The sequence below is a fragment of the Bactrocera tryoni genome, unplaced genomic scaffold (assembly GCF_016617805.1).
Source record: "Bactrocera tryoni isolate S06 unplaced genomic scaffold, CSIRO_BtryS06_freeze2 scaffold_27, whole genome shotgun sequence".
In the NCBI taxonomy this organism is placed as follows: Eukaryota; Metazoa; Arthropoda; class Insecta; order Diptera; family Tephritidae; genus Bactrocera; species Bactrocera tryoni.
The window spans coordinates 1-67,825 of NW_024395993.1; the positions used below are offsets into that span (position 1 = coordinate 1).

General features: G+C 35.7%; 5 protein-coding genes across 5 annotated transcripts; 1 reads left to right on the plus strand and 4 right to left on the minus strand.

The window, feature by feature from the left end:
- Nucleotides 1-1,315: 1,315 nt before the first annotated feature.
- Nucleotides 1,316-2,139, plus strand: LOC120781097. The gene is made up of 3 exons (XM_040113240.1): nucleotides 1,316-1,459; nucleotides 1,551-1,960; nucleotides 2,124-2,139. Exons 1-3 carry the CDS (start codon nucleotides 1,316-1,318, stop codon nucleotides 2,137-2,139), a joined length of 570 nt encoding a protein of 189 aa, XP_039969174.1.
- Nucleotides 2,140-2,565: 426 nt separating this feature from the next.
- LOC120781091 (putative nuclease HARBI1) lies at nucleotides 2,566-3,093 on the minus strand. The gene is made up of 3 exons (XM_040113233.1): nucleotides 2,974-3,093; nucleotides 2,776-2,879; nucleotides 2,566-2,709 (listed from the first exon to the last, which is right to left on the minus strand). Exons 1-3 carry the CDS (start codon nucleotides 3,068-3,070, stop codon nucleotides 2,566-2,568), a joined length of 345 nt encoding a protein of 114 aa, XP_039969167.1. The 5' UTR covers nucleotides 3,071-3,093.
- Nucleotides 3,094-27,781: 24,688 nt separating this feature from the next.
- LOC120781092 lies at nucleotides 27,782-28,371 on the minus strand. Its single transcript, XM_040113234.1, has 2 exons — nucleotides 28,186-28,371; nucleotides 27,782-28,125 (listed from the first exon to the last, which is right to left on the minus strand). The coding sequence occupies exons 1-2, from the start codon at nucleotides 28,369-28,371 to the stop codon at nucleotides 27,820-27,822; spliced, it is 492 nt and encodes a 163-aa protein (XP_039969168.1). The 3' UTR covers nucleotides 27,782-27,819.
- Nucleotides 28,372-33,902: 5,531 nt separating this feature from the next.
- LOC120781098 lies at nucleotides 33,903-35,039 on the minus strand. The gene is made up of 2 exons (XM_040113241.1): nucleotides 34,564-35,039; nucleotides 33,903-34,374 (listed from the first exon to the last, which is right to left on the minus strand). The coding sequence occupies exons 1-2, from the start codon at nucleotides 34,855-34,857 to the stop codon at nucleotides 34,366-34,368; spliced, it is 303 nt and encodes a 100-aa protein (XP_039969175.1). The 5' UTR covers nucleotides 34,858-35,039; the 3' UTR covers nucleotides 33,903-34,365.
- Nucleotides 35,040-35,474: 435 nt separating this feature from the next.
- LOC120781096 (structural maintenance of chromosomes protein 3) lies at nucleotides 35,475-47,895 on the minus strand. Its single transcript, XM_040113238.1, has 4 exons — nucleotides 47,750-47,895; nucleotides 41,184-43,570; nucleotides 39,284-40,016; nucleotides 35,475-35,757 (listed from the first exon to the last, which is right to left on the minus strand). Exons 2-4 carry the CDS (start codon nucleotides 43,400-43,402, stop codon nucleotides 35,545-35,547), a joined length of 3,165 nt encoding a protein of 1,054 aa, XP_039969172.1. The 5' UTR covers nucleotides 43,403-43,570; nucleotides 47,750-47,895; the 3' UTR covers nucleotides 35,475-35,544.
- Nucleotides 47,896-67,825: the final 19,930 nt, after the last annotated feature.

Here is a 67,825-nt window from a genome sequence, read left to right on the forward strand (position 1 = left end):
GCATGTACACAATTTCGTTGTGGCCATACTAATACCTTTCACTTCAATGAAATTTTAATATTTTGTTCAAAGTGAAATTTTTTATGCAAAAAATAAGTAAATAGGTCAATATTTTTGCTTCAAATTATCACTTGTTATTACAAATGATATAATAGAGCTATAATATAGCTATTTAATGCTTTTATTTGTAAAATAACATCAAGTTTGTTAGAGCTGTGAATAATTTTACATTTTACATATTAGTGGCATCACCACTCTACCTCCTCTTTCTATCTTCCATTCTACTGTCGTCGTATTGTCGTTGGCAAAAATAGGAGCAATTTGAAGTTAGCGAGAACGACAACTGTCGGCCTGCAGTCGTGTAGTCGTGCAGCTGTCGAAATAACACTGCCCATAAGAACGTGTGTATTTTAATATTTGACAGATGTAGTTTGCAGTCTGTCGTAGCCATTGTGTTTACACTTTGAACGTTCTGTTTGTTATGCAATCGTCATGATGCGCGTCATGATGCCATATTTCGATCAGTTGATCTCAGCTGTTGACGACCATATGATTCTTTTGTTACTTGTGTGATTCTATCGGGTGATTTTTTAAGAGCTTGATAACTTTTTTTTAAAAAAAAACGCATAAAATTTGCAAAATCTCATCGGTTCTTTATTTGAAACGTTAGATTGGTTCATGACATTTACTTTTTGAAGATAATTTCATTTAAATGTTGACCGCGGCTGCGTCTTAGGTGGTCCATTCGGAAAGTCCAATTTTGGGCAACTTTTTCGAGCATTTTGGCCGGAATAGCCCGAATTTCTTCGGAAATGTTGTCTTCCAAAGCTGGAATAGTTGCTGGCTTATTTCTGTAGACTTTAGACTTGACGTAGCCCCACAAAAAATAGTCTAAAGGCGTTAAATCGCATGATCTTGGTGGCCAACTTACGGGTCCATTTCTTGAGATGAATTGTTCTCCGAAGTTTTCCCTCAAAATGGCCATAGAATCGCGAGCCGTGTGGCATGTAGCGCCATCTTGTTGAAACCACATGTCAACCAAGTTCAGTTCTTCCATTTTTGGCAACAAAAAAGTTTGTTAGCATCGAACGATAGCGATCGCCATTCACCGTAACGTTGCGTCCAACAGCATCTTTGAAAAAAATACGGTCCAATGATTCCACCAGCGTACAAACCACACCAAACAGTGCCAGAAAAAATCAAATAAAATGTAAGTTAACGTTTATGTTATTGACTATTTTATAAATATAATCATTTTTTTAGGACAAATGTTAATAAAATCAACATGAGACAAAAAAATTTAATGCCCGAATACATGCTTCGGCATCAAGATTTGGCCAAAAATATGTTGCCGAATTGTGGTCAGGGCAAAGCTGCTGCCAATAAATTGTGGGACTCCTTGGCGGTCGTGCTTAATGCGGCCGGTCCACCAATGAAGGATGCTAAGTCTTGGCGGAAAGTACGTAGATCTCCATCCATTTCCTCTTTTGATAAGTGTCTTAACAAATTTACTAATACAAATGTTATTTTCTATATACATGTACACTTAGGTATTTGCTGATCAAAAGCACAACGTCAAAAAGAAGTTGTGTTTCAACAAAGCGTCGAAGCAGCGAACTGGTGGTGGTCCTTACGAAGAAAAGTACCTAACAACAGCAGAGGAGCAACTGCTTCAGGCTACCGGCATGGACGTTGCGGTAGAAGGCCTGGGAGAAGTAAGAACTTTTGGCAACTCCACCCCTGAAAAAGAGTCTCTCGAAAAGCTTATGGCAGAGCTTTTATACAGTGGCGAAGACGACGTTCCACCGAAACCCTCTACTAGTCGCAGCGCTACGAAGAGGAGCAAACAGGATGCTGCCGATGAAAAGCTGACCCTCATTAAAGAAAACATGATCGCGTTTGAAAGCTACCAGCAGAGTATAGGCGCAAAGCTAGACAAGCTTATAGCTTTGAAGGAGAGGTCAGTGGAAATGAAAGAGGAAGCTCACAAAGCTTATATGGAAGTCAAAGCAGTAGAGCTGAAAATTAACCGAATACAATTAGAAGCCTTAAAACAAAATAAATATACATACAAATAATAATAAACATACATACACTTGTTTTATTCAAATTGTATTTTCTAGCGCCAACATTATATGATTTCGAATTTTGTGTCCAATTTTGGATAAATGAGTTTCGTTTCCCATATCCACTTCTGTGTTGATAGTTTCACTTGCATAATGTCTGCAATACGACGCATCTTTGAAATGTATGCAAATGTTATGCAACGCTGCACATACTTACATTTCCGAATTGTGCCATTTTTTCAGTTGGTAACGGCTTTTCTTTTCATTGCTGAGAATTTTCCAACGGCCCTTTAGGATACCAATGGTTCTTTCAACCACACAGCGAGCTTTAGAATGAGCCTCATTGAACCTAGCTTGAGTAGACCCTTCTTCAGGGTTCCTGAATGGTGTTAAACACCACGGCTCCACGGGATAACCCGAATCTCCTATTGATTTACGAAAAATGCATTTTAAATTTAGGTACATATATGCATAACAGTCCAATAAAAAGTTATATTACCTAAAAGCCAAACATTTTTGACGTTATTTTGGTTAAATTGCTCCTCCAAAAACCTTGTGCCGAATGCTTCCACACAAAGGAATCGTGTGCGGCTCCACCATACTTTGAGTCAATGGCTAAAATGCGGTATTCATGGTCACATATCTGCAATTAAATTAAAGTTTATAAGTATACGTATGTGTATGTGCGTACATTTTATATGCAACCTACTATCATTGAGTTGAGGCTATGGTATCCTTTCCTGTTGAAGAACATGTGCTCATTTACCGTTGGTTTTTGCAGCCCAAAGTGCGTGCCATCAATACATCCAATAACTGCATGCATAAACATATATGTATTTAAATATGTTAAGTATACTTCAGCTTTAAAAGCGCTACATTGTACTCAAAATAAAAGCTCTAATCTTACCTCCAGGAATTTTGTATTTTTCAACAAACGATTTCGTGCATTCCGAAAGATTGTCGGGCACGAATTTAATAAATTGGGGGCACAACTTTGTTTCCATTTCGCTGACTACATTTTTGATTATTTTGCAAATAGTGCTTTGACATATACCTATCAAAAAGTCATTTCCCACCAAGTGCTGGTAGCCACCACTGGCCAAAAGGGACAAAGTCGCTCCCAGTTGAATCATTGGTGGCACTGCGGTTGACAAATGCCCTTCAAATTTAAGTTCAGCCAATACATAGTTAAATGCACTTTTAGAGAGTCTGAACCGTTTCCTCAACACTGCAAGTTTGACGTTTGATACTTCTTATACAATTTTTGACAATTTTGCAGATACATTTGTTTGCATTTTTGAACGCGTATAATACTAAAATGGAAATTTTTGCTGAATCTAATACTAGACAGGAAATTTGTGAGTAGAAAGAAATGATAGTGCACCTTTAAATTTTAAAGAAAAAAGGCTAATGAAGTCAAAAAAGAAAAAAATTTGTAAGGTACAAATGTTTGTCTTTAAAAAGAAAAATACCTAAAACAAATCATTTATTAAAACAATAAAGTCGTTTCCCGAGGACATTTTCTATAAGAAAAAACCTTTATTTAACTAAACCTAGCTTCAATAAAAAATAAGTTGAACTTCTTACGCATATAAAAAAAAGGTACATTTCAGTTCTCTACCACAGGTCAAATACTTATCTATCATATTACACTATTTTTTTAAATAATCTGCCAAGACCGATTTCATGTCTAGTAGAGCTTTTATTCTTTCTTTTTCTAGAGACAGCTTGTCCCTCTCCATAGCCATGACCTCGTTATGTCGAGCTTCTTCTTTAACTGCCTCTGCTTCGAAAAACTTTAAAATGTCTTTGTTTGACGTCGCTCGAGGACGAGTGGCTCTCTGACTGCTAGTCGGTGGAGAATCTGGCGACTCATTTACTTCACTTGAAGATGTGGGCGACGTTGAAGGTACCAAATCCAAAGAGGCTTGCAAATTTGCTATTGGAGGAGTAATTGAGTGCCTTGTACCATAAACTTCGTCGAAGTCCTCAAAATACCTCCAGGATGTAGCTTCTCTACCGGAAGAATTATTTCTTTTCTTAATGCGCTTGTACGTTACCAAGAGATTTAAGAATTTTCTTTGCCGCTGTGGTGCTGTCCAGTCTTATATGTATGTGGATTTACATTTTTGGAGAATTTCGCTCAAAACTTTCTTCACAATACATTTTTCTTCTCTACCGGATTTAAATTCGTCCTCCATATTAACGTAATCTCAGCAATAGCTGCGTCTCCGCATTACTGAGATTTTCACCAAGAATTAAAATAATAATTTATACAATTGTGGTAACATAATTTAACTAAATTTCAATACAAAAGAATTAAAATAAAACAGTTTGCATACTTTTGCGTCAGACATCGTGATTAAATACAGTAAACAATTTTTGATAGAAATTATAATATGACAGTTGATAGAAGTGTTGCTTTTTTGAACGCTTGATTATTGCAGTGTTGCAATATTGCATTTTCTGAACGTTCTGTTATGAACGTTATGCAATCGTCATGATGCGCGTCATGATGCGTTTACGAACATAGCCATAATTATACGTTTCATATATACTTTACATACATATGTACACTTTATATTTGATATTTGTAACGTGTTTTTCATAACTCATAAATTTTTTTCACATATTCCAGGTAACTTTGCAGCCCCTGGCGCTGACATTTCGAAGATGTGATCGACTCCATATACACATTCGTGGAACAGTAGCAAGTTGAAAATATTGCATCGACAAACGAGAGCCTTCCAGCACAATTAATTTTACCAAAATTGTAAGTCAAGTGAATATTAGGCGGATCGAGGGAAGACAATCACGAAAAGCGATTTGGAGGAGTTTACGCTCGTGTGCTCACAAAGTTTGCGGCATTGACATATGAATCTCCGCTTAACGTATCGTCATCCCATGCCCGGGTTAACCAACTCTTTACAGTCGCTTATATGCAGAAGCGCTGGAGGACGCTGCTTGCCGAAAAGTATTACACGTCAATCAAGGCACATGTGAGGAAGCTGCGCTTCATTAATCATCTCAATCATCAATCAATCAATCATCTCAATATTTAGTTGTAATTAATATGTTTAAAAACACAATAAGAAAATAAAAAGTAAAAAAAAAAATAATTAAAACAGTCGAAAGCCATGCATGAATTTACTAAATATAATGTAAAATAACAAGAATCAGCTCCTATTGTCGAAATGATGTATTTTTTAGAAAAAATATGTACTAAATATATGGTATGTAAAAATAAGAATTATTGAAATAAAAAAAGAAAATATTTTTATTTAACTGTTTCTTGTCACAGAATTTTATTCTTACAATGTTTCCTTAGTTTTTCAAATTCTTTTATTTCATATTTTTACATTTTATTAAATGATAAAATTATTCGAAACTCATCTCAAATCCCTTTAATTTGACACCAAAATCATTAAAATCGGTTAAAATTTGACGAATTTACGAAGAATCGCTTTTTTTTAGCTGTTTCTTCCAATTTTCTAAAACTCGACTTCAATCCCGTCATTTTCTTAATTTTTTCCAATTCTCAAAATATCTACTTCAGTCCCGTTATTTTGACACCAACATAATCAAAGTCAGTTCAGAAATACCAAAATTACGAAGGATCGCCTTTTTCTTCCAAATTTCCAAAACTCCACTTCAACCCTTTTAATTTGACACCAAAATGCCGAAATTACGAAAAAATCGTTACTTTCTTCATTTATTCCAATTTTCTGAAACACCTTTTTGATTCCGTCAATTTGACACCAAAATGATTAAAATCGGTTAAGAATTGTCGAATTTACGAATTTAGGAATTTTATTTTCCATTTTGTCCAATTTTCCAAAACTCCACTTCAATCCCGTCATTTTGACACCAAAATCAGCAAAATCGGTTAAGATTTACCGAAACTACGAAAAAACCACTACTGGTCCACTTCTGGTTACTTTGGGCACGTTACCTCAATTTTTCGCCAAATTCACAAACATCAAATTCTACCAGGCAACCATAACCAGCCAGAAGGTAGCTGCGGGAAAAAATTGTACTTTTCTGTAGCATACCTCAAAGGCGCGCAGGCAACTGCAGGAAATGGTGGATAATGCAGCACTAATGCAGCACCGTCGGCATATTCGCTATAACTTTGGCACAACTCAACCGATTTCAATGATTTAAGTGGCAAACGAAAGATGATCGCTTATAGAAAATATAAGTGTTATGCATTCACTTTCATCTGTTATACAAAGATAACAATTCGGCTAGAAAGTAGCTATTCAAAAACATGCATTAACTACGAATTCGTTGAATTTGAAATGTAGTCGTTGAGAGAATATACTTATGAAGAGTATTTCTAGTGATTGGTAACACGAAAAACCTTTCATCTTACTTTATTAATATTAAATTTTCAGTTTTTTATCATAGAGCTGTTTCAATACATTTGCCTTAAAAAATAGCATCTATTTGTAGTTTGTTATAATTCGTTAGTATCTGATTGTGTAGCTGCACGCTTGCCCTTTCATTTGGTGCTTGAGCGATCGAAATCGGTGCTGAATTATGGAAGTTATTTACGCAAACGTGGCATCAGCCTTTAGTTCCGGTTGCCCTGCATATGCCGGTAACGCAGCTCATATTGCGCCTTTGAGGTAGGCTACAGAAAAAAATTTTTTTCGCTGCCGCTACCTACTGGGCGATTTTGCGCGCCTGGTGCAAATTGGCGATTTGGTGAAATGAAAATTTTGTTTGCGCCGCCGTGTGGCTGTGGGTGACCAGACTTCATTTTTTCGTCATTTCGGCAAATCTTGGCCGATTTCAATAATTTTGGTGTCAAATTGACGGGATTGAAAAGGAGGTTTGAAAAATTGGCAAATGTGAAGAAAATAGCGTTTTTTCGTAAAATCGCCAATTCTTAACTAATTTTGATGATTTTGGTGCTAAATTAAAGGGGTGTGAAAGGAGTTTTGGAAATTTGTAAAAAAAATTAAGATTATTCACAAATTCGACAAATCTTAGCCGATTTGGATAATTTTGATGTCAAACTGACGGTATTGAGAAGGAGTTTTTGAAAATTGGAAGAAATGCAGGAAATAACGATTTTTTCGTAATTTCGGCAAATCTTAACCGATTTTAATGATTTTGGTGTCAGAATAAAGAGATTTGAAAGAAGTTTTGGAAAATTTGTTTAAATTAAGAAAGTAGCAATTATTTGTAAAATCGCCAATTTTTAACTGATGATTTTGGTCTTGAGTTTTTGGTTTCGTGAATGTGGTTTATGCAAAAAGTGTATTTAAAATTTTACAAATATTTAGACATATTTACTATATTATTTGTGTGCACATTCTGCACTTTTAATATAGACTTTGCACAATTTTTTAAATATACAACGATTTTATGCTTTTTGTTTGTGTTCTATGTTCTTTATTGCATTATTTTTTATCCCTAACTTTGGGACAAGCTTTTCATTTATATTCTAATTAATTTACAGATGTATTACTATATATATATATTTCAGAGGCGTCGGCAGTATTTATGCGTATATTTTGTTTATTGGTTATACTTACACTTACTTCCTTTCTTCTTGCAGGAATTAAAAAACCTAATTTTAATTAGTTGTAATTAAACTATTAAATATTTATTTAGGTAACTTTTGAGCATGTTGATGATAATACATGAATTTCCTTTATAAATCATTCGTTTTTATAAAAATTAACTTAAAATTAAATATAACATTAGAGGAAATGGTTTTTAGGTTCTTAAATATGCCTAATTTGCTTAAAACCAGCTTTCTAAGTAATATATGAAGAATATATGTAGTTATTGTTTAATTATATACATATTTATCGTTTCGTTTGTTGTAGTAAAGTAATCTTAATACATAATGATCATATTTTAACTAAAGAACAACACATGGGTCGCTTTCGATATTCAAAATACTTTCGTAACACAATCATGCCATTTTTGCCGCAGCATTTTTATACTTTAAACAGGGTATGTTATAAGGTTTGTGACACCCAGTGGCAAATATCGGAGGCTCTATGAAGTATATATATTGGTAGTTGAAAAAATCTTTTCGTATTTTGTCAATAGATGCCGTGGCAGTCGTATATCTACAGTGCAACCAATCACATTGTATCATACCATATAGTGTTGGAAAGGTGAGATTTTAAGGTTCATTTAACTTTATCTTTATCTAAAATAAAATTCGGGGAAGTTGAAAAAAAGTTAGAGTTGTTCAAAAATGTGTGAAAATAATGAAGAAATTCGCTGTATTTTAAAATTTTTGTATAAAAAAGGATGAACGCCACGAAAGCTACCAATGAAATTTGTGAAGTTTACGGAGACGATGCTGTATCAGTTCGTGTAGCACAACAATGGTTCGCTGGCTACCGTTCTGGAAATTTCGATGTGAAAGATGCACCTCGCTCTGGCCGACATATCATTGAAAAAGTCGAAGAAATTATGGAAAATGTTGACCAGGATCATCACATAAGCAACCATGACATCGCTAAGCAACTTAACATTCATCATCAAACGGGTTTGAACCATTTAAAAAAGGCTGGCTACAAAAAGAAGCTCGATGTTTGGATACTACATGAATTGTCTGTGAACAATTTAATGCTTCGAATTAACATCTGCGATTCTTTGCCGAAACGAAATGAAATCGAACTATTTCTGAAGCGAATGGTAACAACAGTACAAGTAACAGTAACAAGTACGACAATAATGTGTGAAAAAAATCATGGTCCAAGCGTGGTAAGGCGCAACAAATGGGTGCAAAGCCAGTATTGACGCCTCGAAAGGTTATGCTGAGTGTTTGGTGGGATTGGAAAGGAATCATCCATTATGAGCTGCTCCAACCTGGTCGAACAATTCATTCTACATTTGACTGTCAGCAACTGATGAGATTGAAGCAAGCAATCGACAAAAACGGCCAGAAATGATCAACAGAAATAGGTTTGTCTTCCATCAGGACGCGTTAGAATAGAAACATCTTTGAAGACTCGGCAAAAACTGGGAGAGCTTGGCTGGGAAGTTTTGATGCATCCACCATATAGCCCTGACCTTACACCATCGGACTATCATTTGTTAGTTCAATGCAGTACTCCCTTAATGGAGTAAAGTTGGCTTCAAGAGAAGCCTGTGAAAATTATTTGTTATGCTTTCTAAAAGGAAGATTTCTAATTTACAAAAATTTAATTAAGTTCATATATGTATGTAAGTATGTTTGTATGTAAAAGACATCGCTGCTAATTAAGTTAGAACCAAAATGATATATATAGTTAATATTAATCATACAAACTTACATTTATCGCCTATTACTAAAATTACAATTTCCACGAACTTTCAATGTTGAAAACTACCAATAAAAATGTTTAAATAACTAGCTTAATGATTTTTTAAACAATGTCTTCTTTGCTGTTGTTGTTGTTGTTGTTTGACTAATTACAGCAATGAGCTGCACTTACATGTTACATCAATGGTGTTGCCATATTGTTGAAACAGTTTACCATTGCTCCAATTTGTATGTACAAGGTCTGTCGCAAAAGAAACAGAACTTTTTAAATATAACTGTTTCTGGTGGCGCCACCTATTGGTGGGTATATGAAATAAAAAGTTTGATCTCTTGTTGACATTTCGTAAAAATTTTAAGACAATTGGATAACTACAATCGATGATATCGATCAAAAAGTGACAGCAGCTTTTGGTCATCGGTCGTAAAATGCAAAGAGCAAATATTAAATTTTGTTTTAAACTTGGGAAAACGTTTACTGAAACATTTCTAATGATGAAAAAAGTTTATGGTGATCAGTGCCTATCCCGTAGTAATGTGCATGAGTGGTTTAAGCGATTCCAAGAAGGTCGCGAGGACCTCTGTGACGATCAGAAGTCGGGCCGGCTAAGATCAAAAATATAGACAATCCTGATTTGTTTTTACGATTCCGAGGGTATTGTACACCGAGAGCTCGTCCCAACTGGCCAAACGATTAATGCTGTGTTTTACTTTGGTGTTATAAAGCGTCTTTTGTCACGCATTCGTCGTGCTCGACCACAATACCGTGAGACAGAGTCCTCGCGCCTGTTGCACGATAATGCGCCGTGTCATCGGTCGAAGCTTGTCACTGATTTTTTGACAAAAAACTCCATATTAACCATTAATCACTCACCCTACTCACCTGATCTGACACCCTGTGATTTTTACCTATTTGGAAAACTTCATTTGCCCCTGAAAGGACACTGGTTTCAGGACATTTCAGCTATCCAAAAGGCGACGACCGATATTCTCAAGAGCATTCCGAAAAATTACCTTAAACACTCATTTGAAATGCTAATTGACCGGGCTAAACGCTGTATCGAAGCACAAGGAAACTACTTTGTATAAAAAATCTAACTTTTGAAAAATATTAATTTTTTGTTTTCTTTTTTTACAGTCCTGTTTCTTTTGCGACAGACCTTGTATGTATGTTTGCGTTGTTGTGCTCAGTGCTTTTGGTGGTATGCATAAGTTCTGGTTTGAGCTGTTGCTGTTGCGCTGTTGAATTTGTTATTTGCTTTCCTTCTTAATTTTGTTCATTCACGCTTCGTCTAGTAGGCAACAGCTCCCTTGTGCGACATGTACAGGAAATTTGTGCCGGCGGCGTAGGCCAAAAAGTTGAATACACCGTAAACGCTAGCCGCGATATTTGAACCATAAGCATGGCTAACCAGATAGCTGGACCACTTGGCCAATTGCACGACGAACGTGAAGAAGTAGAGAAGTGCGCATATTGCGGTATTGATCATTTCCTGCAATGAAAGTACGAGTGGAAATGTGTAAAATTTTGTAAAAGAAACAGTCACAATTTTGAAGATATACGAGTATATTGTTACAGTTGTAAAAAACCATGTTTAATAGAAAATATTTAGTTCTGAGTTTAAAATTTTGCTTCCCAAGTCTTTTTCGTTAAACAATTTTCAATTCAAAGCAACTTAAAAAATTAAATGATTATCAAAAATCTAATTTCTTCGATCATTAATTAACAAATATACATATGTACATATATATGTAGCATGGTCGTCTGAAAATTTCAAGTTGATCGGTCTAGCTTTTCAGGTAAATTTTGTTCCCCAACTCTAAATAAAAGCGTTCTCGAAACACATTTAATGTTTTGGAATCCCAGTTTAAAAAGTTGTTTCTTTATAAATACGTTCATGACTCCGAAACTATTTGCCGGATCAAGTTTTCGTAGACTATTTTCAAATATATTCAGATTCGATATACTATGAGCAAAAAAAAACACATTTTTGAACTTCAAAGCTTCATACATATATCCTTTTCATGGAGACGCTCTAAAAATGATTTCTTCATATAAATTGTGGAAAAGATGAATCGCCGTCGCAGTTTATCGAACTTTTTGCCACAATCGCAAAACCTCTCGAAATCCAAATTGACATAACATTGAGAAACGCAGAAAGTATGCTCATAAAAAGGGGTGAGCACGACTACCATCAAATGACACGTACGATCATTAATATTCTAAGATTTTCCCAGTCCTGATCAAAACCATTAACCGACTAAGAAGAAACCCGAATACCAATAAAGCGGCTACAAAACATTGAATCCCCATCTGTGACCTGGTCTACGAAAAGGGGGCTTAGGTATCAAAAAAATGAGAACAATTAATGAGATAACGAGAAACTGACGATTATTTTTAACAGCTTTTCCCAGAAAACTAGTTTTCGCACGTTAGCCCCCTTTTCGAAGACCAGGTCACATCTGAAGATGAACGACCGGTTAAGCTGTTCAAACGCACCGACGAATAGTCGATGGAGTATATAAACCCTTACGGGTAATATAGACGGTTGGAGCCATGAAACCGTTTAGAATTCTACCAATACCAATTGGAAAGATTGGTTGGACGTGATGTGTGAAAACTTATTATTAATTTGGCTTATGACTTGAATTATCTACCTAAGTATTAAAATACGAAGGCGGTCCGATAAGTACATACTATAAAAAGCCGAAGTGGCGATAGGATTTTTAATCGACTTTGACTTCTTCTCCGGTTAAATAACTTTTTCAAGGTTGAAAGCAAAAAAATATCGCACAGAACCAAAGCTAAAGAATATCATGTATCGGCCTGCAGTTTTTAGGTTAATTCGACTCAGTTCGCTAGAGTGATGTGTTGATATAAATCGCTGCATATTAATGGAACACTTTTTTCTTCGCCGAAGATATCGTTTTTTTTACAATTCGGGGTCGAATCAGCCCATGATAACCGGCCGGTAATACCTTTGAGCTTCTCAAGATAATCGATGTAGATCACATCTTATGAAACCAACAAAATATTTGGAGCATAATCGTCGCATTTCGAATGCTCCTTGGAGTCTGGTGTGTACTAGTGGATCCATATCATCCAGTTGACAGCCACACTCAGATCTTCACGGATACCCAACTGATACATCTGCTGTAAGGTTTATGACATGTGCTGAATTATTGGCCGTACAGTTGGCAGCTTAATTAGTTGATTAGATGAAATTTACATGGCAATTCTGTATGTTGCCACACACATTTCGGCATAATCATAAGTTTTAACCCTATTTTAAATGCTTCCCATTTATGGGATTTTTAAACACTATGAAAGTATTATAAAATGCTTGTTGAATAGGATATGTAATATTTACAAATACCTATGTAGGTGCTTTAAAAAAGACTATATTAAACAATGTTAATTACATAAATATTTTGGTTTCAAAGTATGATTACAAAGTATGATTATAATTAATTCTCTGGCACATGGTGGTATAGACGACACTGTGTGCAGATGGATACTATCGATGCTTGAGAATAGGAAGATTATAGCTTCAAACGGCGCTGCAACACAAACAAGCTACGTGAGTAGAGGAACGCCTCAAGGGGGGGTCCTCTCTCCGCTTCTATGGGTTGCAGCGCTGAACGAAATACTCCTCCAACTAAACGGTGGAAGGGTGAAAGCAGTAGCGTATGCAGACGATATAGTGTTGTTGGTTTCAGGCATGTTTCCTTCAGCAGTCAGCGAGATTATGGAAAGAGCACTTCGTAGGTTAAACCTATGGGCTACAAAGCAATGGTCTGAGAGTTAACCCGAACAAACAGAACTGATGCTATTCACTAGCAGAACCAAAATACCTCGGTTTCCAACTTCCGGTACTAAACAGGTCCAACACTCACTCTATCCCCCACAGCTAAATACTTGGAGGTGGAGATTGACACCAAACTGTCCTGGAAAATAAATATAGAAAAAAGAATAAACAAACATACATGGCCTACTATATGTAAGAAAATCGTACAAGAATTGGGGCCTGTCAACAAATACCTCTAATCATCTGAATATATTTTGACAATCCACCTACCACTTGTTGCCAGGAGCTCTGGTATGGTGGCCAGCGCTAAACAAACAATACAACATCATAAAATTAAATGGAATGCAAAGAGCAGTATGTGCGGGTGTTACTGGTGCAATCAGGTCATGTCCGACTGATACGCTCAATGTGATCCTGCATCAACTACCAATGGACATTTTTATTCGCAAAACAGCAGCTATTGCAGCGATAAGAATAAAAGAATTGGGAGGTTGGAATCAGCAGAACTACGGACATAGTGTAATTCTAAACAAGCTCACCATTAATAAATCAGACTACATTCTCCCAAAGCTGGATTTCAATAGACACTTCCAGGTGAGGATACCATCTAGACGAGAATGGAGAAGAGGTTCAATAGTAGAGGAAGATACCACCTCAGTCTATACCGACGGGTCCAAAATGGACTGCGGAGTAGGCACGGGGTATTCTCCGCTGATCTAGGCATATCTCTCTCTATACGTCTACCGAACTCGGCTAGCATCTTCCAAGCAGAAGTACTAGGCATAGAAAAAGCCTGCGAAGTTCTATTAGAAAACCACGGGAATATACATAAAGCAACTATATTTACGGATAGCCAGGCGGCCCTCCTGGCACTGTCTTCACCCATGACAAATTCCAGTATAGTTCACAACTGCAAGAGAGCACTAAGCTCAATAAAAGACAAGCTCCAACTAAACTTGATCTGGGTTCCCGGCCACAGGAACATTTTCGGTAACGAAAAAGCAGACGAGTTGGCAAAGGCAGGAGCTTTCCTCAATGAATCCGAGGCGGCGATAATACCAAGCCAGCTAGGATCGATCAAAGGAGAGATCAATAGACAATTTCAACAAATTGCAAACAACAGGTGGAAAAACATTACAAAATGCGTCATAACTAAACAATTATGGCCAACATATGACAGGAAAAGAACCAACGACTTATTAAATAGGTCAAGAAAAAGTATTCACAGAATAACAGTTACCACAACAGGGCACTGGCCATTTGGGGAACATGCGTCCAAAATGGGTATGCCCTACAACGACATCTGCCATGGCTGCAGAGTAGCAGGGTACAAGGAAACAATCTTCCACTTTCTCTGCGAATGCCCAGTTCTAGCACAGATCCGACACAAAACACTCGGAATCCACCAAGCACCAAACCTTGAAGGGATTTCCACCAAAAGCATATCGGACATAAGTAGTTTCATCGAAACCTCAAAATGGTTTGAGAGAGAAGGTGAAACGTAATAGCAGATACAGGAGGTTCTACGAATAGTGTATCAAAATGACACATCAAGTGCTAATTGAGCCCGATAGGGCTGCACTCCTACCTACCTACCTACCTATGATTATAAAAAAAATTGCTAGGAGCTTTTATTTTCACTTTCTACTTTTTAAGTACTTGATCGATAACTTATTTCTTACTTCTTTTGTAATAATTAGAAAATAACGCAAGAATTCCGATTTGTGAATAACAATAATAAATTTAGGGACATGTGCTTGCTATATTTCCTGCACCGAAAATAAAAATATGGTATAAAAATTGCAGAAAATCAAAAAAATCATAAGCTATTGAACTCCGTACAACATTTTGTGATAATATAAGGTATTAATTATGAGGATGCGCCGCTTTTTATGGTACATAATTCGAAAACTTACTAGAGCGACTATACAAATTTTGGTTTCTTAGGTAAAAAATGTACTCGGAAGAAATACATATATATACATATTTACAAACTGTGTATTTTGAAATCATTGGACAAAACTAAAGTTTAGCTATATTCATATTCAAATTCAATATTCATATATTGTTTATTCAATGTATCAAAACTCAATTGATTTAGAATTTACTAAAGAGAATACGCATTTATATGAAAGGTTTGCTATATTCATGTAAATTACTGCCATTTAACCAATTTTTCGATGAATAACTTACCAAGAGGGAGAGAAAAATGTTCAAATAAATATTTAAACACCAACAGAACATCTGTCAAAATATTCATAAATTCCACTCCGGAATTAGCAAGGATAGTTGTCAAATTAAATGAAGTTTTTTTTGAGGAAAAAAAAGAATATAAAAAAATGGCGAACTTCCAAAAAAATGTTTTTAAAAAACTGGTCAAATTTTCAAAAATTAAAAAAATATAAAAAAATCGGTCCACTCCAGGATTAGCAGGGATAGTTGTCAAATTAATTGAAGTTCTTTGAGAAAAAAAAATATCGAACTTCCAAAAAAAAAGTATGACGATTTTGCTTAAAAAACCGATAATTTTAAAAATTGATCGCGTTAAATTTTTTTCGTGTATTTTTTCGAAAAGTTCATTCAAAAACAAAAATTTAAAAAAAAAGGTCCCCAAAAGTCAATTTCTACAAAAGTTATGGCTATTTGAAAATAAAAAGCCATTTTTTTGAAAAATTCAACTTTTTTTAAAGTTGGACACAAAATTTTGAAAAAATTCTCAGAAATGTTTTTCAAAGGGTAGAAAAGGATGGATAAGTTTCAGCAAAATTTTTTTTAAAGGGGTCGGATTCAAAATTGGTCGATTTGGTATGGAATACCCCATATTTAAAAAAAAGAGGTAAAGAAAAATTAGTATAATATTTATTCTTCAGACATGTGAATTGCAAAGATTAAACAGCTCATATAATTTAATCGCATGGTCAAAAATTTAACTTTATTGTGAAGATAATGGTTTGCCATTTTGTTTTGAAAATGATTTCGGGCAAGTGGCTGGCTCGAATAAATTACGGCCGAGAGGACAAAATAGGCTTATACTTGCAGTAATTTCAACGCGCAACAAATTTTCTCAGCGCGAATCAAAAATATTTTTGTAATAAAGTTGCACGGTTTGCCGAAATAAGTGTGTTTAATATGAAATGACAAACCAAGCTGAGTATAATTTAAGTAACAGCTGTCGAAAACACCAATTCCGATATATTATAGTATTGTTTCCTTCAAAATTACACGTCCAAAAACAGTCTTTACAATTGGTTTCATTATTTACAAGTAAGGAAAATCTAAGTTCAGGTGAAACCGAATATTTAATAGAAAACCTTTGCAAATCAAATTCTCACTACACTTATTTTTCCATCTTTATTTATTAAGCAAATATCCAATGAACTTATTAGTGTATCAAATTGACCGAAAAGATTATCTTAACCTGACTTGTAGTCACCGCTTTGATTTTCTTGCTTCCGCATTTATTTAGCCACAAGAGGAAATCACATTAAATGCATAAGCAAGGAAATTAGAAAGCAACTCTACTCTACGACTAGATTCGTCGTCCTGCATAAAATATTCAAAATCAAATGTTCACTAATTAGTAACATCGTAGCTATGATTAACAATTTCGAGTTGTGGATTTAATTTTCTCAGAGTTCTTGGAGTTGAGTTGTCTACATTACAGTTCGGCGTTATTGTTACGTTCCTAGAAGCAAAACTTGTTGCATTTGACATATGTACCTGTATACATATTTGTAGGTAGATACAGGAATATAGTTTAGATATTTTAAATACTTAAAAATTGACTTGTCGTGAGTTATGGGAAAAGCACTCAACTTAAAGGACTTCAAAAAATTTCCCTAGAGATTTTGTGAAATTTATTCCGCTTAAAATTTTGATTAAGTCGAAAGCTTCTCCACTATTGAACATAAGTATTTAAAACAAAAATTCTTTAAGCGGAATAAATTTCACAAAATCTCTAGGGAAATTTTTTGATAATTATATATAATTAAATAAAGTATACTCTCATTTACTTTAATCAAGATATCTCGGATATTTATTCTAATAATAGTAGAATTTATAACGAACTAATACTTGGAGAAAAAAGTGCAAATTATTCTCTTTTTAAGTATAGACAAAAAATGTCTTGACATATTTATTATTTTTGATAGTAAAGGGAAAGTGGTGGAAGACTACACAGGTAGCGATCACCATTATATATCCTTCCACGTGAGCCCAGTTAAATGAACAAGAACAGCTAAAAGAGGGGAGAGACGTAAATAGGATCTTAGCTAAGCTCGAAAAAGCAGATATCTGAAGAAAGCAGTCTTATAGTGGACATATGAAATAAGAAATCTAAGACAAGCCTTCTGCGTAAAAGACGACAATATACAAGAAGAGGAAGAAATGAAAAAAAGGGTATTAAATAGAAAAATAAAGCTACGAAAACTCAGCGGAAACATGCAATAATAGAGAGAGAGAAATATTAATGGGTAGAGCTGCCTAAAGATACAAAAAAAAAACGTATGGCCTCGGTTACATGATCGTAATGACAAAACTCGCTGCAAAACAATCAACCGCAGACTTAAATGCAGCAACTATGGAACACATCGTGCACACTCTGTTCCCAATCCAGAGATTCGCGGGAGTATAGTGTGGTCATCATAAGCAAAAGTAAAAGAGAAACAGAAAAAGATCATGTATACAGACTTCTCTGCGTTCTAAATACAGCAGGAAAGCTGCGACAAAGATTATTGAAACCCTGCATCATAGCTGCCACAACCAACGCTAAAGGCTTAGCAGAGCGACAAAATCACTTCAGATAAGGCAGGTTTACAATTTATCGGGGCCGATAGCCCTCCTCGTAACAATAAATTTAGGAAACCCTTACAATTTCGAAATGAGTTAATATGCACTAGAAAGCCGATTCAAAACGTCTCCCTACTTAATAAAAATTATATGAAGCTATCTTAAAGTCAGGGAACAGACAACTGCTACCTTATGGTTATGCGGACGACATAACCGCCGTCCTCACCGCTTCTGGTCCCAAGATACGGGATTTCCTAAAAATCTACGAGCTATGGACAGACGGACAGACAGACAATCAACCGGATTTCAACTTTTCTCGTCATTCTAATTATTTACATATGTATATACAGCCGTTGACAGCTAATTACAAACGTTCCTTTTTTTGTAGGTGTCTGATGAATAAAATGATAAAAAATGTTGATGTACCGTTATTTATATTCCTAAAAGTCTTGCATTGTTCGTGTTATACTATGTTCGGACCGACAGTGAAAACATCTTGAAAACACATTTGTGTGTTGTGGAATCTAAGTCGTTCGGACCGACAATGTGTGTTTTCGATGAGTTTTCACTGACAACTCTCAAATTGATTTGTTTGTATATTTGCTTTTCCATTTTTCGATATCAATAGTTGGATTCTCTTGCTCTTGCAAGATTGTACGATGACACAAAATGCAAAAATCTTGGCTATACCGAAATGTGCAAGGCCAAGTAAGCACCCATTGCAGAATCTAGTGATATATGAACGGCTGATTCGGTCAATTTCTTGAGAATCACTAGTCTAATAATTCAAATAATTTGATCGTCGCTATGTTTCACGCGTAGTTGAGTATGGTGGAGGATCAATCATTGTGTGGGGATGTTTTATCTGGAATGGTGTTGGTCCACTTCATAAGATTAAGGGAATTTTAAACAAGGAGAAATACGTCGACATCCTAAAAAATGGCATGTTGCCATGGGCTGAGGAAAATTTGCTTGTTATAAGGAAGATAACAATTCAAAGCATACGTCTAAAATGACACAAACGTTTTTTAATGAAAATCTATCCTATAGTACATCTCTGTGTGGTCTTAGAAGAGCCATATGCACCAAAATATCCAAAATATGGATGTTCTTTGTGAAGAAATTTAAACGGCATGGCAAGCTACACCATTGGTGTGCTGTCAGAGTCTTATAACGTAATTTCGGAATTGATGTGAAGTAAAAGAGATAACCAAGAAAATACTTACTGAATGTAAGCTAGTTTTTGTAATATCATTATTTTTTGTTGATAAGACATTTTCGTTTCTAATTAAGTGTCACACACAAATCGTTGATTCCACACGTTTTGTTGAAATCTTCAAAACGAAAACGAATTTAAAAAAAAAAATTTACTATTAGAGTTTAATTTAAAATATGTTTCAATAAACTAAGTGAAATTACAATAAATATACGTGATTTATTGGAAAATAACATCATTTACCTCAAAATAGGTGTCGTTTCTAATTAGCTGTCAACGGCTGTATATATAAATTTATGTATTATATATCTAAATATACTATTATGTAGCAACAGGTTGCAAGAGTATAAAAATAATAATCAGTTACGAAAACTGGCGGCAAATGGCCTCGTATGTATATTATGTACAACGCACTAAAAATAAGGTACATGACCGCAGACCGAAGAATAAGAGTCAATAGATTGAACCAAATAGCTTGACGCTGGCTACAAAGCCGTAGGTTTCCTTGGACGCAGGAAGAGTAGAAATTCACCTGCAATAGGTTCAGCTTAGAAATCTTGTCCTGAAAAATGCGAAACCGGTCAAAGGAGAATTACATGGTAGAAGAAGAGATGGTTTCAGTGGATAGACCACTCACGTAGGATGACCATCGCTATGTATATGGTGCGAAAGGATTTTAGTCCTTCCGGACTAAAAAACAAAAAAAATTAATAAATTGATAGTCCTCTCTTATTTGCTTCTGCGCAAATATACCTACCATATATTTCCGATTGATGTTACATAAATTATATATATTTGCGTAATTGCCACTGCTAAAAATAATCCCTAAGGCTTTAACATTAAATATCTAAGCTCAGAAGGTGCCTATCCTTGCGTTAATGGCATAAAAACTGATGGACATGTTAAGTGATTCAACCATCAATCAATCGACCCATTCATGCCATTTAATTCCGCAAATGAAAAATATAATTCGAAGACATTCAATGCGAAACTTGGTTCAAACTACAGTTTGGTTTTTAGAGCCCTACTTTTATACTGACCTTAAGGTGTTTTGAACTTTAAGTGGAAGATTCTTTTTTTAAGTTTACAAAGGGTCAGAAACATCTTGCTACAGAATACAATAGTTTTGTACACCTAATGGTTCGTTGTAACACTTAAAACTAATCGAGTTAGGCATAACTGAGTAAAATTTCAAAAACTACTTGATTCAACATTAAATGTAAATACAATTGAAATCACTGCATATTTCAATAAATACTTATCGATAAAGTTACGCATACGCCATGTACACCGGTTAGTAAATTTTATTTTGAAAAACTAGTTAAATGTTGATATATTTACATGTATTGAAAAATTAAAAATGATACTTGAAGTGACAGCAAGCCTTTGAATAATTTATGGGAAACAAACGCGCATGCTGCACAGCCAATTGCAGAGTTTGCTGATGGGAAGTGAATAGAAGTAAAGTAAACTTTTGAATGCTGCTTATTTGCGAGAATAGAAGAAAAATTGAAGAGAAATTGAAGAAATTTCATATTTTGTGCAACGATAAATAGGGTAAAAGTGAAAGAAACGTTCTGTTTCATTATGATAGAAGACTTGTATGCATTCATGTGATAAAGAACTTAATAGGTACAGGATATTCAGTAGCATTGGCGTTTCAATTAAATATATTAGCAGCATCTACCCGCAAAACAAAAATGAAGAAAATATTTCCAGCCCAAAATGTTTTCTCTTAGTAATATTTAAATTGAAAAGGCGAAGAAATATTTGAACACTTCCTAACATATTGCAAGGCCATTTTATAATAACGCAAATGTGAACGTTGGAAAAACTAACCCACTAAATAACATGAATACGTTTTTTAACATTTAATGCAGGGCGACGAACTCAGCTACCATGTCGACACCTCTGTCAGCGCTTAGTATTGTTTTTGTGTTTGTTGTTTCAACATTAAACGAAATGCATTTCCACGATACACTTCCTATACATAGATGAGTAAAAAAGACGATTCCTCAAAAAAATAAAAGACACATGTCTAAACGAAATGTCTTGATATACTTGAAAATGTATATCGTTAAACCAGTAAATTTGGTAGTTGATAAATGTTATTAGTTGTTTTTATAAACGGATTCCTCTTCATCTAGGATGGAGTCATGTGTATGTTCACGCAAGTGAGGAAAGTTCTCTAATCGCCATTCACTTGGGAGTGGTCAGAAACGATGTATGTAAAAGACATATGACTCAAGCAGCTCACGACTTCCGGTCTTTGACCAAGTATCCTCTGGGTAGCCTAAGAACATCCCTTTGAAGGCGAGCTAAAGTGAGAAGGCGAAACATTCCCTACATAGGGTTGTGCGCTGGGTTTGGGACCAGCCACGTAAAAAACACTCCAATGAAAAAGCAACAACAACCTTGGATGAGAAACCCCCCTTTTGATGACGACCATGGCAAACGAAATAAGGACTACGAATTGAGGGCATGCACCTGGAATGTCTGGTCCCTTAATTGGGAAGGTGCCGCTGCCCAGCTGGTCGATGTCCTCGTAAAAATAAAGGCTGACATCACCGCCATCCAAGAAATGCGATGGACGGGACAAGGACAGAGACGAGTAGGTCCTTGTGGCATTTACTACAGTGGCCATATAAAGGAGCGCAAGTTTGGTGTGGGATTCGTGGTGGGAGAGAGACTCCGTCGCCGAGTACTATCATTCACTCCGGTTAATGAACGTCTAGCCACAATCCGCATCAAAGCGAGGTTCTTCAACATATCGCTGATTTGCGCCCACGCCCCGACGGAAGAGAAGGACGACGTGACCAAAGATGCCTTCTATGAGTTCTTGGAATGCGCTTATGAGAGCTGCCCCCGCCACGATGTCAAAATCGTGCTTGGCGACTTTAACGCCAAGGTGGGCAAAGAAGGTATCTTTGGCACTACGGTCGGTAAATTCAGCCTCCACGATAAAACATCCCCAAATGGGTTGAGGCTGATTGACTTCGCCGGGGCCCGAAATATGGTTATCTGTAGTACTAGATTCCAGCATAAGAAGATTCATCAAGCTACCTGGCTGTAATAGACGGAAGACACGTCTCCAGTGTTTTAGATGTGCGTGCGCTCCGAGGTCCTAACATCGACTCGGACCACTATCTTGTTGCAGCTAAGATTCGCACCCGCCTCTGTGCAGCAAAAACCGCACGTCAACAAACACAAAGAAGGTTCGACGTCGAGAAGCTGCAATCACAACAGACAGCCAAACGATTTTCTACTCGGCTTGCACTCCTGCTCTCTGAGGGCACCCGTCAACAACTCGGTATAAGGGAACTGTGGGACGGCATTTCAAACTCCTTACGTACACCTGCAACCGAAACCATTGGTTTTCGGAAAGTGCAAAAGAACAGCTGGTACCACGAGGAGTACCGTGTCGCAGCGGAGAGAAAACAGACTGCCTACCTCGCAACGTTACGATCGACCACAACACTTGCGGGATGGGATAGATACCGAGAGTTGAAGAGGGAAGCGAGACGCATTTGCAGACAGAGGAAGAAAGAGGCGGAAATGCGTGAGTACGAAGAGCTTGATAAGCTGGCCGACAGGGGTAATGCTCGAGAATTCTACGAAAAAATGCGGCGGTTTACAGAAGGTTTCAAGACCGGAGCATACTCTTGTAGAACCCTCAAAGGCGTTCTAGTCACCGATGCCCAGAGCATACTTAGATTATGGAGGGAAAACTTCTCCAGCCTGCTGAATGGCAGTGAACGCACAACATCAGGAGAAGGCGAACCCGATTCCCCAATAGACCGACCATGAAGAAGTTCGAATAGCAATTGCCCGCCTGAAGAACAACAAAGCGGCAGGAGCCGACGGATTGCCGGCCGAGCTTTTCAAACACGGCGGCGAAGAACTGATAAGGAGCATGCATCAGCTTCTTTGTAAAATATGGTCGGATGAAAGCAAGCGCAGCGATTGGAATTTAAGTATGCTATGCCCAATCCATAAAAAAGGAGACCCCACAATCTGCGCCAACTACCGTGGGATTAGCCTCCTCAACATCGCATATAAGGTTCTATCGAGCGTATTGTGTTAAAGATTAAAGCCCTCCGTCAACAAACTGATTGGACCTTATCAGTGCGACTTTAGACCTCAACAACCGACCAGATATTCACCATGCGCCAAATCTTGGAAAAGACCCGTGAAAAGAGAATCGACACACACCACCTCTTCGTCGATTCAAAGCTGCTTTCGACAGCACGAAAAGGAGCTGCCTTTATGCCGCGATGTCTGAATTTGGTATACCCGCAAAACTAATATGGCTGTGTAAACTGACGTTGAGCAACACCAAAAGCTCCGTCAGGATCGGGAAGGACCTCTCCGAGCCGTTCGATATCAAACGAGGTTTCAGACAAGGCGATTCCCTATCGTGTGACATTTTCAACCTGCTTCTGGAGAAAACAGTTCGAGCTGCAGAACTAAATAGAGAAGGTACCATCTTCTAGAAGAGTGTACAACTCCTATATGTTGATATCATTGGCCTCAACACCCGCGCCGTTAGTTCTGCTTTCTCCAGGCTGGACAAGGAAGCAAAAGAAATGGGTCTGGCAGTGAACGAGGGTAAGACGAAATATCGAAATAGATAATTTCGTCTATCTTGGAACCAGCGTAAACACCACCAACAATGTCAGCCTGGAAATCCAACGCAGGATAACTCTTGCCAACAGGTGCTACTTCGGACTGAGTAGGCAATTGAGAAGCAAACGCCTCTCTCGACAAACAAAAACCAAACTCTATAAGTCACTCATAATTCCCGTCCTGCTATATGGCGCAGAGGCTTGGACGGTGTCAACAACTGATGAGTCGACGTTCCGAGTTTTCGAGAGAAAAGTTCTGCGAAAGATTTATGGTCCTTTGCGCGTTGGCCACGGCGAATATCGCATTCGATGGAACGATGAGCTGTACGAGAAATAGGACGACATCGACATAGTTCAGCGAATTAAAAAACAGCGGATACGCTGGCTAGGTCATGTTGTCCGGATGGACGAAAACACTCCAGCTCTGAAAGTATTCGACGAAGTAACCGCCGGTGGAAGCAGAGGAAGAGGAAGACCTCCACTGCTTTGGAAGGACCAAGTGGAGAATGACCTGGCTTCGCTTGGAATATCCAATTGGCGCCACGTAGCGAAAGGAAGAAACGACTGGCGCGCGGTTGTTAACTCGACTAAAATCGCGTAAGCGGTGTCTACGCCAATTAAGAAGAAGAAGAATGTACTGAAATTTGTAACCAAATTGGTAAGATGCTTGTTATTAAATGCCAAGAAGAGACATAGAGAGTTATTCAAGTTATTACTGCTATGTGCATTCTCATAACAGAGGACACATGTTATTCGAATTTGTATAATGTTTGTATGTGTAGTGCAGTATTGTGCTTTCAACGCCAACAGTTGAAATATTTACCAAAATTAATAATATTCTATATTCAATGGATGTATTTTAAAATTCAAATTTGTATTGAAGAAATATATCGTCACCTGAAATGCAAAATAACGTATCATCAAAAAGTTCAAAATTGAGTTTTTTACTGATTACGATTCACCACATCATATATATTACATATGTGTCGCAAATTTTAAGCTTCTGCGATCAAAAATACCCAAGCTATATTAAAAATTCAAAAAAAAAACGTACCATCAAGTGCTTGATTTCGTTACACCAAATAACCTATCATCACTCAAGTATGTAAATATAACAGAGTGTTTTTTTTATATCGATGTTAGCCTTCATTTATTGTTTATGTTTATTTTTAGTGCTTAAGTTCAATGTGCTTTGGTTAGTTTAGGCTACATCGTTGATCGAACGTGGAAGGTGAACATATATGTAGTCCTTTGTGAGGCCATAGAAAAGAAGAACTCCTGTGTTCGAACTAATAAATTAACAAAACACTTTCCGCCAGTTCGGTGGGATGTCTGAAGGTATGCGCCCCCAAGTGATTAAGTCCTGACCTCCCTAACGCAAGACAGCCAAGAAGGAAGTGTTGAGTTGCTTCCACCTAATCTTCTTCCATACAGCTTGTGTAGATGGGATCTGGTAGGATTCCCAGCCTTACTGCGTGGAAGCCAATAGGGCGATGGCGTGTTACAAGCCCCAAAACTAGGAAAAGGCTGCCTTACTGAGGGCAAAGAGATCACTAGATCTCATGCGAACGTTCTTGGGACAAAAGACTTTTTCAACAGCGTGTGTAAAAATTGTGGCCCAGCAGTAAAAGATTGGGATACGGGAGCACAGATCCGATCCCATTCTACCGATAGCGGTTCTAGGGTGTCTCTTCTTGCTAGCTCATATTTCCTGCGATTCCGCTGTGGTCTGGCACTCATATCATTCTTATCACAAAGGCACTCGATGCTATTGATAGCGAGGTTAGGTCTTCGATCAGCTCTGAATTTTCTGATTGTTAATGAGTTCAAGGCTGAAATCGCTGCTCTGCTATCTGAGTCGATGGTCACTCCTCTGAAGGAGGCTGCACTCCGGAGTAGTAAATCTACTGCAACCTTAATGGCTCCAGTCTAGGCCTGGAAGACACTGCAATACTTAAGAAGTTGGAGAAACTGGAGTTGATGGAGAGCTCCTGGCAGTGGACCCCTCCACCTTTGACCCATCCGTGAAGAAGCTCTCTGTCCCTTTTCTCCAACGGCTTCTTACCACCCACAACTCCCTCGGTATATGGGTAGAGAAGGAGCCGCTAGAGCTCGGTTTAGCGACTCCATGTTCTAAGTAATCAGACCCGTGCTTTTTTAGGAATTCAGCAGCCTATTCTTTTGCAAAGTTTAACAATAACTAAGAAGAAATGGCAACATCTGCAGGACCTAGAAGCTTTAATTCCAGCAAACTGTTATTACTTTTATGATAATATACCTTTTGAATAATTAGTTATTTAATAAATAATAATTAAACATTATCCTCATTTTTTAGCTTGAAATATTTAAATTTTTTCTAGTACTTATGTACATACATATTAATAATAAAAGTAACATGAAATATGAAAAACTTGCAACTGTTTTTATTTAAAATTAAAAAAAAAAGTATTAATATTCAAATTTTTAGTTTTTTTACAAATTTAGATTGATCATACGTTATTTTGTTTCAGAAATGAAAATTCAAAATAACGTAAGACACCTACTATAAAATTTGCTTAATTTTTTCATTACTTTTTTTCTAAAATATACTTATAGGTTCATGTTAATTCAGATTTGAAAATTTTGTTTCAATATGTGGTTTTCTTTTTATACGATTTTTTGCTTCTCCTGTAAACCTACGAAAAGTGATGTTACGTTATTTTGCATTTCAGGTGACGATATATATGTATTTAGCAAAACAAAATTTATTAAAAAGAAACTGTAAAATATAGTATCCTCATTTGTTGCAACACACAATTCAGAGCATTTGCGTCTATCGTAACTACTAAGAAATACTCTATTTGTCTTTCATGAGAATGTCAATAATTTATAATTCAAGCAACTCTTGTAATATAATCACAATTCTTTTCAATATCTAGCTTGTTATATCGCAAATCAGTATGTGATGCGACACATGTGTTTTAATATTTAATATGCTAGTTAGTTATTACAACGCCAAGTCCAACCTACTGGTTTACAAGTTTCTATATTCGTCATAGAAAGTTACAAACAAGAGGTCAAAGCTACTTTATTGTCTGTCTAATACTTAAATTAAGAACTCTTGCCTCTTTTGTGACAAATTTTCAAGAAACCAATTTAGTTAGAAGAGATCGTTTAAATATGTTTTGTTATAGCTCTTATAAAAATATATAAAATGATTTCGATATCCAAATAAATTATGAGATGTTGATCAGTTATAGGATTTACAAAAAATTTTTAACTGGTATACATGTCGTATGAGTAATATTATATATACAGAAACTTCAAATTTAATGGGGAATGTTTATTACCATTCGAAAGAAAATTTTTAGGCATTTATTTTTTGAATATTATCTCTTTCAAATGTTGGCCGCGACTACGTCTTAGATGATCCATCTAATGACTCCAATTTTAGATGACTCGTTCAAACATTTCGACTGGTAACTGACGAATAACACGCGTGATGTTTTCCTCCAAGGCCTGAATCGAGGTTTGGCTTACTTGAGAAGGTCGAGCGGCTTCAATTCTTACAGAAGCTTTGTTTTGTTCCGTATATTCTAGGTTTTCCTTTTTTAGGTGAGAGGGCTAATACTTTGAATTAGGAGTTGTCATCCAAGGAAATTTTATAAAACATCTTATATGGGGCATTTTTTAGAAATCTGATCCATTGTATTTTTAACCAAGGCACAGCTTCTCCATTGATGTTTTTCTTTCTATTATTCGTTGATTCTTTTAGTTTTCTTGTTGAAATAAAATCTTCTTGATCCATTTGTACTACCGAGAATTGGTTTCTCATCTTACATGATTTTATTAAATTATAATAATGCTCAGGGATGTATAAGTACAGTGCAATCGCGATTGAGGGAACTAATTCGTGCAAGGCCTGTTCCCTCAATCAAGATTGTTGCTTCAACTCAGATTAAGATTTTATACACTTTCTTTTATTATTTTTTCAAAAAAGTTAAATAGATTTTATTCTTGAGATCATCTTTGTACATTCACAAAATAAGAAAGCAAAACTTTATTCTGCTGAAAAAAAATTAACAATTTTTGTTTGCTTTTTTTTCGCTTTAAGGCATTGCTTCACAGCCTCCTCCCTAAAATTTTTAAGAACCATTATATTAGGAAGAGAATTAGTGTATTCTTCGGCCCACTCTATAGCCTTGTCAAAGACTGAAACGGCTTCTGAAGCGGTTATATTGCATTTTTCATTTGGTTCTTCGTCTTCTTCTGAACTTAAAACAGCAACGTCATCCACTATATTCAAGTCTTCAATAGGGTCATCCGTTGAAACCCAAGCAACCAAATCTGCTGTATTAAACGTAACCTGTGGAAAATATTTCTTTGTTAAATTTAGTACTTTCACATATAAAAAATGAGGGCTTACTTCTGGAACTATGCTCTCCAGCAAATTATTTATTTCCGCATACTCTGTTGATTGTTGCTGAATTGTATTTGAACGTAAGACAATCAAGGGGATGTCGTCATCTTCGCTACAGTTTGCTCCTTCTTCATTAAAAACATCATCTTTTAAAAGCGGATGCCAGCATTTTTCCACGACGACAGGGCCCATGCATGTGCCAACATACAAACAGCGTCTTTTAAATTTAAATTCTTTAAATATTCATCTGTGTTCGCTTTTCCAAACGCTGATCTCAATAAATTTGTCTTGTAATGTAACTTTGTCAATCTAATTACATTTTGGTCCATCGGTTGGATCAATGGCGTGACGTTTGGTGGCATGAAGATAGTAAAAATTGATATACAATCTGACTTTAAGTCTTCTACTCCAGGGTGACAAGGAGCATTGTCTAAAATCAGAACTGCTTTTAATGGCAGCCCTTGTTTTTGTAAGAAACGTGTAACCTGCAAAATGTTAAAAAAATTTCAAGTGTTACAAAATTGACAAAAAGTTAGAACCATAAAATTACCTGTGGCACAAAAGCATGATGAAACCATTCTTTGAAAATTGATGCAGTCATCCAAGCGGTTTTAGAGTTTTTATACTCGACCGGTAGCTCAAAATTTTTAAATGATCGCGGTTTTTTTGCCTTGCCAATTACCAACGGTTTTAACTTGTGCACTCCACTTGCGTTTGTGCATGCCAAAAATGTCACTCGAGCTTTTTCAATTTTTCTGCCAGGAGCAGTTTTTTCAGAAGAACTTACGTAAGTTTTATCGGGTAAGGTTTTCCAGAACAAGCCGGATTCATCCGCATTGTAAATTTGGTCGTCGCATAAACTAAGCTCAGCCTTTAGTTTTTTAAGTCTATTTTTGAACTCTGGGACTCCATCGGGATTTGATGATAATTTTTCACCACAGACTTTTAACAGACGAATTCCAAATCTTTTTTTAAATCAATTGAGCCAACCGCAACTTGCATTGAATCTGTTGCTTGATCCGTACATTTCTTCGAACAATTGGTTCGCCTTTACTCTAATAGAGGAAGCGCCTATTGGCACATGCTTACTTCTTTGTTTAATAAACCAATCATACAGCTTTTTTTCCATTCGTGGATATTCTCCAGTTTTAAAGGACTTTCTTTTGCGGTGCATTTTGGATGCTGCTTTCAAAATCTTTGACTTATTGTTTCTTATTCGGGTTATTGTGGACTTAGCGACTTTATATTCTTTTGCTAATTGCGAACATCCCGCCCCTTTTGAAATTTTCTCCAAAAATTGTGTTAAAAGTTAAAAGTTAAAAACAACTTCGTTTTCTTTGCCATTTTGGAAGCGCACGTGTCAAAAATTTCAAACCAACTGATTTGGTATACGCATTTAAACACAAACATTACACGACCGCATGCTTTTATTGCATAGAAAAAAGCAAAAAAAAAACGGTACAAAACATATGCATTGTTATTTATTTTTTGTTTTTGTTTAGTTTTTTTTGGTCCAGTTCCCTCAACTGAGTACTAATGAAACTGAAAAGTTCCCTCTACAGAGTAGTCAATGAAAAAAATTACGTGTTCCCTCTACCGAGGTGTTCCCTCAATCGCGTGTTTCCTCAATCGCGATTGCACTGTAATTCGATTTTTTAATTTTAGTTTCTATCAAACCAAAATCATTTGTCAAAAAAGGATGGCCGGATACCATAAATTTATGATCAATTGTTTCAACATTATTATCAGATGACTGAACAATTTTTAACCATATTAAAGCTCTGTAATTGTGTCGGTTTTGTCCTGAGCAGGCATCACTGTAAGCTATTATATGCTTTTGAGTGCTAATGTCCCGAATGTGCTTTAAGAAGCAGGACGCAACTTCCTGTGATCCTCTTGAGGCGATTGTTTCATCCCATTAGCATTTCCATTGTTGAAATTATGAAATCCTAAATTGTATACATACATATTGCGCTTATAGTAAGCTACCGAAACAGAAAGTTTTGGATAAGGAAGCGCTTTCTATAGCACAAATGTGAATCCGTAATTTTCACTCGGGTTATCTTTTGTTTTTTGTATGTGATCTGTTAAACTTTTTCTAGCCTGTTCGGCACTTTTAAGATGTGAATCATGAATTTCCATAAGATGCAACTTCTCGTCTTCATTACTGATGCTTCAATTTTTAGTTTTATCGCATCACACTTTTGGCACGTGTATGAAAATTTAGGTTGAACTCAGTATTAAATATTTTTCTATAAGTCCACTCCTTTTCACATGATGTATTATTTTCGTCACATTTTTCCACATATAGCCCATACATTTTTCGAATATCTAAGTCAGCACTTAGATACTTTCGACCTGAAGTGTGATGTGATCGCGTGTAATGGCTCACACATGCTGGAAAACTCAGAATATTAGATATTTTGAAAGGATCCAAAAAAAAAGTTTTACAAACAGAAACTTCCGAACTCATACATACATATAGATGAAACTTAAGACTCCATTTTCTGATATATCCTTTGTGATTTCTGGGCCGTTTTTGTTTTATTGGTTGTTTTCTAATCAAACCATACAGAAACATATTCTGTTTTTCGAAACTTGCTAAATTCCAAAAATAATCAAAATTAGCTTTTCTGTCTTCATATCCGATTCCATTTAAACACTTTTTGGAACAAAGACAATCTATATTTTCGAAAAATTTAGCACTCACGGGCTTAGAGTTTTTTGTTTCATATTCCTCTGCACGATATCTTGTGCATCATTCTGTTGATTGCGTGTCCTCTTTCTTGATTTCATTTTGCTTTCTTCCATTTGTAAGGGTTCCGAATTCACTTTTAAACTATGAGCTAATTCATTAGAAGACGATATCATTCTTATTCGTTTCCATTTCTTGGGAGCATTACTTATATTTATTCGCCGTAAAATGTCTACAATTAACTTTAAATAGTAGGTTCTTACATTAAAAGTTTTACTTCATCATACCTGAACCACTATCTGAAGACATGACAAAATTACTTTGTGATCACACTGACTAATACCACTATCAAAACGAACAATATCTGTTTTTCAGTTAACAACTAAAAAATAAACACATTTTAAAGAGTTAATTTGCATGGCGTGCTGCTAATCTCTTCAGATTATGTTATTTTATTAAGATTTGATAAGTAATAGCTGATAAAATAGATTTTCAAAATTTTTGACTTATACCACTTTCAAAATCAAGGGCTCATATGTATGTATGTATTTGAGTAGATTTTATGTTAATGTGTAAATAAATTATCAAGTAGCGAGTGCAAGGCTGTGAAAATATTCATAACAATTATTGATGTTTAAATGAAAATCCCATATTCAAAATGCTTTCATACATATGTATGTATGTAGCTATATATGTACGTTAATGTAAATTGAAAATATGTCTAAAGCAGAATAAGTTATATATCACATACATATGAAGCACATATGTACATATTATATTGTTCCTGAAAGCTGTGATAGATGGTCGAATATGTTCAATATCTTTTCTAAAAAAGTGGTAAACACTGAAATGATAGATGGTCGAATATGTTCAATATCTTTTCTAAAAAAGTGGTAAACACTGAAATTGTTGCATGTATTTTTGTTTCATATTTAACAAAATTGTTAGAGAATTAAATATACCCACATAAAAGCTCGACAATTTAAATGCAAAAAATATTACCAATTTAGTTAACAGAAATTTTATAGCACAAACAAACATTCCAAACATTTAATTTAAGAACATTTTTTTTAAAGCTAGAATTTGAAGATTTAGAATATTTTTGATATCGACTATATTAAAAGTGTTTTTTTTAATATTTTATCTATATTTTTCAGTTGTATTCTAATATTTTCTTCAATTTTTATAATGAAGTTTAAAATTAGTTTAATATAAAGTCATATCTCATTTTCATAAAAATTAAATTACCTTAAATATGCAAATATGAATTCTTAAAATATATTTAATTTATTAAAAAAAAAAAATAAATAAGTTTGTAAACAAACACCCTGTACTCACCTTTAAGTCTTAGAGCAAAAACAAAACTATTACTCTGCTGCCTTGTTATTGTTTATTTGTTTATACGAACGACGTTGTTAGTTAATTTGAAAACCACGAGAGACGAACATCGAAGGAACGAACGCTTGACTTAACATTTTACGAAATATATTTAAATAGCAATTAATTCACTACAGCACTATAGCACTATTTATGAATGATATACAATATTCGATTTCTATGCACTTCACTATCAGCATCATTTTAATAAAATGTGCGAAACATAAAAAAATATTACTTATGCATATTATTTTATTTCACTTTACACACATTTTTTGCTTCTGCTACGACACTTACAACTTTTCACTTAATTTTAGTTTTTATTTAATTTGCACAACTCTGACTCAAGATATTAAATTAAATAATTAAAATTGAAAAACACTTTTACTCTAAATTTCTTACGCGTTTATTAGTATTTTTTCCGAAACACGAATTTGACCGGTGACCGATCGCGATTGAAATATGCCAATTGACTGACTCTGAGCAAATATGAAGTGTGTGTAAAGAGTTTAACACGACACGGCTACGCTGTTGTCGTTGTGTAGTATGTGGTGGAGTCTGAATGGGGAGAAGGCGGCCATTGTTTTTGTCTACCTTGCTTTGCGGTTGCCCATCGCAGCATAGCGAAGGGGTAATGCATTCGCTACATGCCTACTACATTGCGGTAGTTGTTAATTCTTCTTGAAATGTTGTTTTGTTTACAAACTTTGTGATTTAGCAGCGATTTTGGAGACTAAGGTGGCAAATGAAAGAACTCGCATGCAATTTTTTATACACTCTGAAAATATTAAAATATTTAAAAATGTTTATTGAATATAAACTGTAATATTGAGTTACATATAAATAAATGCTTTTAAAAATAATTATTTTAAATAATATTGATTAAATGAACATTATGTTTTTAAAAGTACTATTTAAAATAAATAAACAATTTAAGAAAGTCTTTGTAGAGGATAGTTCTGCCTCCGTTCCTTTCATTGTTATTTCTTATGTTAAGACTCGGAATACATCCAATCAAACGATACTTACGAGAGGCTGGCTTTTTGAACAGATTAGAACAAATTTTCTTTTTGATATGTTCATTCATGTGTTGCATATTAAACAGCAAACAATAACAAATCTTCAACACTTGCACCAGAGAACTTAAAGCATAGAGAAGACAGAGAACTTAAAGCATGGAAATGATAACGAAATAATGCGAATATGCATATTTCATGAATGTCACCAATTTTCTTTGAAAAAATGAAGTTCATTTGGCACATCTTCACTTTGTAATAGTCGAAATAAATATAATTTATTTGAAATATTAATTTATTTAAAAATTAAAAAAAAAAATTAAAGAGAAATAAAATTAAAATTATTTTTACCTAATTTTTCCCGATTTTGTAAAAAAAAAAAATTAAAATTTTTACTATTTTTCGGAAAACAATGGTTCAAATAATACAAAATAATCACGCATATGTGACTCAGAGAATGCTTTTTTACGTTCTCTGTGTGACTTTGTATATTTTTCTTCAAAGCATTTCTCTTCATTTATTCTCGCATGAATTTAGTCGTTTTACATATATTTCTGCCAGAGAACGTGCTCATTTCTGCTAAATAGCAGCGAAAATGGTGAATTCCTTACTACAATTCTAACAGCTCTGTTAGCCGTCAAATCGAACATCATACAGAATTCAATTTGCACCTTCTCTATGCTTTAAGTTCTCTGTTTGGCAGAGTGTAATCCACAGTTGCGTGGAATACATTAAAATAGCCACATTTATGCTAAAATATGCACGAGCTGCGAAATCGTATAGACAACATGGAAAAAAGTATAGCTTCGTAAATAATTACAAAAATTAAGTACTAATTGAATTAATATTAATGTATCAGACCGGAAAGGAAGATTATTGGCCACAGTGGAGAAGTACTACGAAGATATCCACAAAATATGTAGGTGGCAATTACAAGTCAAATTTCACACAAGAATTGGCAGATGAGAGCATTGAAAACGATTCGTATAAAATATCAAAGATTTTACATGAAATAATATATTATATGTATGTATGTTTTTATTCCACGGGTTCTCAGTCATTAGTCGGTTCAGCTGATACGTTGATGAAATGGATCCACTACGTCATCTGCAAGGAAGAGAAAAACGAGTATCAATGAATGAATCATATTTGAAAATTTTGTTTCAATATCTCAAGTGGTTTTCTTTTTATACGGTTTTTTGCTTCTCCTGTAAACCTACGAAAAGTGATTTTACGTTATTTTGCATTTCAGGTGACGATATGTATATTTGATGACAAAACTATGTGAATACATACTGTGGAAAAATAAGCCGCAATTGCTTGTCTTATGGCGATTCCGCTACTGTTTTCACATCTGTCCGTGTGGCTTCTATGAGGATGTCTTGCTATGTTTTCTTGTTCAATCCGTTGCTGATTAACAGTGTCGTTTGGAATCGTTGCGAGTACTTTACCTCGACCAAAGCGCCTGAAACGGGCCTTCAAATGACCCAAAGCGTTTTCAGCTACTCGTCTGACCGATGTTACGTTTGTTGAAAAGTTTTTCGCCTTCGGATTGTTCAGTTGAAAATTTAAATGGTTTTTATAAGACATTCTTGCAGCTTGAATGCTGAATCCCCAATCAGGAGTATTGGCACCTCAGAATTCAGAAACACTGAAAACAAACTATTGAGAACTTACCAAAGACCAGGATGTACGGTGATTGAAATTCCTTTCTCCAGGGTAATACGTCTATAATATTTAACTTCAAGTAATATAAAATTATAAAATTGTTTGCGTTTGAGAAAATAAGTTTACAATTTTATCGTGCTCTAAATTTCAACCTTCAATAACTTTAAAAAAAAATTTTTTTGACGAAATATTTATACAACAGGGGATGCGCCTGGTCCCCTTCCTAATGAACTGCTAATTTTCAAATCGGAGATTCTTCGAAATTTTCATGGACCACTTAACGTGGTTTGACCCAGAGAAGATACAGCTGCTGGCGTACGCCGATGATATTGATGTCATTGGCTTCAACAATCGCGCCGTTAGCTCTGTTTTCTCCAGACGGGAAAAGTAAACGAAGCGTATGGCTCTGGGTGTGAACGAGGCAAGATTTTTCTGGTCGGGCCTGACGAGAAGCTAACGTTTTTTTTATTTAATAAAGCCAAATAAATAATCTTAAATGTTCAAATAAGTAATCCAAATATTAAAAAAAAACTTTAAGATACTACATGCTAGCTTTCAATTATACTTAAATGGTAGTATTTTATTGATAAAACGAGTAATTCACAAAATCTATGCATGGGTGTTATCATCCTCGACAAAATCTTTTGCTTGTTCCTTGGTAACGCAATCTATATGGCTGACCTTGTTTCTAAATCGAACTCCATAAAACTTATGGGCATTTTCAAGTAGCTCTGGTCTAAATGTAGTAGTTATAAATTGAGCCTGATCACTTAATTCGTGTATCATATCCGCCACGGCTTTTCTATGTTGAGCATCAAGTGCCTAAAAAATAAAAGAAAAAAACAATGAAGCGTATTTTTTGTATAATTACGTCCAAATGTCTAAGAAATATTATTATATAAGTATATTTAAAACCAAACCAAGCATTGGTTGTGTGCGGAAATCTGTTAATGTCAACCAACCAAGCAAGTAGTAGATATTATGTAAATACCATACATTATAATCAGCAGCTGTTTCTTTAATAATTAATAAGTTTGTGCTATAAAATATCAGCTGCAGAGCTAAATAGAGAAGGTAAAATCTTCTATAAGAGTGTTCACCTGCTGGCATATCCCGATGATATTGATGTTATTGGCCTCAACAACCGCACCGTTAGTTTTGCTTTTTGTTAGACTGGATAAGGAAGCGAAGCATATGGATTTCGTTGTGAACGAGGTCTAGACGAAAAACTCCTGTCATCAAACAAACAGTCGGCGCACTCACGACTTGCCTCCTATTGATCGTCATAAGTTAGGTAGGTAGCCGTAGGTAATTTCGTCTATCTTGGCACCAGTATCAACACCAACAAAAATACAAAAATTACATTTCTGAAGACATTTTACATCGTATTCGCTAAAAATTGGAAATGGGCAAATTCCGATCATCTTGACAATGAAGACGAAGCCGTGAATTATCCAGTGGAATTTCTAAATTCTTTGGAGAGGCTTGATATGCCGCCGCATCATTTGCGTCTCAAAGTTGGATCTGTCATTATTATGTTTCGCAATCTTCATGCGCCGAAACTGTGTAATGGAACCCAACTGATTGTGACGCAGCTATCGAATACAAGGGGGCCGAATGCTTGATTCTACGAATTCCTTTGAGTTCCAATGATTTACCATTTCAGTTCAAACCTTCACAGTTTTCAGGGACAATTGCATTTGAAATCCGACTATCCTTGTGTCCTGTTGATTACACAAGGATAGTCGCTAAAAGTGTGTGGCATAAATCAAGAAATACCATGTTTTTCACACGGCCTGCTATACGTGGCGTGTTCATAAGTTCGAAACCCATCTTCTCTATACTTTTACGCACCGGAAAAGAAACCAAAAAATGTTGTTTATCAAGCTGCGCTTCATTGCAAAAAATCTAGAAAAATCGCAAATAAATGATTTGAACACAAAATATAGTGAATTCAACTTTTTTTTTCATTTTAAAACACATAATTTCACGCAAGACAACGCCTGCGGGGTCAGCTAGTATCTATATATATAACATAAAAGAAAGCTGTGTTAGTTACACCATTTATAACTCAAGAACGGATGAGCCGATTTGGCTGAAAATTGGTGGCGAGGTAGCTGAGAACCAAGATAAGGACACAGGGTTTTTATCTCTCTAAGTCAAAATTAATTACAACTCATAAATACAAAAATTATATTTCAAATCATAAGCATTTGTTCAAAATTCATGTTTGTCGGAATCATTTGAATATATGCGTACAATTTGAAACAGATTCTTCCTCAAAAAATTTAAAGTAAAGTTTTTCTCGTTATTTGCTTCTTGATTTATATACCAGAAAGTGAAATAATCAAACGAAAATTAAAATTGTGTTATATGGGAAGTATGTAGGTGTGATTGTAGCCCGATTTCGCTCCTTTTCACACCGTAACATAGGAATGTTAGAGGAACTTTATGTACCGACTTTGGTTGAAATTGGTCGAGGAAGTCCTAAGGCTTGTGATTTCACTTAAAGAAGGCCACGACCATTGTCAAATTTTAACTTCGACTCCTATGAAGGCCTCTCATACCATCTCGGAAAATATAATGTCTCTGGCGTGTTTACCTATTGATTTATCGCGCTTTTAGTAATTTTTAACTGTACCGTTATAGTGGTAATGGACTGAGTTATCATCCAATTTCATCGATTTGCACACTGTTGGTAGGAGTTCTTGTTATATTTGCTCTAAGCGTAATTCGTTGTTTAGCTTCAGTTGTTTAGGTGATACGTACATAATCGCTCATTTCATCATGCCACATTCCAAATGTAATCGAAATCTGTTGGCCGAGTCCCGAGATATGGGATTTCACCAAAAAGTGAGCGGTGCACGCCCATCATGCAATTTTTACCAAGGTCTTATAAAGCCTTAACATTTCATCTCGGCGGAAAATTTGTACGCTTCTGGGGCATATAGTTATCGATTTATCGCGCTTTCAGTAGTTTTGAACAGTACCGTTATATGGAAAAGCAGCGGGGGTTTCATCCGATTTCATCCATTTTCACACTATCGGTAAGAGTTCTTATAATATTCATCTTGGGCGAAATTGGTTGTTGTAGCTTTAGTAGCTTAGGAGATATGCACATTAAACATATTAGAGGGCGGGCCATTCCCAATTTTTCAAAATTTTGTATCCACAGATGCCCCTTGCTACTGCTATCCCCTGTGCCAAATTACAGTTTTATATCTTAATTTATTGCTTAGTTATGACACTTTATACATTTTCCGTTAACGGCGATTTGTGGGTGTGGCAGTGGTCTGATTCCGCCCATCTACGAACTCGAATTTTTTTGTACGAAGGAACCTGCATACCAAGTTTCATCAAGATATCTCAATTTTTACTCAGTCGTTACAGCTTGCTTTTCGACTACGGGCAGACAATTTCATAGTTCAACCGGATGTCAACTTTTCTCGTCACCCTGATCATTTATATATACATATATAACCCTATATCTACATACCTCGTTTGCTTTTATGCGATACGTACAACCGTTAGGTGAACAAAACTATAATATTCTGTAACAACGCTTTCAAAGCACTTCAAACTTAAAAGAGAGAAATTATTCTTAATATAATCTGACAACAATATTGACCTAAAAATACTTACATTATTGTTTCTAGGTTTTATTTTTGTAAGCATGAAGAGTTATATTCAAGTAAAGTCATGCATAAACTGTACTGAGCACAGAAATTGTTTGAAACCCCTAACACTTATACTCAAGTTACAAAAATATATATACATAGGTATTATTAGATTTATATATATAAAAATTATTTAGATGTCAAGTTGAATTCCTGATGTCTGTCCGTCCATACTTATGTCCGTACGTAGGAATATATAGTAAAAATTTAGAAATCTTGATAAAACCTGGTGAACATATGGCCTGGCACTCTGACGGTAACAAACTGCCGTTAATAGACAAATTATAAAGTTCAGTAACTAAGCCACAAGTTAGGATAAAAAAAACTGTAATTTGGTAAAAAAAACATCTAAGTATGGAGTGGCATTTACGGTTTAGACTTTTCAACCCACTAATAGGTGCCATATAACATACCTCACAAACCACCAGCTCCATATCAATTTTTCTAGCTTCATCTCTATAATGTGTGAAATCGACCTAACTTACTTATTTTAAATAATATTTTGCACACTTCAAACTTGTACCGCGCCATTGACCCTTACAAACTTCGTTTATAAAATGTTCGGCCGCAACCGAGCTTAAATTTATATTGCTTAAGAAACGTGCCTGTTAACTAACTATGCAAGCATTTAAAATATCAGTTGAGCTATCATGTTAATAACAGTTAATTACCTGATCAATTTCATCAAATAAATAAAAAGGCGCTGGATCACATTTTTGAATTGCAAATATCAATGCCAGTGCAACCAATGATTTCTGACCTCCAGATAATTGATTCATTTCTCGCATTTCAGCGTCCACTCCTGTGAAGGAGACTCGAATACCAATTCCAGTAAAGGCATCAGAATTCGCTACTTCTTTATCATCTCTTTCATCGTCACTGTCCTTAGTTTTTAGTATCAAGTAACCTGCCCCTTGTGGCACCAATTTCTTAAATACTTTAGTAAAATTTTGGGCAACCTGCTTAAAGGTAAACTGAATGGCTTCAACTTTTTGCATTTCAAGCGTCTGCATTAGTTCACGAATCTTTTGATCTCCTATATCCAATTCATCCTTTCGTTTATATAATTTTTCTTTTTGCTCTGAAAAACTTAGAAATTGATCTAAAGCTTTTTTGTTCACGTGGTTATATTTCTTAAGATGCTGATTTGCTTTTTCTAGTTCTTTAAACAGAGATTTTAATGACATTTTACTATAAACACCATCAACTTGAGGTAAAGCACCTAAACTTGCAATTTTTTCTGCACATTCGTCAAGTTTTTGATTAAGCAAAATTTCTTTCGACGTCCATTTCTCCATTTTCTTTGCATCCTCATTTATTTTTTCCTCTGCTTCTTTTTCTTTCCGCATACAATTTTCTAGCTCAAGTTGTAGCGTTTTTTGTAGATGAACTGCTTGTTGAACTCTGAAAATAACAATTTTCAAACGACACATTATATTTATAAATTATCAATGTGATTGAATAAATAGTAATATAAAGAAATCTGCCCGTGGCCACTGCAAGCTGAAGGCATTTACACAACATAGGCTTATCTTCTTGCGTAAACTGCCGGTTCTGCGACAGGGAACCTGAACCAGAACCAGAACGCCTGCTAAGCAACTGCACAGCAGTCTGTAGACGCAGTATTAAGGCTCTTGGATCCATGTTTCCAAAAAGGGATCGCATCGCTTCACCAGCAACCAGCAGAATATTTCACTTTATCAATATATTGGGGCTGGGTGAGTCTTTGTGATTTAAGGGAGGCACAATAGACCTAAGGTCGCGGTGCAATCCTCATGTAATAATATAATCTAATATAATCTAATCTAATGTATTTAATATAACATTCGTTATTGATTTTATTGCCATTTCAATAGTTTACAAAAGAGATGAAGGCACGTAAATAACTAACTAGTTCCAGAGATGTTCTTTAATTAAGGCATAATTACTACAACGAATACCATTTAAAAACAATGTTTCTGAAGTCTTTGATATAATGTCAATGGCCTTTCTTTGAAAGCCTTGTCATGGACTTGCAACCAATTTTTTCAGGAGTTTCTAAGAAGTGATCTGAAGGTCAAAGCGAGAATGGAAACGCTTATGGTTACCTAAAAAAATAACTTAACTCTGATATATAGATATATAAGAAGTCCTAAAGCACGGTGATATCTAAATCTATACCCAATTTAGTTTTTAGCATGTTAATTTCATTTAAACTGACTTCAATCATCCCATCTAAAATTTGTTATGCTAAAAATTTTCATCATCTTTCTTCACCTAATTAAGTAAAGCTGAATTCACATTAAAAAGACGAAGTTCCGTAGTTAAGAGGAAAAGTAATCGAAATTATGACATAATCTAAAGAACGAAACGGCAAATAAAAGTAGTTATTTGAAGCCGAAAATGAAATGGAAGAAGTAATATTGTCATAATACAGTAGCTACCACGATACAAGTAAAATGTGAATAAAATTAGCGACATTGATGAAAATTCATTTGGTTTTGAAATATACATATGTTAATGAACTTCAGAGTAGCTACATAATTAGTACTAGGAATATGCATGATAGTTGCAAATATGAATATACTATACCTCTTTTCAATATCCTCCAGATCAACATTGACTTTCTTAATCCTTTTTTCTGCAGATATTAAATCATTTTTACAATTCAAGAGCTTTCGTTTTCGATCTTCAACAGATATTTCTTGTAGTGCTGTAATTAATTCATCTCGTCTTCGAAATAGATTGTTGGTTAATAGGTTGTCTAGCTTATTTTTTACAACTTCTAATTGCATTCTTTGTGTGAAAGCTTCTTTATTCTCCTGATTTAATTTCCTGATGTCATCATTAAGTTGATCTATTTCTCGTTGATCTTGTACCGACAAACTGGATAAGAGTTCTTGCTTAAGCTCAGCTTCCAACCCAGCTTTTGTGCTATTCATTGCTTCTAAGCTAGCTTTACATTGAGTAGCAGATCTTTCCCTGGTTGATCTATATTTTTCAATCCTTAGTAATTCTTCTTTCATCAAACGAATTTCACCTTGGAGTTTTTCAAAAATATCTTTAGTTTTTCCTTGTTTTGTTTCTGTTTTCTGCATTTCCGACACGACTGAATTTATATTATTTTCTGTTTGTTTGATTTCATTTCTTAGTTTACTTAACTCTTTTTCAAAGTCTCGTATTTGTTGTGTATATTCGGACCGTTTTTTCTGTATTTCAAGGCGTGATCGAGATGTATTAAAATAGCCACCTGTTAGAGATCCTTTAGAGGATACCTGATCGCCATCCAAAGTAACACAATCTAATCCAGTGCTTTTAGCTAATTCCGTTGCTCTTTCTAAATTTCGGCATATTAAAGTTTTTCCAAATATATATCTCAAAGCTTTGTCATGCTGTTCGTCGTATTTAAGCTTTGAGAGCATGGGAATGGAATCTGGATCATCCGGATAATCATGTATTTTTACTTGCAGTCGATTTAGGGGCATAAATGTAACTTCTCCAGGTAGCTTAAGTTTGTTCATTTCTTTTAAAATTTGAGTTCCGACTTTGTCTGACTCAACAATATGATGAAATAATCTATTGCCAGCGGTCACTTCAACAGCTGTATATATTGTCTTATCACAACTGAAATTTTCAATAACTGGTCCATAATAAGATTTGGCAATGTCATCAAAAGGAGAGCCACGCTCAAAAAAATTATCCAATACTTTGCGAACAGAATCTCGACCGTTTAATATTGGTTTACCTGCCATACTTCTGAGTGCTTGGTCAGTTTTAGATAATTCTTCCTTGTGTGTTTGCAGTTGTTGCGTCATTTGTGTTTCTTTTCTCCATAATTCATTCCTCATTGCTTGATAATGATCTTTGGTTTTTTTCAATTCATAGTATTTTTTGTTGTGATCATCAATTTGAAGTCGCAGTTGTTCAAGTTCGTTAGAATGCTCTTCAATTTTTTTGTTTAGATCTGCTTCAGCATTGCTATCTTTTTTTAAATCTTCCATCAATTTCGAGTTGTGATTAATTTTATCTCTTATTTGCTTACTTAGAGATTTTAATTCATTTAAAATCCATTTATCTCTTTCTTCTCTTGAGGAAAACTGGGACCCCCGCCCTTGCTTGGCATATAACTCATTTCTTTTTTGCTCCTTAAGGGATAACTCTCGCGAACATTCTTCTTCTTTACGCTTCATAGCTTCGTATTTTGGTTTAACATCATCCAACTCTCGCTCTTTTTCTGCTATAGTTATTTTTAATTTTTTTAACTCTAGATCGGCTCTTTCTTTGGATTTGTTGTCCCCTTGAACTTCATCATTAAGATCGATTATAATAAGATCAAGCTTTGTTTTTTCACGTAGCAGTTGTTGCTGTTCTGTCAACAACACAGATCGTTCTTCTTTCGTTGAGATAACGTCTTTTTTTGCATCTTTTAAACGCTTCTGAATTTCTTTTATGTTTTCTTGAGCCTTCTGAATTTCGACGTTATAAATTTTTTTCTTATCGACCGATGATTTCTTTTGTTCATTCAAATCATCCAATGCCTTTTTGGTTTCCTTTAATTCAGTTTCGTGTATTATATACTCCAGCAAACGCCTTGCTTTATCCCATTTTTGATATTCCTTCAACTCTTCCTTCTCTTCTTCTAATGTTTTCAATCGTTCTTCAATTGTTCTGAGATACTCTGAAATTTTTTCAAGTTTGCCTTCAGTTTCACGCAAAATATTTAGCGACTCTTCTTTTCGTTCGTCATATACTCGAGTGCCAGCTACTTCGCGCAGTAATTTTAATCTATATGAATCAGCTGCTGTAGCCATTTGATTGATTTTCCCTTGCTTGACAATATAATATGGATTAGAGTTCGAAAATCCAGCAGATTCGAGTAAGTTCACAACTTCTGTTCTGGGAACTACTTTTTTGTTTAAAAAGTACTGATCTTTTTTAGAACCAATCACTCTTCGAAGGTATATTTCTTCTTTGTCTATCTAAAACAAAAAAAATAAAATTTAATATACTTAAAGAATTGAATACAAAAAGCGAAGTTTTACCATAATAAATAAAACTAAAATAAACTAACTGAAAACTGGCAGCAAATGAACTGAGAGCAATAAATTGCCACCGAAAAGAACAAGAAAAGGAGCAGAGATCACTAAGAAATGTTGTAACTAACTCAACTCTTTTTGATATTACGATTTGCAAATTATTTTCAGTCAAAGTTTGATTCGTAACGCCAACAATTAAAACAATGCAATTTCACAAAAAAAAATGTGAATAGTAATTAAAATGAATATTAAATTTGATTTAAATTACAATGACAAAAATGTTGGGATCGAAACTGATGTGCTGCGCATAAGGAAAAAGCTTCGTAATCACAGAAATCCATTCGAACTTCCTTTCACCAAGTAAGCCAAAATTTGTTTGGCAATTAAATGGCTTTTAACGAATGTGTATTGTATTAATTTGTACACTGTGGACACCGCAAAAGACCCATGACTGAACAGGAGCAGCAAAACGTTTCAAAAATTCAATTTTACTTTAAAAGTATATTCCTAGGGGTAGTAGATCGTATCGACTCTTTATGTTCGAAACACTACCGGCAGCTGAACAAATTGTTCTTATTATAAATAAAATAGTTATTTTTATCTATTTTCTAGTAATGTTTTTCCTAAATAAATTCATTAATGTTTAACTACAACTGTTTGTTAGCAGTTTGAAACTTTTAATACTCTAGTCAATCCTACTGACACAGAGTTGGAAACCATAATACGAAAAAAAAAGTTGTTTGGCAACACTCAATCAATAAGGGCTTTATTTGGAAGGTCATATACTCTTTTTGTTTTATTACTATATTTTATTTGCGGTCAGCAAAAAATTTATAGAAATCACCGTCAAATAAGATATACACATAGTTAATGAAGTCTACGTTCAGCAATTAAATTCAAGTTTTTCACATGTATTTCTTCCTTGTATCCTTAAGTTTAAAATGCAAAAACAACAATTAAGGAAAGAATAACCGAACATTTCGTACTCTTGCAAATTGTCAGCATCCAAAAGAGGGAAATACCTTCAGGTTTATAAGGTTTGTATGTTGTATGGAGTCGAGGCAAGTTTACCATATTAGGCACAAAGATGCACGGCTATTAGAAAAACACGCTCCCTCAATTTTATTAAAATAATTTACATACTCGTATTTGCCGATATATGAAGTACTATAAAGTTAATTGGGAGTTCGAAAAATTTTATATTAGCTATACGGAGGCTAAAGAAATTATTGTTGATTATTATTAAACATATTTTTGACATACACAGTGCGTTCCAAAGTAAACAGGACTTAAAAAAAACCGAACAAATGGTTTTTTCGGCAAAATCAATTTATTTTATTCAAAATACATAGTATCCTTCTGCTTCAATACAGCTTCTTGCACCAACCAATAGCATGTCGAACGAGTGTATGCCGGTGCAAGCCTTTTGAATGGCCTCCACGTCTGCATAACTGCTTTCCTTTCGTGGGCAATTGCATTTTTCCGAAAAGGAAGAAGTCGCACGGTGCCATATCAGGTGAATACGGGGAGTGGTTAATGGTTAAAATATGAGTTTTGGTCAAATAATCGGTCACAGGCGTCGATCGATGAGACGGCGCATTATCGTGCAACAAACGCCAACTTTCATCTTCGCGATATTCGGGCCGAACACGTCGAATGTTCGGTCAAAATGTGAAAAATCGATCTTTTGGAGATGTTCAATTCCATTTCCATGAATTTCAATGATGATTTCGGCTTATTTTTGATGAATTCACGCACAGTTTCGATGAAATTTCCGATGATCACGAATTTTGATTGGCCCACATTTTGATCGTCATTTATAACGTTGAAACCACTCGTGCACTCTGCTAATAGGCAATCATCGCCATAAACTGGTTCATCAATTGAAACGTTTCAGTAAAATTTTTACCAATTTCAAATCAAAATTTAATGTTGGCTCTTTGTTCGAAGCTCATTTTCGCATTGATAACACAAACATACTGACACTTAAAACGTAACAACTTCACTTCCAATCGATGAAATGTCATGAAATTCTTACTGGACAATCGATAAAGATGGCAGATTCTAACGTACCAGTCGTCATATACATAGATGGCGCCACCAGGAGGCGCTAGATCCAAAAAGTCCTGTTTACTTTGGAAGGCACCTGTACAAGGCATTCTCTTACTTAGAAAAGGATTCTCTCGGAATTTCTATAACATAACTCACAAATTTAATGACTGTGCCAATTATTCTTGATTATTCTTAATCTGTAGATATGTCATTCTGGTCGGAACTACTGAAGTTAAATTTCAAGAGTAAATAACAAAATGGTGGACTTTGAAAAAAAAAAAAACTCGTTTTATTTTAGCAAAGAAAAGGTTGTAAAATAAAAAGTTATGGGTGAAAAAAATTCTCGTTTGTACCGACGAGAACTATAAGTGTGTAAAACAGCCGGTTAAAATTTGAAAGCAATCGGTTCAGTAGAAAAAAAGTTAGGACCCGGGCCGACCAGAAAAACAATGTTTTGAGAAAAAGTTCAACAACTCTGAGAGAAAGGACTCCGAGGCACTCTAGGAAACTCGTTATAACTCCCGAAATATTTCGAATTTCTGTCTGTCAGAGTATATTCTCAAGAGATTGTACTTTCAAATTAGGCAAAAAAAAATTTCGTTTTTTTAAACCCAAGTTACCAGACTACTTCCTTAAGGGGGGAACCTGATTTAGAAGCTTCAAAAAATCGATTTTTTTGGCTTAAATCTCTTTGAAAATAACTAAGAATATGTATCCAAAGTTATAGATGGAAATTCGAAATATTTTCGAAGCTAGAAGGAAAGCGAAAACTTTGACGCGCGATTTCTCGGTTTTTCATTTTTACGATTTTACTGAATTGGCGGGCAAGATAGAAAAAAAACTAAACGTCGGATCGAATTGGGGCAAAATTTATTACCTTTGCCATTAAACTATCTTCTATTTAAACTAAAAAAACTAAGAAAAGTCATGTTTGAACATATTTTTAAACAACATAAAGTGGAAAATGTTTGGCAAAAACCCAATTTTTTTTCAAGTTTTAAAAAATTATAGTATTTTACGCTTTTTTTAGAACATTCTTAGTTTAACTAGAAGATATGTTATTAAAAAATATGAATCTATATAAATTTTTTGTTTCAGATAGAAATTGCGACCTGCATTCTGCCCGTCGTTGTTCAGAATGTTGGAAAGGGCCTTCGGTAATAATTGCTTGTCTCGAGCAATTGATGCTTAAGAATCGACGATTAACAGTCGGGGACATCGGCATCGTTGGAATATCGGAAGGATCAACGAAAATCATTTTGAAAGATTATTTGAGCCTAAGAAAAGTAACACTAAACTTTTTCGAAAAACGGCGTTGCGTTAACGTCTGTGAAACAATCCTTTACAACTACCATCCACGATTTCATGAAACGTATTATTACTGTCAATGACTCTTGGATCTATTCTTACGACCCGGAAACAGGCGATTAATCGGCCGAATATCATGGCAAAGTTAATGCACCGTCGCATACTGAATTGATGCTTCGTACGTTTTTCGCCAAATTTTTAACCAATATCGCGCCGTGACGTCTGGCCAGGAAAACCGTTTTGAGTCAACTGAAGACATTAATCGTGAATCGCTCATTTAAGGCTATTACAAAATCATTTTTTATTAATTATATGACATATTTTCTAGAAACTAAACCATTCATTTTTTCAGTGTATCTTCCAGTTACTTTTGCAAAATTTTTAAGTTTACCTCATTTGTAGTTAAAACATTTATTTTAAATGATCATAAAAATGATCATTTTTTGTTGAAAAATAAGTATCATTTTAGATCTAAATATTTAATCTATTTTCATGTCGGATCGTGTCGGACATAAAATTGTTCAGTATTAGCAACTGAGAGAGTCGGTTCAGTTTTTTTTAACTCCCATATACTTAATAAAATGAGTTTCGAAGCTTTATTTAATAAAATGTGAATCAAGCTTCTAACAGTTTTTCTATTCGAGACAAAATCAGTGACATCAACTCACATACTAATATATCATGCTCGAAATACACAAATAATGGCGTATGTTAAATTTAATTATTCCATTTCAAAATAGTCTAAAAATTATGTATACTTACAGGAACTCGATTATCGCTATTATCGAAAATTATTTCAACGTATGCCGAAATGACCCTAGCGCCTGTTCCCTCATGCAAAAGCGCCTGCCTTTGTTCAGGACGCAGGTGAGTAAATTCATCACTCAGCACAAACTGTATTGCTAAAAAAGAATAAACATTTAAATTCAACAACAAAAAAATAATGAAAACATAAATATAACAATTGGAATTAAGCATTTTTATCAATGAGTTAACCTCATTTCGATATACATAATTAATTTTTAATACAGTTTTTTCACTTGCTGTAATAATATAAAGCTATTATAAACTTATGTACATTCGCATATTACGTCATCAGAACTGCATCTGAACATTCTATCGTCTACTCGTTGTCGTCTAGTATGATAAAGGAGGAATCATCCGTTCGAAAGCGGGAAAAGTTCTAAAGCAGTCTAAAAATTTTTAACTTCAGAACAAAACTCATCAGTTGAATATACAGTATTTGAGTACATACATATAAATATAAACTGTCATAAGTTACTAAATTTATATGGTATTACAAATTTTGCGGATGTTTTCAATATTCGTTATTAGCCGAAACCGTGAATAGATTACAACCACACTTGGTGTCTTATTAACTTGTATATATGTATGTAGGTCAGAACTTTACGTAGCTTCATTATTACATTTTGCTTTCTATCCCAAATTGTTATACTCTCGCAATATGTTACTACAGAGTATAGTAATAGTTTTGTTCACCTAACGGTTATAAATGAGCAGGGCAAGACGAGTTGAAATCCGAGTGACTGTCAATCCGACAGTCCTTAGTAGGTTTAATTTACATACATATCTTTTCAATTATTTTTATTTTGTTCAGTATAATAAATTATTACTCTGTAATTCCTAAAACACCTAAATCAGAAATTTCAAGCAAGTATTCAACAACTTCTTTAAACTGAAAATGATAACAAATTTATTCTCTGTGTTCGACCCCTCATCAAGTATTTTCAATTTGTCATTAAATTGAATAAGAACATTTTTAGGACTTCTTCTAATTCCTTCTGCTTACTGACTGAACCACTACTGGTTGAGCCGTAATCATTTCAGTATCTTCTCGGTCCGCGTGCAATAGTAACAATGCCCACACTCATGTAACGACTATATTAAAAGCTACTTAAGGGGGAGGATACCTCTAGTACTGCCAAAAAAAAGGCTATTTTTTCAACTTTTATTATGGGAGGATGAAACCAGATCACATCCGATTTTTTTGCATATACATATATTAAGAGGTATTATCGAACTACAAAATAAAAAATATTTTATGTAAAAAAAAAACAAAATGGCGGGGAAATATCAAATTGATTGACGTTTTTTGCGGCCGTCAACTTCCTGGCTAGGCTTTTTATCTAAAACAAAAAAGTAAATGTTTTTTTAATCATGAAGCTTTTATCAAGTGCAAGTAGAAGGGTTTTGAGAATTTCGAAAAATTGGCAATGTAGGCCTGGATTTTGTAAAAAGTGTCATTTTTACCTGCGTTTTTCGTCATCAAAATAGTTAAACAACTGTCAAAATGCCATTTTTTCGGAAAAGCGCTCTATCACGCACTTAAATATAAAATTATCTATAAAATACGCTTTAGTTCATGTGAATCGGTTAAGTAATACGCTCGCAATTTTGACGGCCGGACAAAAAAGTTATTTTCGAGGAAACGAGCTTCAAAGTTTTGGTACCTATATTATAAATATTCGGTGTAAGCCTATGAAACTTCGGTACTATATTTTTGAATAGTTTTTCAATTGTTTAGAGCGAATAAAAATTTAATTTTTTGAAAATTCTAAAGGTATCTCCCCGCTTAAAGCACTATAACTCACTATGTAAATACTCCAGAAGCATTTAATTTCACATTCAAAATGGTTTGGAAGAGCTTCATATGAGCTAGTATAGAAATTGGAAAATGGTCGTGTCATCACCTCGCTTTAGGCGATATTAAAATTTAAATAAAATCTATTTAAACCAAATTCGCTAAATAACACTATTCTGACTATTACAATGTGAAAATGGGCGAAATCGGAATACAACCACACCTGCTTCCCATATAAGCAAAATTTTACATTTCATATGATTCTTTCACTTTGCAGTATACAAATCAAACACCAATGAAGTTATCGGAATAAAACTTTCGGTCAATATGCGAGGCATCTTAATGAAAATTAGAGTCTTTAAAGGAAATATGTGTACTTTATCTTGTATATTTATTTAAGGACGGTTTTAACTGAATAATTTACCAAAATTGATTTGCAAAATAATAGTTGATTTTTCCAAAAGAACAGATTGAAAAGATAAAGCCATCGATGTCTGGGCACCGTTAGATTAAAAAAAAAAGTTACTTGAAAAGAACTAACTTTGGTGAGGTCATAAAAACATATAGCATTGATGAACAAGTCAACTAACAAACACAGTCTATCACTCTCCAAGCTAATTCAAGCGTCAACAAAATTGTACAGCAAAGCATAGACAGCGAGTGTGGAAGATGTGATAAAAAGGAACATCGTGAAAATAGTATGGAGTGTCCCGCCAGAAATATGAAATGCAGGAAATGCGAGAGAGTTGGACATTTTTATCGGACATGCATTGCACATGATTACGGAAATCCAACTTCAAAGTAGATGAAGAGGATAGGAAACGCTGGCGGCGAAGAGATACGGTGGTACAGTCCATAAGTGCCGAAATTAGAAATGTATTCGACGGTTCGAAGGGAACTGCGCTATTCAGAGTGGAGAATGAGTGGTCACAAGAGAGAGAGAGAGGTCGCGTGTAAAACAGGATGTTGCAGAATTACTATGATCATCGATTCCGGCTCTAAATTAAACGTGATCAGCCAATCAGATTCGCAAGCGAATCCATCTCGGGCATATGCTTCAGATCGTCTACTTAAGGTATTACTAATTATTAAGGCTTCAATTTCGATACAAAACGGTCCGGAACTGATTACTAGATTTAATGTAATCGAAAATGGTAAACAATCTCTGGGACACAGCTATCGAACTCAACGTTCTAAGTAAAAATATGTTGGACGTGCATAGAGGTCGGAAAGGTGAACCGTCTACCAAATGGCGGGATGTTTCTGTCAAGCTACCTATTAACGAATCTGTAGTTCCCATGCAGCAACCCATGATACGTATGCCGACGGCGTTAGAGGTTAAAATAACTGAAAAACTGGAAAAGGCTTTAATGTTGGACATCATCGAAAATAATACTACATTTAATACGCAACGGGGTTTATTTCGTTATAAACGTAGAAAGGGGTGAGTTCGGAGGCTAATGGAGGAACCAATATCTCCTTGTCAAAATACATTGAACTATATTGATAAGGTAATCATTTTTGGAGGATGGAGTCATGTGTAGAAGTTCACGCAAGTGAGGAAAGTCCTCTGATTGCCATTACTTGGGAGTGGCCAGGAACGGTTCTTTTACATATGGCTAAAGCAGCTCACGACTTCCGGTCTTAGACCAAGTATACTCTGGGTAGCCAAAGAACATCCGTTTGAAGGCGAGCTAAAGTGAGAACGCGAACCTACCCAGTGTTGTGTGCTGGTTTTGGGACCCGCCACGTTAAAAAGGCACCCAATGAAAACTAATGAACAGGCTCGGATGAGAGGCTCCTCTTTAAGCATTAAGGATTACGATTTGAGGGCATGCACCTGGAGTGTTCTTAATTGGGAAGCTGCCACTTCCCAGCTGGTTGATGTCTTAGTGAAAATAAAGGCTGACATCACCGCCGTCCAAAAAGTGCGATGAAGCACAAATTTGGTGTGGGATTCGTGGTGGGAGAGAGACTACGTCACCGAGTCCTGGCAATCACCCCGGTGTATGAACGTCTATCCACAATCCGCATCAAAGCGAAGTTCTTCAATATATCGCTGATTTGCGCCCACGCCTCGACAGCAGAGAAGGACGATGTGGCCAAAGATGCCTTCAATGAGCGCTAGGAGCGCACCTATGAGAGCTGCCCCTGCCACGATGCTAAAATCGTGCCTGGCGATTTTAATGCCAGGGTGGACAAAGAAGGTATCCTTGGCACAACGGTCGAGAAATTCAGCCTCCTTGAAGAAATATCCCCAAATGGTTTGAGGCTGTTCGAGGCCCGAAATATGGTTATATGTAGTACTACATAGATTTCAGAATAGAAAAATTCATCAAGCCACTATTGCAGCCAAGATACGCACCCGCATCTGTCCAGCGAAAAACGCATGTCAACAAACACAAGGAAGGTCGAATTCGAGAAGCTGCAATCACAACATAGAGCCGAACGGTTATTTTCCTACTCTCTGAGAGCACTCATCAGCAACTCGGACTACAGATGCAAACGAAACCATTGGTTTTCGGAAAAGGCAAAAGAACAGCTGGTACGACGAGGGGTGCCGTGTCGCAGCGGAGAAAAACAGACTGCCTACCTTGTAACGTTACAATCAACCACAACACGTGCGGGATGGGATAGATACCGAAAGCTGACGAGGAAAGTGAGACGAATTTGCAGACAAACAAGGAGAGAAGCCAAAATGCGTGAGCACGAAGAGCTTGATAAACTGAGCGAAAGGGGTAATGTTCAAAAATCTTACGAAAAGATGCGTGACTAACAGAAGGATCGAAGACAGGAGCATACTCTTGTAGAACCCTCAGAGGTGATCTAGTGACCTATGCCCAGAGCATACTAAAATTATTTAGGGCGCACTTTTCCAGCCTGCTGAATGGCAGTGAAATCATAACACCTCGCAAATGATTGGAAATCAGACTTGGAAAATCAACAACTGACCAGATATTCACCATGCGCCAAATCTTGGAAAAGGCCCGTGAAAAGAGAGTCCATACCCACCACCTCTTCGGCGATTTCAAAGCTGAGTTTGACAGCACGAAAAGGAGCTGCCTTTATGTCGCGATGTCTGAATTTGGTATCCCCGCAAAACTAAAACGGCTATGTAATCTGACGTTGAGTAATACCAAAAGCTCCGTCAGAATAGGGAAGGACCTCTCCGAGCCGTTCGATACCAAACGAGGTTTCAGACAAGACGACTCTCTTTCGGTAAGCAGAACTGGCGCTGTGGGATGAACCAAACGTAATGTTACGGTGCCTAAATTGTCATTATCATTATCCCCGTCTTGCTATATGGTGCAGATGCATGGACGATGGCAACAACGGATGAGTCGACGTTGCGAGTTTTCGATAGAAAAGTTCTGCGGAAGATTTATGGTCCTTTGGGCGTTGGCCACGGCGAATGTCGCATTCCATGGAACGATGAGCTTTATGAGATATACGACGACATTGACATAGTTCAGCGAGTTAAAAGACAGCGGCTACGCTGGCTAGGTCAAGTGGTCCGAATGGACGAAAACACTCCAACTCTGAAAGTATTCGACGCAGTACCCGCCGGGGGAAGCAGAGGAAGATGAAGACCTCAACTCCGTTGGAAGGACCAGGTGGAGAAGGACCTGGCTTTGCTTGGAATATCCAATTGGCGTCACCTTGCGAAAAGAAGAAACGACTAGCGCGCTGTTGTTAACTCGGCTATAACCGCGTAAGCGGTTTTTACGTCAGTAAACAAGAAGTCAAAATCAGAGTCGAATGCTATTATTTATAAATATATAAACTATTTTTAATAGAAATAGAATAGAGATGAATTGGGACACGGTGGACGATATGTCCGGTAGTGATCATAGTCCAATAATACTCAGTTATAGGGAAAATTATGCGAGTTATTTCCACAACCCTAAATACAAAACGGTAAACGCTAACTGACCTCTTTTTTCTAAGAACGAGAAAATGAAATACTGACATGCTCTAAAACACAACTTAACCTTACAGAATCTGCTCAATTATAAGAAATGTAATACTCTTTTTCGTAAAAAAGTAAAAGACACAAAAACTAGCTCTTTTGAACAATTTACGGCTCATATCAGCTAAGAGCTTTTACGGACAGTCCCACCTCTTGTTACTTTCACTCTTTTAAATCTTCTACCGGAATTACAACAGATGTGCTCTAAATTGCAGAAATATTTCCCACTTATTTTGCATCGGCTTCTGCAGATGAACAATTTTCAAGTGAATACATTTCTGAAAAAAATCGCGTCCTCAAATCGGTATACAAGGTGAATAAAATTTCAAAGTCTGCTAGTAGTCTTGAAGAAGAAATTACACTGTTTGAATTGGAAAATAATCTTAAAAATACTAAAGAGAATTGTCCTGGCCCGGACAGAATCACCTATGCAATGATTAAAAATGCACCTCTGGTACTAAAAAGTCGTTTAATTAATTTATATAATTTAATCGTCAAAACTGGTGTGTTTCCCCACTCTTGGAAAAAATCAAACGTCACTTGTACTCCAAAAAATATGAATAAGATGAAACTGTTGGAAAAAATAATATCAAAACGAATACAATTTTTTTTATTTCAAAACAATATGATAAGTACCGCTTTTAAACCTAGGCCAGGCACGGTAGAGGCAATAATCTACCTAGACCACTTTCTAGCTAGTAATTTATCAACTCGAAATCAAAATCATATAATAGAAAGTGTGCTCTATCTTAAAATCTTAGGAATAACCTTCGATCAAAAACTCACTTGGAAATACCAAATTGAAGACCTTTCAAAACGTATAAATCTACTCAAAATCATATGCAGCGTGAAAAGTGGTGCACATACAAAGTCTTTATTAAATATTATGAAAGCCTTGTTATTGGGGAAAATCTTATTATACTTATATGGCAAAACATCCAAACGCTGTCTGCAGAAAATCAAAAAATATTACCACATGGCAGGGCGCATAATTAGTCTCCCGTTTCGAACCACTCTTATTGCAAACATACTCTATGAACTGAAACTCCCTACTATTGAAGACTGCATTTTTAAATTAACTGGGTATAAAATATATAACTGCATGCAAAACTCAGATAACATCCTGTACACAGACTTTAAGGCTCTTGCTCATTCGAAAAGATAACTAAAAATTAATTCTACAATCACGGTAATCTTCAAAATGGCTAAGAAGATAGATATAGATTTTTCGAAACTAAAAACTTGCAAAGTATTCAGTCCTACCTGGAAATCTGCAGAATCTCTTTACATCTCCAGTGGTTTTACAAAAAATAGCACAAACCCACTTGCTTTAAGGCATGCTGAGGAAGTGCAAAAATGGAAGCAAAAGAACTGGCTAATTTGGTACTGTGATGGTTCAAAGAAAGTTGAAAACACTTTTGCTATTACAACAGAATCTAAAGAACTAATCAAAAAAGGACTTTTGCCTAGCTACACGGCTATATTCACATCGGAAATTACAGCAATTGAAGAAGCTGCAAAAGTAAACCCCAAAATTCATTATCTAATAATATGCACCGATAGTCTCTCATCTATAAACGCTTTAAAATCGGCAAATATTAGCGATATTCGCACGCGTAGAGTCAAATAGACTCTCATACGAGAAAAAAATATAAAAATTTTATATACGCCAGCACATGTAAACATTACAGGTACTAAAAATGCCGATCAATTAGCAAAAGACACACACACTCACCCTACTTTTTTAACAAACAACTACACCGAAAAAGATATTAAAAGGTGCCTCGCAAACTTTATTAAAAAAACGTGTCTCAAATTATGAAAACAAAATTAATGCTCATTATAAAACTATGCATCAGTTGTCTCAACAACATGGCAGTAAATCGAATTTGAAGACAAAACACCAGCAACTTGTTTTGATGAGACTTAAACTCGGCCATAAAAACTAACGCACGGATATCTACTTTCAAAAGAATCACCACCACTTTGCATGAACTGCAATGATACCCTGACCATGCAACACCTAATAAATTGCTACAACAACACATCGCAAAATGTTAATTTTCATACCGCTATAGCAACACTGAACTACGAAAATATAAGCAAACATCTACCTCCTATACTATTAAAATTAATTTAGAGTTGAAATGTTCATATAAGTAAATTAATACATACATACATATGTATCTATACAAAATGGGACGAAGGCCTAAGCAGCCAGTTATTTTTTTTGGTATGTCTGTAAATTTATTTACAGGTCATATTAAGACATTGAGTGCCAAGGGGTTTTGACGAAAACCTTCCTCGGGTGCCAAGCACATTTTTTGCTATAAACTGGTGTAAAAGTAGAAAATATTCAGTTCTGCGCCAATCCCGGATGATTTTGTCGTTTATTTTGGATTTTGTAACGGTTTTTTTTGTCGCACGTTTCCTTACGACATGGCACTGCACGACGGAATTGCAATCGTAAAAATCGATGTAGATTTTTTTTCTTTTTACGCATTTTCCTTTACATTTATTTAAATTTTTTATTATATCTGTTTTTATTTTTCTTTATTTTCTTTTATTTTTGTAGATTTGAATTAGAAAATTGACGAAGCGAAACCTTAGAGATCGTGAATTACGTGAAGCGTTGGAAGGAAGTGATGATGATAGTGATTTTTCTTGCGATGACTTGATTGATGAGAACTGGCTACCAGATGATTTGGACACTGACTCTGATAATAACAATGATACTAATAACAGTGATAACATTTATAACAGCGATACTGAAGACGACTGGGACATGGATGAGGACGAACCAACAGCATTGTCAAACGTAGTCGATTCTTCCGACACAATCAATTGGACTGAATTTAGTTCTTGTCAGAAAACTTTTACATTCACTGGGGGATCAGGCTTGCAACAGTCTATTCCCTCAGATATTTCCTGTTTGGATGCATTTCTCCTATTTGTTAAAAAACAACAACGACGTTATTGAATTAATTGTATCAGAAACAAATAAGTATGCGGATGAATATGTAAATAAAAGTGCTGTTACCAGATTTTCTCGAAAAAAAAAAAAATTGGATACCAACAACAGATTTTGAAATGAAGAAGTTTCTTGGCTTTATGTTGTGGATGGGTTTGGTGAAGGTCGGGTGTTTAAAATACTATTGGTCCAAAGAAGAGCTCTACAACTTTTCAATTCCGGGGAAAGTAATGTCAAGCAATCGCTTTCAGCTATTGCTTAGTTTCATGCACTTCTCAGACAATAACTCAATTATACCAGGTGATAGGCTTGATAAAATAAAACCACTATTGGACATGCTACAAATGAGATACCAAAGAATTTACGTACCAGGTGAAAACATAGTAATTGATGAGACCCTTATTCCATGGCGAGGCAGACTATTATTCCGACAATATGTACCAAATAAAGTTCATCCTTATGGTATAAAGCTTTTTAAGCTCTGCTCTAGCGAAGGATTCACCTGGTCAGTGAAAATATACTCCGGAAAGTCATCAAGTGGATTGAAGTCGGTTTGGCTAAAACTGTTTGCGAGGATCTGATCATTGATTTGAAAGGTCAGGGTCGAACTTTATATGTAGACAACTTTTACACAAGCTATGAATTGGCTCGTTCAATGCTAGATTAAAAAACACATGTGGTCGGTACACTCCGTGCCAACAAAAAACATTTCCCAAAATAAGTTATGGTTGCTCCCATAAAGAAAGGCGAAGTAGTGGCTAGAGAAGATCCCTATGGTATAGTTGTTCTAAAGTGTAAAGACAAACGCGACGTCAGAATGCTATCCACGAAACATGCCCCGATAATGGTATCCATAACAGATGGAGCACGTAATCCTGCAGAGCCTTCAACTAGTCAAGGAGCAAGACGTAAAAGACGAGCAACAGAAAAGCCACTGGCTGTTGATCTATCCGACCAAATAGCTTCATACGCAAATACCCTTCGCAAAGGGTTAAAATGGTACCGAAAGCTGGGAATTGAACTTTTACTTGGACTTTCCGTGGTAAATGCCTATACTGTGTATAAAGCAGCTACGAATAGAAACATTAATATACGAACATTCCGTGAACGCGTTGCTAAGGGCCCACTAGATCTCACATCCCCTCAGCCTGTATCGCAATCAAAACATATTATCACAAAAAGAGTAGATGAAAATAATAAAACCATCCGACGTGCTTGTGTTTTATGCTACGCTGAAGCAAAAAGAAAATTTAGTCGAAAGGAAGCAAGAAAGAATATCAAAAGGACAACTACGTACTGTCCGCAATGCCCCAACACTCCCCAATTGTGCATTGATTGCTTTCCAAAATATACACATCTAAAAAATTAATGTAAAAAATCAATGTAATTGAAGTTATCATATCCTGATTTTAATTTTTCAATTTCTTTTTTATACTTTTTTCCGAAATATCGAGTGAATTCCAATAAATTTTCAAAATTAAAAAGAACCCCCGAGTTTTTATTATAAAAACCGCAAAAATGAAGATATCTCTATGAAACTTGGACCAAAATTTAGGACAAACATTAGGCTACTAGAAATACATTTTAAAAAACCTTGTAGCGTCAACCAAAAACACATGACAATACCTAAGGCCAGACAATGCCTATCGCACGAAAACGTGTAGCCATGGCACTCAATGTCAACTTTTGACAAATTTTGTTCACTACGCGCGGGTAACTAAGCAAGGGAGGACCGAAATTCACTGTTTCTGCTATTACACTAAAATCCCGTTATCGCACAACTGAAAATAGGAATATACATTTTTGTGTTTACATTTAGAACTTATGATTATAAAAAAGGGGTAAATTTAAGAATAGCATCCCCAGACTTCGGGGTTAAAATGGGTGTGTACGGATAGAGGAGGTCCTCCAGATCAAAAAAATATATAGTTTCCGCTGACTTATGGTTTTTGAGATATTTGCATTTAAAGTTCAAAAATTCAACTATTTATACGCGTGTTTCTCTGATTTAAAATGAATTTTACACTTAAATTTTTAATTTTTATATCCACTAACACACGTGGAAGTTCACGCAAGTGAGGAAAGATCTCTGATCGCCATTCACTTGGGAGTAGCCAGAAAAGATTATTTTACATATGACTCAAGCAGCTCACGACTTCCGGTCTTTGACCAAGTATGCTCAGGATAGCCTAAGAACATCCGTTTGAAGGCGAGCTAAAGTGAGAAGGCGAAACATTCCCTACATAGGGTTGTGCGCTGGGTTTGGGACCCGCCACGTAAAAAAATAGTACCAATGAAAAATTACCAACAGCCTCGGAAGAGAAACTCCCCTTGATGACGACCATGGCAGACGAAATAAGGACTGCGAATTGAGGGCATTCGCCTGGAATGTCCGGTCCCTTAATTGGGAAGGTGCCGCTGCCCAGCTGGTTGATGTCCTCGTGAAAATAAAGGCTGACATCACCGCCGTCCAAGAAATGCGATGGACGGGACAAGGACTGAGACGAGTAGGTCTTTGTGGCATTTACTACAGTGGCCATATAAAGGAGCACAAGTTTGGTGTGGGATTCGCGGTGGGAGAGAGACTCCGTCGCCGAGTACTATCGTTCACTCCGGTGAATGAACGTCTAGCCACAATCCACATCAAAGCGGGGTTCTTCAATATATCGCTGATTTGCGCCCACGCCCCGACGGAAGAGAAGGACGATGTGACCAAAGATGCCTTCTATGAGCGCTTGGAGCGCACTTATGAGAGCTGCCCCCGCCACGATGTCAAAATCGTGCTTGGCGACTTTAACGCCAGGGTGAGCAAATAAGGTATCTTTGGCACTACGGTCGGTAAATTCAGCCTCTACGACGAAACATCTGTAGTACTAGATTCCAGCACAAGGAAATACATCAAGCTACCTGGCTGTCTCCGGATCGAAAAGCCACCAACCAGGTCGATCATTTTGTGATAGACAGAAGACACGTCTCCAGTGTACTAGGCGTACGTACGCTCCGAGGTCCTAACATCGACTCGGACCATTATCTTGTTGCAGCCAAGATTCGCACCCGCCTCTGTGCAGCAAAAAACGCACGTCAACAAACACAAAGAAGGTTCGACGTCGAGAAGCTGCGATCACAACAGACAGCCGAACGATTTTCTACTCGGCTTGCACTCCTGTTCTCTGAGAGCACTCGTCAACAACTCGGTATAAGGGAACTGTGGGACGGCATTTCGAACTCCTTACGTGCACCTGCAACCGAAACCATTGGTTTTCGGAAAATGCAAAAGAACAGCTGGTACCACGAGGAGTGCCGTGTCGTGTCGGAGAGAAACCAGACCGCCTACCTCGCAACGTTGCGATCGACCACAACACGTGCGGGATGGGATAGATACCGAGAGTTGAAGAGGGAAGCGAGACACATTTGCAGACAGAAAAAGAAAGAGGCCCAAATGAGTGAGTATGAAGAGCTTGGCCGACAGGGGTAAGGCTCGAAAATTCTACGAAAAAATGCGGCGGCTTACAGAAGGTTTCAAGATCGGAGCATACTCTTGTAGAACCCCCAAAGGTGATCTAGTCACTGATGCCCACAACATACTTAAATTATGGAGGGAACACTTCTCCAGCCTGCTGAATGGCAGTGCACGTACAACGCCAGGAGAAGGCGAACCCGATTCCCCAATCGATGACGATGGAGCAGACGTTCCATTGCCCGACCATGAAGAAGTTCGAATAGCAATTACCCGCCTGAAGAACCACAAAGCGGCGGGGGCGGATGGACTAAGGTTCTATCGAGCGTGTTGTGTGAAAGATTAAAGTCCACCGTCAACAAACTGATTGGACTTTATAAGTGGGGCTTTAGATCTGGCAAATCAACAACCGACCAGATATTCACCATGTGCCAAATCTTGGAAAAGACCCGTGAAAGGAGAATCGACACACACCACCTCTTCGTCGATTTCAAAGCTGCTTTCGACAGCACGAAAAGGAGCTGCCTTTATGCCGCGATGTCTGAATTTGGTATCCCCGCAAAACTAATGCGGCTGTGTAAACCGACGTTGAGCAACACCAAAAGCTCCGCCAGGCAAAGCCAGGCAAAGCAGCTCCCTTTCATGCACCTTCTTTAAACTACTCTTGGAGAAAATAATTCGAGCTGCAGAACTAAATAGAGAAGGTATCATCTTCTATAAGAGCGTACAGCTGCTGACGTACGCTGATGATATTGATGTCATTGGCCTCAACAACCGCGCCGTTAGTTTTCTTTCTCCAAGATGAATAAGGAAGCGAAGGAAATGGGTCTGGTAGTGAACGAAGGCAAGAGGAAATATCTCCTTTCATCAAACAATTAGTCGTCGCACTCGCGACTTGGCTCTCACGTCACTGTTGACAGTCATAACTTTGAAGTCGTAGATAATTTCGTCTATCTTGGAACCAGCGTAAACACCACCAACAATGTCAGCCTGGAAATCCAACGCAGGATAACTCTTGCCAACAGGTGCTACTTCGAACTGAGTAGGCAATTGAGGGGCAAAGTCCTCTCGTCCTGCTATATGGTGCAGAGGCCTGGACGATGACAACAACTGATGAGTCGACGTTGCGAGTTTTCGAGAGAAAAGTTCTGTTTGAGCTGTATGAGATATATGACGACATTGACATAGTTCAGCGAATTAAAAGACAGCGGCTACGCTGGCTAGGTCATGTTGTCCGAATGGAGGAAAACACGCCAGCTCTGAAAGTATTCGACGCAGTACCCGCCGGGGGAAGCAGAGAAAGATGAAGACCTCAACTCCGTTGGAAGGACCAGGTGGAGAAGGACCTGGCTTTGCTTGGAATATCCAACTGGCGTCACCTAGCGAAAAGAAGAAACGACTGGCGCGCTGTTGTTAACTCGGCTATAATCGCGTAACCGGTGTCTACGCCATTAAAGAAGAAGAAGAACACTTCACTAATATGTTTCTAACCATTTATTTTATATTATATAGTGCAAAAATAACTTTTATTCAATATTTAACTTTTGTTCAATTATTTTTGTTCAGACAATAACACAAGGGTTGCATTCTAACTAATAATCAATGTTGCCTTAAATTCTTATTTCACAGTAGAACCAAAAGAAACAATGAAACCAAATAGTACCCCAATGACAGGAAATAAATAACACATTGGTTTTTCGCAAAAAACTCTTTTCTGCATTGACGGCCTTTGGGCGCGCTTCAAAAAAAAACCTGGTCGAACCAACACCTAGGCGTGATCAGTTCTTTCGCGTTGAACTATTTTCTGAACTGGCGGCCTTCGGCCGCGATAAAAAAAAAAATAACCTTGGAAGAACCAATACCTGGGCGTGATCAGTTCTTTCGCGTTGAGCTCCTTTCTGCATTGGCGGCCTTCGGCCGCGCTTCACAAAAAATAACCTCGGTCGGACCAACACCTAGGCGTGATCAGTTCTTTCGCGTTGAACTCCTTCCTTTCACCTAAAGTTTAATATGGAATTGAAGTTATTTTTCCACTATTTAATATAAAATACATAGTTAGAAACGAATAAGGGAAATGTTAGGGGATATAAAAGTTAAAAATATAAGTGTAGAATTAATTATAAATCGGAGAAACATAAATAGAAATAGTTGAATTTTTGAACTTTAAATACAAATATCTCAAAAACCATAAGTCAGCGGCAACTATGTGTTTATATGTATATTCTTCATCTGGAGGACCTCCTCCATCCGTACATACCCATTTTATGCCATTCTTAATCGCAGCCATGCAAACTCCATAATGCAATTCCTTGTGCTTCAGAAAATAAGAAAATTAAAACTTTTGGGTACAGCCGAATTTTAGAACTTTCATGCTGGTTTTCGATTTAGTTAATAATATAATATAAGTCCTTAATACTTCTACTGAATTTAAGAAAATTAAATACCTGCATTCAAAGCAATGACAACTTTTTATTTTATGAATGCGTTTATGAATGGAATTTGCGCCTGCGTTTATGAATGAAATTGTTCTTGCTGTAAAATTTACTACATTTGGGCTTCGCCAATTCGGCTGCCATATTGGCTTGCCATGCTTATGCTATTTAGGCAATTGTTGTTTTTGTAGAACAATGCTTCAATTTTTGTTGGTGACATATTCATATGTGTACGCATATGTATGTTTGTATGCTTGTGCATTATTTGTTCGGAAGTGTATACAAATATATGTACATATGTACATAATTATAAGCATAAATTAATGTATGTACATATGTATGTATATGAACATGCAGATGAATCCGCGCACACGTAATATGTGTATTGATAAGTGATAAAATCATGATTTGAATTTCTGAATGCGCACATGCGTATACAAGCAATCATATGGGCAGATAATAAGATTAATATGATAGACAATATACATATTTATATATAAGTATATGCATTGTTGTGATAAATTCAATTTCTATTACTAAGAAACATAATACAAAAATATTTATTAGTATAGTATATTATGTAAAAATCAAATTAAATTATTAAATATACAAGTCTAAATTGACTGTAAATAGTACTATACATACATTCATACAAAATTATACTCATATCATAATTATTACATGCCAATATGTAAATGCCGACGGCAAAACGCAAAAGCATACATACATATTTGCATACATTGCGAAAGCAAAAATTGAACCATGGAAATATCACAATGCTGTTGTTGGGAGTATCATAAGGAGCATGCATACATATTTATGTCTCTTCATATTCTTGAGTATGTGAGAGAGCTGTATTTGTACACATTTTTCGCTGTTAAAAATGGAATATCAAAGAACTTATTTTTCTTCAATATTCCCTGATTGCGCATACATGCTATGGCATCATAAGCCGTACATACATATATTATTTCTCTTCATATTCTTTGTTGAATATGTGGAGAACTGTTAAAAATGTTAACATTTCACAGCGGGAATTCTGTATTTGTGTGGTGAGATTCCGTGTCGCAAATTTATCAAATGTTCGCTGTCGAACCTGCACCTTCTCTATGTTTTAAGTTCTCTGGTTTAACCTTCTGTCTCTCCGCTCCTGTTACACTCAAATGTTTTTGCGAAATTTTATGGGTGATGGAAAGCTCGTTGGATGTAAGTGAAAGTAGCTTCAGAATTATATCCTTTCTGACAACTGTTCCATTAATAGTGACGCCATTATCAATAAAATGATTTCTTTGAAGTTTTATTAGGTGGGGGACATCAGCAAAAACCACAATCCTGTCTCCGTTGTGTGAGAACCTAAAAAAGAAAAAATAATAATAACATAATTAAAATGATTTTATCGTAATTTTTTTAATTGTTTAATGAATGTACTAAGGCTTTTCCACATTTATCTCTAGATCAGAGTCGCTCAAAATAATGCGCAATTTATTTACCAACGCATACAATCACACATTTGATATCTGCTAGCGTATAATTGTGTGCGTGCGCTTGCTTAGTACACTGAGTGAAATCGTGCTATTTGTTTATTTTGTTATTAAAAATTTAGAAAAAAATAAAAAATTATGGTTTTTGATTAAAAAAACAATTAAGAACCACAATAATAACAACAAAAACAACAAATACGTTTGTTAATTTTTTTAAACTTTCCATAATTTTTTCCATATCGACTTCAAGATCGTAAGTTTTGATTCTTATTAAGTCCTCTATATGCTTATTTGAAACTGAACTCCTGTATTTCGAGTGTATTTTTGACGCTGGCAGAATTAGCGTCATAGCGTACATGTTTCGACTGCATTTGCTTGCCTATACTCCGAGTATAGGCATGAATTATTTTGAGCGGCTCTGCTCTAGATCACTATATAACGCTCTATTTGCTCCACCCAAATCGCTTACAATAGCAACAACACTGTATCCGCATTTCTTCACGTTTGACAAAATTTCGAACAATATCTCTTTTGTCATTTTGCAGTCGTATTCGTAGAATACAGGCTGTTTCCATTTACTTATCAAACCTAAAAAAAACACAAAATATTGTAAAATAAATTTATTTGCATGTTCATCTGATCTGATCTGCATGTTCATATACATTCATTTATACTTGTATGTATGTACATATATTTGTATACACTTCCGAACAAATGATGCACAAGCATACAAACATACATATGCGTACACATATGAATATGTCACCAACAAAAATTGAAGCATTGTTCTACAAAAACAACAATTGTCTAAATAGCAGAAGCGTCACAAGTCAACATGACAGCCAAATTGGCGAAGCTCAAGCACTGAACACATAGAGAGCGACAGACTGCAAACTACATCTGTCAAATATTAAAGTACACACGTTCTTATGGACACTGTTATTTTGACAGCTGCACGACTACACGACTGTAGGCCGACAGTTGTCGTTCTCGCTAACTTCAATATCCTCCTATATTTGCCAACGACAGTACGACGACAGTAGAGTTGACAGTAGAATGGAAGATAGAGAGATGAGGTAGAGTGGTGATGCCGCTAATATGTAAAATGTAAAATTATTCACAGCTCTAACAAACTTGAAGTTATTTTACAAATAAAAGCATAAAATAGCTATATTATAGCTCTATTATATCATTTGTAATAACAATTGATAATTTAATGCAAAAATATTTACCTATTCACTTATTTTTTGCATAAAAAATTTCATTTTGAACAAAATATTAAAATTTCATTGAAGTGAAAGGAATTAGTATGACCACAACGAAATTGTGTACATACAAAATGGATAACTGCGTTGTTTTGTGTACATGCCGGCCATTGTGTTGTTGTTGCTTCTCAAAATGTACATGTAGTAAGATGAACAACGACGTTTTCAGTTCACTGTCGTGCTGCTGCAGTCTGTCGCAGTCATTGTGTTTACCACTTGATTCGCTTTGTCACACAGTAAATCAGTGAAGCGCTTTACCTAGCCCGCGGGCGGCCGACTTTATTGCTCTCTCACAGATTCGCTCACACGTATTAGTTAAGCGCTCTCTATACATTGTGGAAAATTAATGTGCATTTGAAAATCACTTGATCAACGACTGTTGACTGCTACGCATGTAATTTGTATGTGCGCGCTGATTAACAATTTTACTATGTTTAATATTGAGTGGGAAAACAAGTTTTTGTTTTCCGAAAACTTTTTCGGTAATGCTGAGTGTTTAGTTTGTAAACACATAACTAAACGAAATAGGGAGTACTATGTTAAAAGGCATTATAGCGGAAACCATTCTATTTATGAATCGGTAACGGGCAGTTCTAGAAAATTATTTATATGCCAAAAATTTCACCATAAATTAAGCTTGCTTATTAATAATTTTAAAGAAAACGACCTCACTGTTCTAAGAAGAACACGCTTTATTGTAGAAAAATATTCTAACCATGCAAGTCTGCAAGAATATCAACCAATCCTTGATATATTGCAGACTAATTTTCATAACCGATTTCATGACATTTATAAAATTAAGCATATTATTGAAATTCATAACGACCCTACTGGGTGTAATACTTCTGGGGTGAGTTTAGATTTAAAATCCGAATTAGAAAAGATGCAACGTGATGTATTGTTGCCTCGTGAAACTAGGCAACAGTTTTGAAAAAATCTGAACGACAACTTTCATCCGAAATTAAAGAACGAAATGTGGAAACTCTTTTCAATGTTTGGAACTACTTATTGTTGCGAAGTTTCGTTTTCCACTTTGAAATTAATAAAATCAAATACTAGAAATAAAATTAGCGATCGGCACCTTGAAGACTTACTTCGTATAAAGTTTTGCGGCTCCGAACTAGATTTAGATAAGTTGGTTCAAAACCATGAAAATATTGATTTTTAGTTTTTTGATACATCCGTTTAGGTGAAAACTTCAACATAAATTCAATATTTAAAATTTTTTGAATTTTAATTTCTGTTTGACACGTGAATTGTCTATATTTTGATAAAAAATTAATAAGGAATTTCATTAATTTCACAATTTTGTAAAAGTTGTCGAATCACTTTCAAATTTTTTTTATAATAATTATTACTAAAGTTTTGTTTTTTTTTTGGTGTAGCAGCAAGCTCTCTCATACTCCAACACAAGCACACAGTTTGGTAGTATGCGTTTGGGCATCACTGCAGTAAATGCACTAACACAATGTCATTTTATGAGCGCCATTTGGTTGTGGTCGTGCCCATCCCTGATCATGGATAATATGATACGAGACTCTTTGATTCGAGAGAGAGCTGTCAAAATTCGCATTTTTTATAACATTTGCCAATGATGCCACTGCTGAAAAATATTAGATTGGACATTTTATAAACTACTTTTGGACATTTTGCAATTTCCACACTACCACTTAGGTATGCAAATAGCGCGTTACCGATATTATTTTTGGGTGCTCGGTTCCCCAGTAGGCCTATATCACCCATATACAACATATACATACATATGTACATATTAAAAATAAATACATAGTTAACAAATAAAAAAAATGTATATAAACATCAGAAACGAAAACAATTCATAAAAAATATCACAATATGTATGCTACATAGTACTATTATGTAGATAAATAATTACATTTCTTATAACTAATGTAACAATTTAAAATAATAATGAACACAAAAACAAAACAATTCATGTTGTAACAAATTAATGTAATAAAAAAACAGAAAACCAAAACAATTCATTTAAAAATATCACAAATTGAAGACATTTGTATTCAATACATATATATACTTAATTAATATTACCTAAAATAATATTTACAGAAATATACATATACGCAAAGCCAAAGTTTCCCAGAACCCAGTTTTAAATAACAAAATATAATTAAAAAGACGAAACAAGAAGCCGAAGAAAAATTAGGATATAAAATTGTCTCGAAAATATTATATTTAGGTGCCAATTTTGAAGCTATTTTTTCAAAAAATCCTACATATGTAAAACACATAATATTTTTGTTTTATAGTGAGGTCTACTAAGGTTCCTATTGAAAAACTTAAGGGCGAATATACGAATCCTAATATATAGTGCTAGATTAGCATTACTGTCGCTTTTACTACAACATTTATAAGGGCTGACATGCTTCATTTTATCGAATAATAATTGCCCTACGCCTATCCTGTGACAAACGCAATCAAATTCCCTAACAAAAATTATTTCTATTTCTTTTAAGTAATCTAAAAATCCCTGAGGCGGCTTAATTAAATTGCATCTGTCAATTTGCCTTTCTTGCGTAAAGAAGTATTCGACTGAAAACTCATCTCCTAAATAAGGTAAGGGTTGAGAGCAAGTGTGTGCCCTAAATGTTTTTAAATAAAAATAGCCACTAACATATGCAAAT

Bases quoted from the DNA above. Each gene is read 5' to 3' on its own strand.
- LOC120781091 (XM_040113233.1), bottom strand. From the start codon at position 3,070: ATGGAAACAAAGTTGTGCCCCCAATTTATTAAATTCGTGCCCGACAAT. The intron at 2,880-2,973 runs GTAAGATTAGAG...TTATGCATGCAG, and splicing joins AAAATACAAAATTCCTGGAG to TTATTGGATGTATTGATGGC. The intron at 2,710-2,775 runs GTAGGTTGCATA...ATTTAATTGCAG, and splicing joins ATAGCCTCAACTCAATGATA to ATATGTGACCATGAATACCG.
- LOC120781096 (XM_040113238.1), bottom strand. From the start codon at position 43,402: ATGGCTACAGCAGCTGATTCATATAGATTAAAATTACTGCGCGAAGTA. The intron at 40,017-41,183 runs GTATAGTATATT...TGTTATTTTCAG, and splicing joins CTGGAGGATATTGAAAAGAG to AGTTCAACAAGCAGTTCATC. The intron at 35,758-39,283 runs GTAATTAACTGT...TTTATTTTTTAG, and splicing joins TATTTGATGAAATTGATCAG to GCACTTGATGCTCAACATAG.
- LOC120781098 (XM_040113241.1), bottom strand. From the start codon at position 34,857: ATGTCTTATAAAAACCATTTAAATTTTCAACTGAACAATCCGAAGGCG.
- LOC120781092 (XM_040113234.1), bottom strand. From the start codon at position 28,371: ATGGGCCCTGTCGTCGTGGAAAAATGCTGGCATCCGCTTTTAAAAGAT. The intron at 28,126-28,185 runs GTAAGCCCTCAT...TATTTTCCACAG, and splicing joins TGGAGAGCATAGTTCCAGAA to GTTACGTTTAATACAGCAGA.
- LOC120781097 (XM_040113240.1), top strand. From the start codon at position 1,316: ATGCTTCGGCATCAAGATTTGGCCAAAAATATGTTGCCGAATTGTGGT. The intron at 1,460-1,550 runs GTACGTAGATCT...ATGTACACTTAG, and splicing joins ATGCTAAGTCTTGGCGGAAA to GTATTTGCTGATCAAAAGCA.